A 67361-nucleotide genomic window follows, 5' to 3' on the forward strand; every position below is an offset into this window, starting at 1 on the left:
GGGTATGGATCAACTAAAAAAGATTATTGTGCTTACCATTCACCATCAAAGAAATTTTATATCTCTATGGATGTGACATTTAATAAGCATATTTTTTTTTATGTTGATTCTACACTTCAAGGCGGTAAGGAAAGTGAAGTGCATAATCATGATGTTAGTATGTTTGATATCACAGATATAAAATTATACTGTAAAGATAAATGATCGTGTGAGCCAATCCTAAATAAGGAAACTTCTCCTTGGGATAATACAGTGTCTTCTGATCCTAACCAATTGGTTCAATCTTCTCCATAGGTTCGGCTTGACTCGTCAGAGGTACCTTCTGATCCTATCTCTGATAATACTAATGTAGTTGAAACTAATCATGAAATTGTTTCTCTTGATCCTACCCTTGATAATACTAATTTAGACAAAACTGATCACGAAATTGATCATTGTCTGCATGAGACCACCAACACACCAAACATTGAGTCTACTACTGTCCATTATAATCTTTCACCCCATTCTAACCGTGGTCAACCTCCATCTAAATATGAACCAGACCTTCAAGCCAAAGTTAAATATGTCATTAGTAAATATGTGTCATCTCACAGGTTATCCCAGTCATATGCATCATTTGTATCTCAATTGTCTTCAATTTCTATTCCTAGTAATATATAAGAAGCTTGACAGATCCTAGATGGACCAAAGCAATGGTTGATGAGATGGCAACTTTAGAAAAAAATAACACTTGGGATCTTGTGTTCTTACCAAGAGGGAAGAAAACTGTGGGCTGCAAATGAGTATTTACAATTAAGTATAAAGATGATGGAACTATGGAGAGGTATAAGGCACTACTTGTGGCTAAAGGTTACACTCAATCTTATGGTGTAGATTACCAAGAAACTTTCGCACCGGTAGGCAAGCTCAATACTGTGAGAATACTTTTGCCACTAGCAGCAAACCAAAATTGACCTCTTCTACAATTTGATGTGAAAAATGCTTTCCTACATAGAAAAATTTCAAAAGAAATTTATATGAATTCTCCACCAGGTATGACAAATTCAATTGGAATGAAGATTTGAAAATTAAAGAAGGCTCTATATGGATTAAAACAATCCCTAAGGGCATGGTTTGGAAGGATTACCAAGTCTATGAAGGCTTTTGGCTATAGAGCTAGTAACTCTGATCACACCTTATTTTTTAAGAGAGAAAAAGGAAGAATTATAGCTTTGATTATATATATGTAGATGACATGATTGTTACAGGAAATGACCAAGATGAGATTTTCAGTTGACAACAATACCTTGCATCTGAATTTGAGATGAAACAACTTGGAAACCTCCAATATTTTTTGGCTATTGAAGTAGCTAGATCAAAACATGGTATTTTTCTATGCCAAAGAAAATATATTATTGATTTACTATGAGAAACTGGACTGCTTGGGAGTAAACCAGTTGATACACCAATTGAACAAAATCATAAACTCTTTCAATGTTCAAATTCAGCAAACATAGACAAAGGCTGGTAGGAAAATTAATTTATTTGTCTCATACACGTCCAGATATTACTTATGCAGTGAATGTTGTTAGTCAATTTATGCATGACCCACGAAAGCTTCATATGGATGCTGTTGAGAGGATTTAAAGTCCATTCCTGGAAAATGAATTTTGTTCTCAAATCATGTACACTGATGCAGATTGGACAGGTTCAAAAGATGATAGGAGATCTACCTCTGGATACTTTACTTTTGTAGGAGGGAATCTTGTAACTTGGAGGAGTAAAAAACAGTCTGTAGTAACAAGATCTAGTGCTGAAGCAGAATTCAGAGGCATGACACTAGGTGTATGTGAACTTTTGTGGATTAAAAATGTGCTTTCAAATTTGGGATTTAAACAAAATGAAACTATGAGTTTGTACTGTGATAATACGTCGGGTATAACAATTGCTCACAATCCGGTGCAACATGATATAACAAAACATGTGAAAATTGATAGACATTTTTTCAAAGAAAAACTTGAAGCTTAAATAATTTCCTTTCTTTTTGTAAGATCAGAATTGCAGAATTGCAGTTGGCTGATGTTTTCACTAAAGGAGTGTCAAACAGAGTGTTTAATGAGCATCTATTCAAATTAGGAATGTGTGATATCCATGCACCAACTTGAATGAGGGTGTTAATATGTCAAATATTTTATTAGCAAATATTATGTAATCAAATACTGTAATAGCTATAATTTAGACATTATTATCTCCGCCAAGAAAATCACTGCACACACATCATATAATGACATCATGGGACTTGTTTACTCCTCTTTTCAAACTACGACACCTCTTAAATACATGAGATATGTTCTTACACCTATCGCGGAAATAGAAAAATACATTGTATATAATAAGTCCATTATCCCATATCCAATATAGAAAATAGGATGAAAGCGTTTTTTTTTCGTCTGAACAAGTAGATGCAATATTAATTCTCAGTGAAATGGTTGTGATACAGAATCATTGTGTTGTGTGTATTTCATGACAAGATAAAAAAATAAAATCAATTCTTAAAATGGTTGATAATGTGGATAAAACTTTTATACAAGTTGTTAATTGATTTTCTTTTTACTTTTTTATATTGACTTCTACAATCAATGCAGTAGAATGTTCATAGCTTATCTAAAAAATATTTATTTTTAGAAAATGATACTATGACTCACTGCTATTTTGTAAAATTATAAATTTATAAAATATTAAATTAAAAAATTAAAAAAATATAATATTACAAAATAAATAAATTTATAAAATTATGAAATCTAAAATAAAAAATATATGATTTTATTATTTTAAAAATTTATAATTTGATGATTTTATAATCTTATAAAATATAAAATTATTAAATTATATATTTATAAAACTATAAATTGATATAACTTTAGAAGTTTGTAATAGTACAGTTGTAAAATTATAAAATTAAAAACTATAAAATCACAAAATTATAAATTTATAAAATTATAAAACTATATATTTTTATTTTATATTTCATAATTTTATAAATTTATAATTTTTATTAATTTTAAGAATAATTTTAGATAAATACATTAATAAACAAATTTTTGAAAAATCTTTGTTTGCAGTGATATATTATGAAGGGATATTTGACGATGAAAGATAATTATCACCTCCTCGTATAGGTAACAGAAAAATATCTAATGACTCAATTAAAAATTTAAAATTTTAAAGAATCAATATAATACAAAAATTTAATAGATATTCAACTAAAAGTTCTCAATTTGATCACGGATGCAAAATATAATTAAGTCAACTATATATCATAACTTTTAAAGTTATATATCATAAATTTAAAATGTATTTTACACACACCATTTATTACCTTAAATTCTAATCAGCAACGCAATCTATATATTTAAAAGCATTTAATATCAAAGAATCAAGTTGGAGACTTAATAGTAACTGATACCAAACTCGTAATTCTATTATAATTTAATGTTTTAAATGAAACTAATACCTTAATTATTAATTACTCTTATAATATTATTTTGCATCAAAATTAGTATATCAATCATCTTTTAGAATATATTTGCTATATGCTCAATAATATATAGTATAAATCAAGGCACTACATTAGTTGGGAGGCTACAGTTGAGAAAGCAAAATATAATATTGGAACATATATTTATGCTAGCTCTCATATGCAAATTTGTGCTTTGAGCGGTAGTGTGAAATTCTAAAAGTAGCAAAACACTTTTTAATCCAACAAATAGGAGTGCAGAAGAAGAATTGGTCTTTGTTAGTGCCTGGTATATAATGTTAGGTGTTCATATATATATATATATATATATATATATATATATATATATATATGTTCACTTATGATTTTTTTATTTGTAGATCATAATGTTTATATAAATTGTAATTAAGTGTTTTAATTGTATTGTGACAGGTGATATTATGATATTAAACTAATGTATCAAATCATATAGGTTCTTTTGTATAAAGATTAAAGCATTTATGCTAATTTAATAAAAAAATTGCTCTTCTAATATATCAATGTAATAAAATTTGAATTTGAATTTAATTTAATCTCAAAAAATTCAATTATCGAAAAAATGAAGTTTCTTTTTATATATTCCACATTAATTTTATATCTAAGTAATGTATAATTCCCACTAAAAAATATTAAAATAGAAAATAGATATGATTATTCAAATGGTAAATACTTGCCAAACACGGCATCTTAACAATAATGCATCGGGTTGAAAAAAAGGTAAATACACACGTGCCAAATCCTGCCTTAATCACTCGATGATAAATAAAAAACGTTGGAAGTTGGAGGCAAAAGTTGGTGAGCCTGCCCTATATATACACTTGCATCTTTCTGGGTGTGGTTGTGACACTCCTTAATTATCATTCTGTGATCATAATAAGCCAACTTGTTTTGGAGATGAAGTCATGTGTGCTTCTATCTGTTCTTGTATTGGCTGCAAATATGCTGCAGCAATATTGTGTGGATGGACAACAAGCGCAAGTGCCTTGTTTATTTGCGTTTGGGGGCACTCTATCTGACCATGGAAACAACAACAACCTTCGAACAAGGGCAAAATCCAATTATGGACCCTATGGCATCAACTTCCCCCGAGGCTCAACTGGTAGATTTACCAATGGAAAAACGCAAGTTGATTTCATTGGTACGTAACATAACATCCATGCTCTGTGCTTTCCCATACTTTTTTTTACCTCACAATCACTGATTAAACTTCGACCATTGCAGCTGAATTTACGAGATTAAACACATTGATCCCACCCTTTGCAAACAGGAGTGGCTCAGACATACTCAAGGGTGTCGACTATGCATCTGGATCAGCTGGGATTCTCATGGATACCGGCTCACATCTAGTATACACATACATAAATGAATAGGGTTTTTGTGTTATAATTTTAGAGGGTTTGTATTATAAGTCAAAGGAAGCTAATGCCACTATTTTACGTACGCAGGGTGTCAATATCAATTTCATGAGGCAGATCGCAAATCACAGAAACATATTTAGCAGAATTGTTATCAGACTTGGAGGTGTTGATAGAGCTCGACAACACCTTAGACAGTGCTTGTATTACGTGAATATAGGCAACAATGATTACATATATAATTACTACCTTCCCCAATTTTACCCAGTAAGCCACTTCCTCAACACTGAACAATTTGCACAACTTCTTATTAACAGTTACTCTAGCTACATTCAGGTACTTACAATTTCATGTATTTATCCTCTATCTTAGTTATCCAAGTTTAACAATTATGAAATATACACGATTTTGGAGGACAGGAACTGCGTCGTCTTGGGCAAGAAAATTCGTGAATGTTGGGGTGGGTCGTATTGGGTGCACTCCGTATGCCTTAGCCATGAATAATAGGACAAATGGATCTTGTGTTGAAGAGATGAATGCTGCAGCATCCATATACAATGCCAAGCTTAGATCTCTAGTGGACCAACTAAACAACAAAATCATTGATGGTTCTAGATGCATCTTTGTAAACAACACAGCCAGAAACCTTGGAGTCGTTGCTAGTGGTGCATTTCTATTTTCTTAAACTCTACGCTTCGTCTTTATATTGAAACAATCTGAATGAACTCTCCTTGTACTGTTTCAGGTTTCACTGTTACGAATGCTTCTTGCTGCCCAACGGGGACGGGTGTGCTGTGTGTTCCTAATCAAACACCGTGCCAGAATATAAATCAGTATGTGTTTTGGGATAAATTCGCTTTCACAGAACCTTTCAACAAATTCCTCGCAATCCTTATGTATAATGGATCTAATCCAAACTACGTTTACCCAGTCAATATCACCACCCTTGCTCAGTCTTGATGCTTTACTTCAAAACCCCGTATCCATTTACAAATCTTACTAATCTATTTTTAGTCAACTGTTTTATACTTTTCTAATGTTTAATAAATTATACTCAATAGTTCATGATGGGAGAACCATACATGATATGGGACTTTGTTATATTTCTATTATTTTCTTGTCTTTTTCTATCTTGTATCAATATTAAATATATATGAATATAATTTCCATTTTATCTATTTTTAGCACTATTTATTTATGTGCTTAATTGAAAATTGTATTTTTTTTTTATCTGAAGGACCAATCTTAACGAATACAAACTAATTAAAAAGTATAAAAAAAATCATAATGACAAACCTACAACATCCCATTAAAGACTATCTCCACAAATTATGTTCAATGATTGTGATGCGAACATGAAACCAACGCATCTCTTTATACATAAAATCATATCAAAATTACCTTTCTTTAAAAATACTTCATGGTTATTTACGGTTCGTTAAGTGAAAATAATACTTTTTGAAAAGTTTCATAAGATATGGATGACTATATAATCAACTACTTTAAGTTCGTAATATTTTTTTGTTCCAAGTTAAAGACATTTTGAATTAATATTTGACATTTTTCTATACTTGTAGTAAGATGGTGTAAAGTGTAGTTAAATTCTTTTTTGTGAGTGTACTTGGAACTAAATGGTTGACAATATTTTTGGTGTGTTGTTGGAGTCAAATGATTATGAGTATTTTTGGTATATTATACAAATTTGTACATAATAATTATTGTTTGGTTGTTATTGGACAACGATCTTCTTAGAAATAAAAATAGTAATATTCCTATTTAAAACTGCGTATTTTTCCTCACATTTACTTACACATAAATATGTAATTATATAGTACGTGCCTTTCTTTTATTATTATAGTAGAACGTGCATTTAATAGCAACTAAAATAATACTCTCTTATAATATTATACTAAGTTTTTTGAGATAGGACATTAATTTGATAATACATGAACTTATATGAAAAAAAAAGAAATCGAAGGTAAGTCTTTTTATAAAAAAAAGAATGTCAATTTGATAACGACTCAAATCGCGTCTTTTATACCGAGTAAACTTGTGAGATGTGAAAATTAAATACGATCTTCTTCTGAGAAACAAGACATTAATTTTAAAGCAACTAGAATCAAACCATTTATAATAAGTGAACTTACTTGAATATAGAAATAGAATCTAAACCTATTTTTATTAAGGTAGGTTAGGTCTCAACGATGGAAAATGCACTTCTTATCTTAAAGATCAAGATAAATGATGATGAAAAATAAAATTATGTTGAACAATGAACTTAATTTTGGGTGTGCTTTGTTAAAAACAAATTAAGAAAAAACCCAATAGAAAAAAAAACGTCAAGAAAAAAGAAAATAAATCATTATTTATTTTTTAAAGGATGGACCTTTGGGTGTAATATTAATATGTAACAATCGAGAAGATGAAACTGCTGAATCTAGTGATGAATTATGTAACTTTAAAGATATTCTTAAAACAGGAATACCTGTATATAGAGACCAAAATAAAATTTACAAAGGAATATAATTAGTAGTAGGGAATAGCTTGACCACAAACTTTAAGAATGTAAAATTAGATTTTTTATATATAAATTTTTTTAATTAAATAAAAAAATCATTTTTTCTCTTTAGATCGTATTTATTTTTTAATTTATAATATTTCTAATTCATTAAATTAACATAACAGGGACATTCTAAATTCTACCAATTCAAAGCTATTTAACTAATTCATTATGTGTATAAGAATTCGTAATGCAGTCCAAGATATATCTATAAAATTTTATAAATTTTACCATATATAATGAAAAACACAAAATTTCTAAATTTCATAATTTAGATTATACTAATTTTGGGAAAAATATAATTAGGGTTCATGCTAATTTTATAAAAGAATCCCTTCATAATTAGGCATACTAATTTGGGAAAAGTTTAATTTGAGAAAAACATAGTAATAGGATAATCATAAATCATAAGATACTAAATAACTGCATGTGTGTTTTGAAATCTTTTGTTTCCTAATTTATTTCTTTACCTTTTTTTAACTCTCATTCTTTTTTAATCATTTATGATAAAATAATCTTATAACTAGTGACAGAACCCTATTATCTTTTATTAACCAATGTCCATCAAATTAATTTTTATTTTATTTTTTAATAATAAATACATATAAATTTTAATATATAAATAAAATAGATAATACAATAAAACTTTTACTAAATTAATACAAATAAAATAATAATATATAAATATAATTTTAAAAAATATACTTAACATATATAAAAATTAAAATTAAAAGTTTTTGGGGGAGCCGTAACTCCCCTGTGTCATTACATTACAATGTTCCATCATTGATAGTAGGAGCGGCGAAAAGCTAAAGGTGATGACGGTCGAAAGGACAAATCTTCTATCAACATCAACAACAATACATGAAACCCATCTTTTTGAGCAGTTTCAATGCATCCTTAGTGTTTTTGGAGATGAAATAATATTGTAGACGTTACAAAAGGCCAATGATATTATGATTATCATTTTATTATTATCTTTTCGTTTAAAATAATAAATAATTAACATTAAGCTATATGAGAAAGTAAACGATGAGAGTGTAAAATTAAAAATTATAGTATAATTTTTCATTAAAAAAAAAAGGCAAAAGAGACCCACTTTTGATAATATTAGACATTCTGAAAGATTTAGATATACAATAAGTTCATATGTTCATAACCCACAAAAAGATCTCTTCCCTTAGTTGCCCTTCGGTTTCAACCAGCAACAAAACTTGCCAAACTGGTCATCTTAGCAATAATGTTAATAATTACTTTCCGTTGATAAAAAATAAAAGCTTTGTCAAACTATTCGGCCTCCAAGTTGGTTCTTTCTGACTTCATTGAAAGCAAAAAGTTGCAATAAATATACTCATGCATCTTTCATCTGGCACTGGCTACAACGAGATCAATGGAAGCTAAGGCTAAGCCCTGGTTAGTTCTATCTCTTCTAATGGCTGCAAATTGCATGCAATATTATTGTGCCCATGCAGAACCAGTTGTGGCTTGCCTTTTCGTCTTTGGGGACTCTCTGTCTGACAGTGGAAATAACAACAACCGTGCAACATTAGGAAGAGCCAATTTCAGACCATATGGCATCGATTTCCCACAAGGCCCCACAGGAAGATTTACCAATGGAAGAACCTCCGTTGACTTCATTAGTACGTATCACATTCTCTATGCTTGATTCACCCTTTTTTTAAAATATAATATTTTTAATTTTGTTTAGCACCCTAATTAACGTTTAGCCATTTGTTTCAGGCGAGTTTCTGGGATTTCTGAAACTCATCCCACCCCATGCAGACACTAGTAGCTCAGACGTTCTTAAGGGTGTGAACTATGCATCAGGAGGAGCAGGGATAAGACCCGACAGTGGCATGATTGGAGTACATAATAATTCAAATATTCCTTTATTTATCCTTCGATTTAATTGGTTTTTCTTGATGTAATTTTGGAAATTTTGATTTGAATGCTGGCGCAGGGTGACAATATCGATTTGGAAAAGCAGGTGAGAAATCACTCCAGATGCCATGTCTATGCATCAGAGAAATGGATCTTGTGTTGAAGAGATGAGTGATGCTGCCTCCATCTTCAACCACAAGCTTAAATCTCAACTGGACCAATTCAACAACCATTCCTCTACCCATTCCAAATCCATCTTCGTCCCTAGCTTCGACAGATCCATTTTCCCAGGTACACATTTCAATGTTCTTAAACTCCATTTCACGTTCTGGATTAAAACAACAAAAAAAAATCTATCGACTACTAAATTTTGACAACTTTTTTTTACAATCTTATGTAGCATTTTCTAAATGGTTATCCATTTCTTCATTTTCTCATTCTCAATATTCCAAAACCACTTAGAAAATAACACATTATGTTGTTAGAAAAAGTTGTCAAAATATCATTGTACTAAAACAATATCGAATAATGATTGTCTTACAATTTCATTTGATTTGTGTTTCAGGTTTCCCTGTGTTGCGAATGTTTCATGCTGCCCATCACCTTGTTTAGCTAATAGAACACCATGTCAGAATAGAAGTGAATACGTATTTTGGGATGGATTGCATCCCACAGAAGCTGCCAACAGAATCACTGCACACAGATCATATAATGACATCATGGGACTTGTTCACTCCTCAATTTAAACTACGACACCTTCTTGAATACATGAGATATGTTCGCGAAAATAGAAAAATACATTGTATATAATAAGTCTATTATCCGAGATCCAATATAGAAAATAAGATGAAAGTGTTTTTTTTTTTTCTCTTCTTCCTAACAAGTAGATGCAATTTACATATTAATTCTCAGTGAAATGGTTGTGATACGGAATCAATAGTGTGTAGTGTATTTTATGACATGATAGAAATCATAAAATCAATTCTTAAAATAATTGATAATGTGGATAAAACTTTTATACAAGTTGTTAATTGATATAAATTTTTTAAATTTATATATTGATTTTTACAACCAATGCAGTAGAATTTCATAATTTATCTAAAAAGTATTTATTTTTTTCTCCTTAATGTCAATAACATACGTTTTAATTGACTTCACCTTTTAATATTAGTAAAACATCTATTAAAAATATAAAACTATGTGTTTGGTAGCTAAAAGATATAAAATTGATTGCAAATCCTTAGCGACCAAAAATATGTAATAACAAAAACTTTAGTCGCAAATCGCAAATCAATTAGCAATCAAATTGAAAATTGGCCTTTAAATAGTTATCGAAATTTCATTCTTAATTCGTTGGAATTGGTCACCTTTTAATGGTTTGGTGAATTTTTTATTCAGCTGTTAACTTGAAAAGAATTATTAAATTTTAAAAAATTCCAGTGACTAATTCAGCAATAGATGTCATAATATAGACCATTATTTTTTTCTTTAATAGGTTGCTTTTTTATTTTATTAAAAATACTTTTTGGTGGCTAAATTTATAGCAAAGAGTAGAAATATTTAACAACCAATATATTTCAATAGCTCAACTAGTGACAAAAAAAATTAACGAGTAATGTATTTGGTGTTTGTAACATCCCATTTAAATAGAATAAACTAGAAACGGAATATCACATGATCATAATAGTGAGAAGCAATATGATGAATATGGAATATGAGAAGAGTAACCATTACAGTCATCCACGAGGGTACCGAAAAAAAAAACAACTTAGGCATGCCACCATGCCATAACAAAACATAAGATGAGGTTAACAGTTTAGCAAAAGGGGTTGCCACTAAACAACCATTACAAAAGGCCCCATGAAGCCAAGAAACTGTTTCTAACGCCGTGAAGACAAGCAAAGAAATCTAAGCCGCACCGCTATTTTCCCCAGATCCACCACCAGCACCTCTCCCATCTGCTCCCACCAGAAGGTGATCACCGCAAGAGAGGAAACATAACAGAACATACATAAAAATAATACAAGGGTAAGCTAGTGAAGTTTAAAACTCATCATGGTATAAAAGAACAAGTACTTAAACAGCCCAAGCATGCAACACAGGAGGCATAGATCATCATGTTATAGCAAACAAACAAGACACTATGACTCAATTATCCGGATACATATACTAAGATTGGATTCATTGGACGCTTGCACTTGTGGTGGCCTCTACTGCTCTGCAGAGCCATTGCCAATGGGTTTCACCCTACCACACACAAGGTTAGCCTTTAAGCGTCTAGGGCCATTATCCTGTCATAGACTAGGGCCTCCCGCCACTCTCACCACTTAGGTCAGTTTGCTCTATCTGAGACTCACTGACCCATTTGAGTTTCGGGATGCAGTCCTTACTTGAATTCATATCTTAATATACACACTACACGCCACCATAAAGTCTCTCCACGAGACTCATGGAATTATGCCTATTTCATACCAATCTCATGTCTCGTATCTCATAACCACCACTTGTTATCTCAACATTAATTTCTCATGCACATTCTCAACCAACCAAACATAATTTCATGCATTACTCATGCTAACCTACAGATTTCAATGCATACAATTTATACAACTCATGCAATCACACCATAACTTTGCATATTTGAGATAAAATAGTCACACCCAAGGTAAATAAGGATCCAAAAACATAAATCTGCACTATTCTCGCCTGGGCTAGAAGCCCTTGCCTAAGCTACAACGACTAACTCGCTTAGGCTAGGCCTTCTCGCCTAGGCGAGGACTGGAACAGTGGCACCCTATGAGCATCTCGCCTGGGCGAGATCGCCCTTCGCCCAAAAATCAAACCTTTCGCCTGGACGAGGACACGAGCAGAGTACACCAGGGTCTTCTTCGAGAACTCGCTTGGGCGAGTCACACTCGCCTGAGCGAGACAGCGCATCGCTCAAAGACAAGGGTCCTCCGCCTGGGCGAGTTGCTCGAGTAGAACCTGGGCGAGTCTCAGACACTCTCGCCTAGGCGAGACAAGCTCGCTTAGGCGAGATTGACAGCACTCACCACTGTTTCACACAGACAGCAAGCACACGCACACCAGAACATACCTAACAGCAAACCAAACAGTCTCATATCCCAAAAACCTCATTCATCATCCCAAAAGTATTCAACCACACAAAAACAACAGGAGAAAACCTTTTAAACGGTAAACCACGGCAAAAAAACTAGCTTCCCTTACCTTGTTTTGGGTACAGAAAGCAAAAGACCCTAACCAAGGGATAGCACAGCTCCAGGAACTCGAGTAGTGAGCTGAAATCGTGCAAACCAAGACAAAACGGGTAAATAAATGGAACCCTAACTGACCAACATGCTCAGAACGTGAAAAGGGGTGAAGAAATAGACTAAAGCTCTAAAGTTCGACTTACCAGTAGGTACGAGATGTTTTTGTTAGCTTGGAACTAGGAGAGAACAGTGTGCCCTAACGGAGCTCAAGCTGGAGAACGTATAAGAAACAGAAGGCTGGTTTCTGCAAATGAGACATGCAACAAAGGTTTAGGGGCTAGCAAGGGTGTTGGATCCCCTGGAAGGGCTGGTCTTGGGCCTACGAAGAGGCCAGACCCAACACGCACAAAACTGAAAAAAAAGGGCTTACAGTGCCTACTTTTTTGTACATAATTTTACATGTTTATATATATTATTTTGACCTTTTCGTAAATAATTTTTTAATCTCCTCATAAATACTACAAATTTAATTATTCTAAATATCAATCTATTCCAATATATAAATTAAATTATTCTAAATAACAATCGATTTTAATATATAAATTTAGTAAGAGTAGTATAAAAAATTAAAAGTGCATATATTACATATCCAACGTAAAAGCAAAATAAAAATAGTTCTGAATAAATATGTAAGCTGTGAATTCACCATACAATTAAAATTACATCTAATAGTCATGTGGTCTACATCACTGAACTGGTTTACTATATACTAGGAGGATTAAAAGGAGATGAAAAAGATTCTTCAATTGATGTCCTGTAAATTAAGTTTCATCTTATGTGCAAACTAAGTTTCAATTGTCCAAAGAAAATTTATTAAAAGGTTATGAGTGGGATTGAATGAATAAGACGTGTGTCTGACTCATTTTTGTAACTTTTTCAACAAATTTTACCCAAGAATAAAGAGCATATTAGACAGAATGATGCAAGACTTAGTGAATTATTTAAGGATATGTGCCGCAGTCTTCAGGGAAAAAGGCCCATCATGATAGCATTATCTGCTATTGCTGCGGTTATGTTGTTGAGAGATGATGTTGGATTGAGTGAATCGTAAAACGCGTATTCATGTCTATTGCTGCAGGGTGTTCCATTCGGAATACACGTCGCATTTTGCACCGTTGGGCAGCAAGGAGTATCGGCAACAGTGAAACCTGAAACAGATCGACCTTTTGGTTTAACTTGTAATCCAGAATGTGAAATTGAGAGAGAGAGAGAGAGAGAAAACGGGAACTCGTACCAAGGGAAGTGGGATCTGTGTCGATGTTGGTTGTGGTGTTTACGAACATGAAGTTGGCTTTAGCATATAACTTGTTTCTATTCAATCGCTCCATTTCAGATTTAAGCTCTCTGTCGAAAAGTAACGTAGCATCGTTCACCTCTTCAGCGCAACCTCCACCTCTCGCAGTCGCAGACCTAGCTCTCGAATATGGACTGCATCCTATACGACCCACATTAATGACAAGGAATTTTTTTGCCCCGTGCTCGTCATGTAGTCTCTGTCCCACAAAACCATGTTTTTTTTCTTAAACTAATACTATATGCTAATTTTATACCAATAAAACTACTTATTAGTATAAGGCATCATGCTACCAGTATAAATATTCATATATTCATATTAATAATTTTATTCTTCAAAATTAAGGCATAGGTACTTAAATAAATTCTTAGTAAATGAGATTACTTTTTAAGTGAACACTAAACTCTTTGCCTTTGATTCAGAATTTTAATTTGGATTTATATTTAAGCATGGTAGGGTGAAATTTACCCCAAGCGAATTTGTGAGAAAAAAGAAAAAAAGATATAGAAATTTGTATAACACCTTCATATATGAAGAGTAGCGTCTAACAAGATCTGCAGCATATCGATCGGTTGTAAGGTCGGGGACTGTTGAAGAAACCTGGGGGAAGAAGTAATTATCGTAGTAATCATTGGTTCCTATTTTCATGTAATACAAGCACTTGCTAAGGTACTTCTTAGCTTTATTTGAACCTCCAAGTTTCTTAACAACTCGGTTATATATGTTTCTGTGATTTTGGATCTGCCTTTCCAAACTGATAATGTCACCCTGCGTTGCGTACGTAACAGTAATTCAGTGGCTTGCCTCGGCATTGAAAAACAAATCCTCCAAAAAGCTTATTAGACATATATATTAAGAATGAATTATGTAAAAACAATACTCTTTGGGAGCCTGTCTCAGGACGAATCCCTGCTGCAGCAGATGCATAGTTGACACCCTTGAGAATGTCTGAGACACCGATGTTCGCATAGGGTGGGATGTCCGGTAACCCTTGACGTTCAGCTGCAATTCGACACGTACGTTTTATATTACTGATTGGTGGTTGAAAAAAATGTTGAATTAAGAATTGAGAATGTTTGTTACCAACAAAGTCAGCTTCCGTTCGGTCATTGGTAAATCTTCCTGTTGGGTTATTGCCTTGTTTGTATTCGATGCCATATGGAGTGTAATTGCCTTTTGCGGTTGTGTTGCGATTATTGTTATTTCCATTTTCAGAGAAAGCGTCCCCAAAGATAAACATGCAAGTTTTCCATGGACACACTGGTGCATGCAGTTTGCAGCCAACACAAAAATGGATAAAACCAGCCATGACTTTGTCTTAGCTGCCATCATCTCCATCTATCGATATTGGAAAGAAAAGCTAATGATGATCAAAGAAATGTGTGGGAGTATATATGGGGTGTGTGTCCAAGTTGCATCAAGATTTTTTCTAAAAGAACCCAAGGAAGCAATATCGAGTTTCACTACTTTTACTTCCTTTCTCTACCAAACAAAAGTAATTGACATTATTGCTGCCATGTGGAGTTTGGCAAGTTTTGTTATGAGTATTTAAGTTTTATAAGTACTTTATTTTTCTGTGAGCAGTTCTAGCTTCTTTTCTCAATTTTTCTTTATTGATTTATTACTCTACTTGTCTATAATTAACCTAGGAAAATAATTTTTTAAAAATTAAATATTGACAACTTTCTCTTATAACTTGATGTGTCATCTTTTAAATGATCTTCCATTTTTCATTTCCTCATTTTTTTATATTTCTAAACCAATTAGAAGATGATATCTCAAGTTATAAGATAAAGTTGTCAAAATTTGGTTATCAACTTATCATTGTTCAATTAACCTATGATTTTTTCATCTATGTGTAGCCATGAATGTCAAACCGATGAATTCAATAAATTTTTTTTAGTCGAATTAAAAAAATATTAAAAAACCATTTAATTCTTCAAGTTATGCTATTCGAAGGTTGTATATTATTATAAAAATTTGAAATATTCTTTATCTACTTTGAGCACATACGGTAAAATCTCTTTATTATATGGTCTATATTACTTTAAAAATTTTAAAAAGGTATAATACAATCGATTATACGAGTAGAAAGTTTACTTAACAAATTAAACAAAATTTATACTAATCTATATACCCAAAAGCAATGAGGAGAGGATCCTGTAGCGAAATATTATAGTCTAAGTGAGAATGGTACATATTTGTTTTAATTTTCTTGTTGAATATGTAGGTGGCTAAATCCCTTTTAAAAGCATGAAGTATGTGATTATCCATGTATGATGATCCATGTATGATGAAGTATTTTGAACTATAATTGATGTGTTTAGCATGAGATGGTAATTAATATGAGATATCATGTGGATTATGTGAGAATTTCATGGAGAAATTCTATGGGTGACAAAGTAGTGTATGTAATGACTTATGGATTCAAGTAAGATTACATACTGACACTCTAATGGATCAGTCAAACTCATAAAGAGTAGATTGGTTCGTGTGGTGAGAGTAGTAGGAGGTCTTAGTCTCTGGTAGGATAATGGCCTTAGATGATCATGGACTAACCTTGTGTGTGGTATGGTGAAACTCATTGACAATCGCTCTGCAGAGTAGTAGATGCTACTACAAGTGCAAGTTTCTAATGAATCTAATTTTATTACATGTATCTGGTTAATCGAGTTAGAAGATCTTTTATCGTTTGCTATCATATTTTGTTTGTGCTCATAACATGTTTATTTATCTGCTAAAATTATTTTTACTAGCTTACCCTTCTGTGTTTGGTTCCTGGTTGTGTTTTTCTTATCACAATAATTACCAATGTTGGTGTGAACAGTTGTGAAAACTTATGATGATCATCAAAAGGATGGAAGTGATGCTGCTATCTAGATTTTATTTAGATCTTTCTCTTTTCGAAACATCTTTTGAAGAAATTTGTAGTATCTTCCTTTGCTCGGTTGAGCAAATCTTTTGGTATCTGTTTTATGTTTTAAGACGTACTTATATCATTGTTTTGCGCCTATAATACTTCTATTTCAGTATATTAGTATATTTTAGATGACTATAATAATTGATTCTCATATACTTTTTTTCTGTATGCTCTACTATATTATAATATGTGATGTTTTATTTATTAAAAATTTTCTATTAGAAAAGATGTCACGAGAGTGTTGAAAGAGTTATTTGTCCTGCCATAGAAAATTCAATAAAAAAAGAAAAAGAAAATATCATACTAAAATATTATAATAAAAAATCAATAAGGAGAGAGAAGAATACACATGCCTAACCATTTAAGAGTTTAGATTAGGGATGACAAAATGGATTAGGCCTAAGGGTTGGAATTTCCAACCCGTCAATCCGCTGTAACCCAGTCCGCCTGATCTGCCAGTTTAGCAGGCCAAAACGGGTCAGCCCGCCAGCCCTTTATTTTATGTTTAAAATTAAAAATAATATTTTTTTATATTATATAAATAAATTTATAAACAAAATTTTAATAAAAAGTTAAAAAAATTAAAAAAAGTTAAAGAAAAAAAAAGAGATGGACTAGCCTGTGGGCCAGTTCACCTACCCGTCCGTAAACGGGACAAGTTACAGTTTTCAACTCGTTTATTGATGGCGGGTCAGTCTGACCCGGCCTGTTTTTTACGGGTCACAGGCGGACCGGGCCAATTTTGCCACGCCTAGTTTAGATTTAATTACTTTTAATACTTTTAATAACTTGACTTTGGAAAGTAGGGTGTTAGTGGTTACTGTATTAGTCAAATGGTTATTTAAATGTGCATTAATTCAAAAGTGTGCAACTAAGGTCTTTTGAAGGACAGCGAAGGAGATCTGTAAGAAAAACAAAAGTTACAACTCCACCTCACAATTTGTATTATATTTTAAAAATTTTATTATTGTATAATATTGCTGGTATATTATATATAACTTAATATTTCTATTTATTATTTTACTAGTATCATATATTTATAAATATAAATCTATATTTTATTTTATAACTTATTTAAATGTATTTTTTTATTTTATTTTAATGTATTTTTTTACATAATATGTTATATTATTTACTTATAATAAATACTTAATTAAAGTCTTTATTTTAATTATTATATTTATTGTATTCATTGTTTGTGTAAGATACTCAAATTTAGAATTATAAATTATAAAAAACTTTTATTTTTTTTTTTAATTAATCATAACTACTACAAATATGTAGAACAGACTAAATTTATTAAATCATAAATACTATGTAAATCAATCTATTTGAAGTCATTTTAAACAAAAATGCAGGACCTATCAAAATCAACAGCAAAGAAACAACAGAAACAGAGGGGATTTGGTAATGAACTGAGAGAGTGTACTCTAATCTGACGGTTAGATGTCCCCGTTGTAAAATGATATTTTAGTTTTCTTAAACTTGTTTTGCACGTGTATTTTGCCTATGTATAATCCTTCTATGTTAGGTATAACATTATTCATGATCTTACATGTATTTATTATAGTTAAATACCTAAAATTTTAGGCAGTGTTCATTTTACTGATCCACTGATTTGCGCAAATAAATTTTCGTTACTTTTCATGTTTCATTGCACTGATTTAGAAATATATACGACAACAGATTTGAAAGATTGAATAAAATTTCCATCCACGCTAAAATGCAAAGATTTGCAGAAATAATAACTAATTTTACCAATTTAACCAACTCTTATAATTTTTTTCTTTTATAATATTTCAAATATTAATAATTACAAATTATATTATTCTTAAATTATAATTAAAATATATATTATTAATAATTATATACAATTATTATTATTAATTTATTATATATAAATATATGTAACCGGTTACATTAACATATATAATAACATATATTATATATGTTATGTAACCGATTACATATATTTATATATAATAAAATAATAATAATAAATAATATATTTATATATATATATAATAATTATTAAAATTAATAATGTATATTTGTAATAATAAATAATAATTTATATATAATAATTAATAATATATCTAATAAATTAATAAATATATATATATAATAAATAATATATAATAATAATAATAGTTATTAACTACTAATTTTAAATAATTATTATTATTTAAAAGTAATTATAATAATATAATAATTTATTTTGTATTAATTTTTATTAATTATTTAAATAATTGTTTTTAAAATGTAATATTTTTAACTAATTTAAAAAAAATTTAATATATTTTTATATTAAGGGTATTTTAGTAATTATCAAGTTTTATCTATTATATTTTTTATTTTATCTATCACATCAATCAAATCTTTTACTAATTTTCATAAAACTTATCTCCAAATCTATTCACTATACTCTCTAAATCCACTCAAAAAAACACAAAAATTCATCTACTCAAATTTACACAAGCTCATCTTCCCACTCTTCTCCATATTCACTCCCCCGTACGAACACAGCCTTAAGTTCAAGGTTACTAATTAAATTATAATATAATTATATGTTGATTATCATTATATTCAAGGATGAAAATGAGTCGGAAATCTACAAATTCATGACCAAAATTCCATTAGATAATTTCTTTAACAAATAAGTTAGGTTTTAAGTGTTTTATAAGACTATACTAAAAAAAACTATTATTGATGAACTTTGACAAAAACAAATTCATTGAAAATTTTAATTTTTTTACCAATTATAATGATCAATTTTTAATTTTTAATTTATTAATGAAATATCCATTAATAATAAATTGGTAAAATCTATTGCAATAATTGTCGGCAAATTATATTTTGTTATTGATGGATATTGGATCTGTTGATATCATTTAATAATAAAATTCATCAGTAATTTAAATTTGTTGGTAATAGAATTTTTTGAAAATTAGTTGATAAATTGGTTGGTAATTTATTTTTCTTTAATTCTGATGATAATTCATTTTTTGCAAAATTTATCGGTGTATCTAATGGTAATTTTATTTTCATTATAAAAAAATAGTTTTTAAATAATGATAAATTTTAATGATTAAAAATAATTAGTTATTATACTGACTAATTTAGATACCAATTTATAAAATAAAAATTATTGATAACTAAAATGGTTTCTCACAATTAAAAAAATACATATTTTCTCTCAATTTTATTTTGAAATTTTTTTCGTATGAAATACTTATAAATTCTGTTATGAAAAGTATTTGGAAGAAATTGGTACCATTTTTTTGATAAAATATTTTGTATAAAATATTTTTATAGAAAATTTTGTAAAATATACTTGTGAATTTTATAATTTTGTAAGAAATAATTATCCACGAAGAAATTACTTTTCAATTAAAAATTTTAGAAAAAATTGTAAAAAAAGTCTTTTATTGCAATTATTTCAACAAATTTCTAAGAAAAATTTCATGAAATATGAAAAATCATAATAATGTCTATTATGAATAAAAATTTATAATTGATCTCTAAATTAATAATTAAAATAGTTTCTATTATGAACTGGTTTCTAAATTGGCTACTAATATAGCTAAAAAGGTTTTGATTTGTAATAAAGAAATTGGTCTCTAACTATGAATTTGTCTCATTATGAATCTGAAATTTTTCATTCGGTGAAGATAAAATTGAAAAAGCAATTAATAGATACAATCTATTTTATACACCATTAAAATACACTAGTACTTTTTTATTAGTGATTAGTGAATAAAAATTTTCCAAATTCGGGAACAAAAAAGGCTACCTTTGGTTTAGAAATCTTACAAACAAGATAAACATGCCAAACTGGTTGTCCTTCAAATATTACTTCGTTTTGACTTCATTGTAATGGTAATTTACAACTTTGGACACACAACTTTGTTCCCAACCCTATATATGTACATGCATCTTTCATCTTGCAATAGCCACACTCGTAAATCTTTTGTCTCATCTGTTTTTTTTCTACCTACCTACCCCAACATGGAAATCAAGACCAAAGCATTGTTGATTCCATCTCTTCTTCTATTGCTTGCAAACTGCATGCAACATTGTGTCAATGGACAACAACAGAAAGTGCCCTGCTTTTTTGTCTTTGGGGACTCTTTATCTGACAATGGAAATAACAACAACCTTCGAACAGCTGCAAAATGCAATTACAATCCATATGGCGTCGACTTCCAAGAAGGCCCTTCAGGACGATTTACCAATGGAAAAAACCTAGTTGACTTCCTCGGTAATATTCTCAACCTTATATATTTTTTTTTATTGTAAGGTAAAAACTTATATTTTGCTTATCTCGATTTTCTCACTCCATGCACACTTTGCAGCACAATTTTTGGGATTTGAGAAATTCATCCCACCCTTTGCAAACACCAGTGGCTCAGACATACTTAAGGGTGTGAATTATGCCTCCGGAGCAGCTGGGATTCTCTCTGAGACCGGAAAGCGTCTAGTATATAAATAAAATATATATTCTTTATTTGTTCATCTATATATCTAACTGGTTTTGGTATAGTTTTAGATTGTGTTTCAATGCTGAGGCATGCCACTAAATTAGCGTTACGCAATGCAGGGTGAGAATATCCATTTGGAACAACAGCTGAAAAATCACAGAGCCATATATTTGGAAATCGCCAAGGAACTTGGAGATTTTAAGAAAGCAGATTTTAAGAAAGCTAAAGAGTACCTTAACCAGTGTTTGTATTACGTGAATATAGGCAGCAACGATTACATAAACAATTTCTTTCTTCCCCAGCAATACCCCTCAAGCCGAATCTATACCCTTGAGCGATATACCAACCTTCTCATAAACAAGTTATCTCAAAATATTCAGGTATTTTACAATTTTCTATTTGCTTTTCAATCTGTCTCACAAATTCACGATTCTGGGTTAATCTTAACACCGTACATAAAAACTTCTTGATGCCGTATTCATTCGTTATAGCAGGCATAGTTTGAAGGTAATTTGGGTTCTTAGAATTTCAATGGCATTTAAGAACCCTCCCGACGACTTCAAGAGTTTAGGGTTCACTTAAAAAAATATATAGTTACATTTACTAACTCTTTACTTAACTACATTTTCTTCGTATTTGTATTTTGTGTGGCTGGGTGTGCATGTCACAAAATAAATTAAGCATATGAAATTATTATTTTTTGATTCATTTTAGTGTTTTATTTTAGTGTAATATATTGAAAATTATAAGTAAAATCTTATTATTAGATTACATACATACATTTACGAATATTATGCATAGATATTAAGAAGATCCATCATTTATTTAAAAAAAAAAATCTATAAAACTATTTACATTCTCTTTAATCTCAAACAAAAACAAAACTGGCGTTGATATAAATATTAAATTTCACAAAAAATATGATGACGTATTAAAATTAAATTTTGTAATGAAAATTTTATAAACATTATAGCTTTTATTATCCCTCTAAATGTCAGGATTCATATATAACATCACAACATAACAAACATATAAATGAAAGTGATAATGAGAATGACAGGAACTGCATGAGAGAGGAGCAAGAAAAGTGGTGGTAGCTGGGATGGGTCTTATAGGGTGCACTCCACAAGCCATATCTACACGTGGAACAGATGGAAATTGTGTTGCTGAGTTCAATAATGCTTCCTTCCTCTTCAACAACAAGCTCGATGCTAAACTCAACGCACTGAAAAAAGAGTACACTGATTCCGAGTTAATCTTCATAAACAGCACAAGCGCCTCCCTTGACCAATTTGGTATGAACAACATCTTACACTTCATTCTTCTACAGAATTAACTAAGCATGAACGCGTGCATCCACGTTTTTCAGGTTTCACTGTTCTGAATGCTCCTTGCTGCCCTACGAGAGACGATGGACAGTGTGTTGTTGATGGAACACCATGCCCTGATCGAACCCAGTATTTGTTTTTCGATGGATTCCATATCACAGCACTCGTCCACCGACTCATTGCAATCGCTACATACGACCAAATCAAGCCTCTTATTCACCATTGAACCAATCATCCACTTCAAACCGCACCACTCTCTCCTTAAATAACTTCTTCTTATCATCACGCATGCTTCTATCTCCTCAATAACTGCCCAGTTAAATAAAAACTCAATTTTACTTGAGTTAAATTAATTTGTACCCTACTTAAAAGGTTTCTATATATATAATATGAATTAAGTTTAATTTATAAAGATACTATTAGTTTCGTCTTTTTTTTGTTATTTTTTATCTCCTAAAAGTACGTATATGGCATGGCGTGCTTTTTTTTTCTTCTTCTCATTCATGATGAAAAGAAATATTTACCACATAATTGACCTTAATGTTTATGAAGATTACATTTTAAAATTAAATTACTCTTCTGGTGGGTTGAAAATGACAAAATAGAAATAGGAAAGAAATGAGTTTGTTTGTGAGTACATTTTAATGAGTATTGAGATGTTGTTGAGGATATATTATAACATTGAATTACTCTAATGATGGGTTCAAACGACAAAAAGATAGGAAGGTATTGTTTATGAAAACTGTATAGTTTAATTAAAATTTACAGAAATTAATATTTTAATTAAAAAATTGCTAAAATGGATAAGTATTAACATTACCTGATTATAACATTAAATTACTCTTGTTGTAGGCTCAAGTAGGATCAAGTGAGAAAAGAGACAAGAAATAAATAAAAAAAAAAAATCAATCTGTTTATGAAAATATTATTGAAAGTTTATTAAAATCGGAAATTTTTAAAAATTATTAAAATAGACAGGTTGTTCGTAAAATACAATTTCAGGATAAAAAAAGTTAAGTTGTCAAGTACTATATCTTTAATATACTTTTTATAAAAAAAAATAGTAAAAAAGTGGTGCATATATTCTACCCGCACAATTTCTCTTATTTTATTATAATTTTTTTTCTGTCTTCACTCTTGGAGCTCCATTATTTTGGATTGTGCGAAGACTGGGAGGAATCTTGAACTGAACCTGATCGTGATAGAAATATAGACGGTGAAAATGAAATGGAAAGTACAGCACGGATGAAATGAAATTGTGAACTTGAAGTCTAATTTTATTTTTAATTTTATCCTTATATTTAATAAATAAAAATTAATTTTTTCATATTTTCAATTTTAATAAATAATATCATAAGAATTTATAACAAATGAAACATAATATTATAATCAATAGTTGAATGTGAAAAGAAGATATATTTTCAAAAGGTTTACGAGATTTTATAGTCTGCCTCTTAAAAGCTATTTAATTTAATCAAATTTAAATACATCATTTGAATAAAAAAATTGTATAAAGGAAGAAAAACGTTGAATTAAGATTGTAATAAAGAATAATGGGAATCTAAGTCAACTTTAATCAAATAACAGCTAGGAAAAAAATACTTAACAAAGTTTTAAGTTCTTATAATTTTAGAAACTTTTAATTGACTATTTATTAAAAAATTTAATTTTTGTAATCTATGAGTTCTCAAAAATTTAGTTTCTAGTGTTTGAATTTTTTTTTTTAACTATGTGACGTGGTTATTAATTAGGTTAACTCTTATTTTGTTTGTTACCTGTTCAGTTTTTGTCACATTAATTTTATAAATCTATAACAGTCACTCAGTTAACAATCACATTATCTAGTTAATATAAAAATATATCACTAGGACACAATTGAAAAGGTTTTAAATTTTTTAAGATCCAATGCATCACAAAAATCTAACAAGAACTTAATAAAAAATTCTCAAATTTACCAGAAACTTCAAGCTTTATTAAACCTACAAATATTGTTTAACTAAAAAAAAAGAAACAAAAGTTTTATAAATAAAACAAAATTAACAATCAAGAGAAATAACAAAAATAATTTTAAGTTACCTAATAAATTATAAAAAATTTAATAATTAAAAATTAAAAATATAGAAATATAGAAATAAAATATTAAATTATTTTCCATTCTTATATTTAATTTAAAAAATTGAATATTAATTACATTTATATATAAATATTGTAAAATTTCTTAACAATATTACGATAGATTCTAATTATATTCATAAATATAGTTAGGAGGAAGTTGAGGGGGGTTGAATGAATAAACCATGTGCTCCAAGCTTTGATGCAATGCAAGGGGGGCTTCTCCCTGCACTTTCAAAGACTTCTACTGCACCCCCAAATATTAATTGCACGGTCCATTTTACCCTTCTGACTTACCTCTCTCTTAATTAGGTAAAAGTAATTAAAATATTTACTGAAGTAGGTGAACTGAAAGAGACTTGAACTGAAAGAGACTTGGATTTGGTTATTATGTTGCGCATTGCCCCTTCTTCCCCTGACAAGTCACTTTCATTGCTGTTTTCAGAACCTATGAAGCACTTTCGCTGCTCGAAACGTTGTTCCGTTTTTCAGTTGTTTAAGTTATATCTTGTTAAAGTATGTAAGTTATTCTTGGACGTCCATCATCCATCATTTTGAAATACTATATTATGCATGTTCAACTTTGATATATCCACCATTTTATACGATACTGAATGCATTTTTTGTATATAGTGAATGTGCATGTTTGTGAATGGTTATGAATGGGTGATTTGTGTTTGAAGATGCTGATAGATAACGACATGAAAAGAGAAAAAAAAAACTTAGAAAACACAAACCCGGCTTTCGACATCCGGTTATGCCGAATTTATAAATCCGGTTCAAAAATTAAACGGATTTGTGTATCCGATTTTACACAAAACCAATTTGTACACATACACCTACGGATTTAGAAATTCGGTTAAAATATTAAAAAGATTTAGAAATCCGGTTAAAAATTTAAACGGATTTTGGCATCCGGTTTTTCATATACACATACATTGGTGTTTGAAATCCGGTTACACAAAAACGGATTTACAAATCCGTTTCACAAATTACACGGATTTCGATATCCGGTTAAATTTTTAAATTGTTTATATTTTTTGTGATTTATTATATATTTTATTTTATTTATATTTCTTTTTTCAACTTTTAAAAATAAAATGTTTTGTTAAATATTTTTAATAAAAATATAAAATAAATAAGTGGTAAACGGATTTCATTTTACACAAACCGCAAAACTAAATCCGGTATTGATTTTGGATTTTTTTTATTTAGTTTTAGGTGTAATACTTTTTTTATTTGACATATTTGTTTTATATTTTTATTTTTAATTTTATTAATTGGTTGAAAATTTAATTTCCTTTTAATTTAATGTTAAATATTTTTTTATTTGTTATTTTTTAAAATTTTATATTTGATGTTTATGGTTTTAATAATATGTTTTTATGTTTTGTTTATTTTCTAAAGTTTTTTTATTGTGTATCATATAATTTTTTATATGTAATGTTATTTTTAGTCATATCTTTTGAACAACAACTTAATAATAAATAAAATTCAAATTAAATAAAATATTATATAAAACAATTATACAACACCTTAATAATATTAATCAAATTGAAATAAAATATAAAATGTTAAATAAATAAAAAAACTGAACTACCAAAATTTTGGAATGTCGGTACACAAATATCAACCGGATTTCCATTCCCGGTATATAATTTTACTTATATAAATATACACAATCTAAAATTAAATAATTAATATATAAATATTAAAAAATGAAATGAAATTTTATAAATAAAATCAGATAAATAAATAAAAACATCAAAAGCTAACAAATAATAAATAACTAAAAATAACTTTAAAATAATTATATAATTAATCTAGATATTACAAAGACAAATATTTTAAATAAAAATTTATCATTATTAATTAAAAATTAACAAAGTAAAAATAACTATAAAATATATAACTAAAAATATATATGAAAAATAAAATTAAAAATAAAGTAATTAAATGAATAAAAAAATTAACAAATTAAAAAAGATAAAAATAGATACATAAAAGCTGAATTTTTGAAATTCAAGAAATAATAAATATTAATAAAATATATTCTAAAATCAATTAAACAATAACTAAATAACATTAATCAAATTCAAATTAAATTTTATATATTAAATAAATAAATAAAGTAAACTACCGGCATTTGAATGTCGGTAACTTTAAAAAAAAAAAATAATTTAACAATCGGATGATTGCGGGTATATATAAATACATAAAAACTCAAATTCAGAATTAAAAAAATAGGAAATATTAATATCAATTAACGAAATTGAAATGTCAGTATACAAATAACAATTTTAAATAAAAAAATAGTTAACTTATCGGATTTCTATTGCCGTTATATGGTTTTATTTAATATAGAATTAAAATTAAATAATTAATATATAATATAAAGAATTTAAAATTAAATTTTATAAATAAAATTATGTAAATAAATAGAAACATTAAGAGGTAACAAATAATAAATAAGTCAAAATTATTCAAAAATAATTAAATTTTATTAATCTATATATTATAAAGTAAAATATTTTAAATAAAAATTTATCATTATTGATTAAAAATTAACAAAGCAAAAATAACTATAAAATTTAAAATAATAAAATTTTATTTAACGTACTTATATAAAATATAAATAATCTAAAATTAAATAATTAATACATAAATTATAAAATAATAGAAATTAAAACTTATAAAAAAAATTAATAAAAAAATATGAAAATTTAAATTATCACCGGATTACCAATGCCGGTTAAAAGGAAGCTGATTTTGGATTTTTTAACCGAATTTCGACTGCCGGTAGAACATTAAACCGGGGTTTGAATGCCGGTAGAACATTAAATCGGGCTTCAAATGCTGGTGCTTGTGAAAGTTCAAGTTTTTACCGGATTTAGAAAGCCGGATAAATATTTTACCGGGTTTCGAAACCCGTTTTACGAAATCCAAACTTCTACGAACGATCCTATGTTACGTGATATATTTTTTGCATGTTGAAACAATAATAAGAATTCTCATCTCCATCTCCAAGTATATTCAAACAATAATCATAAATACAACTATATTCAAACAATAATCATAAATACAAGAATAATGCTTACTGGAAAAAGAAAGAACCTTTCCTCGCAGATCTTCACAGCGGCTGGTGTGGGTTTGGATGCAAAGGGTCTCCCCTAGCAGCAGCAGAAGCAGCAGAAGCTTTGCATTCAATTTGGGGGATGTGAGATTAAAGGTAACATTGAAGAGAAACTGGACGGATTTATCACAGGCGTGAGTTAAGAGAGCAGAGAATATTTTTTAAGAGCAGAGAATTTTTTTTAAAGCAGAGAATCTTTTTGACTTTTTTTACCGTTTAACAGTAAAAGGTTCAGAGGATATTATTGGAATTTTAAAATTTTTGGGGGTGTAGTAGAAATGTTTGGAGGTGCAGGGAGAAACCCCCAATGCAAGTTCTTCCATTTGAAGGATTTGGGGCCTTTGGTGGAGCCCGAGCCCAGGCCCACTAACTCGTGGAAAATGAGTTTCCAAAAAGGAAATCTGATAAGTCCCACTATGGTTAGGTGTGTGAACAGAGAAGTCAGAAGGTAACATGTGCATTATGAGTGTTACTGTGTTACAATTGACTAAAGTTTTGGTGTAACTAGTTACAAAAATAACATGTAAGACAAAACTGTTAAAGTGAAGATGCACGATTCAGTCCAAGTGACAGGACGGTGCTTCGATAAAACAAAATAGCACCATCAATTGATATTTGGGAGACTTCCTTTTCATTATTATTTTTTTATTGAGATTAATTAGAAATTTTAATTTATTTTTGACAAAATTATTTTAGGATAAATATTAACTATGTTTTATTAGAGTGACGTCTATGGTAACTTTTTTATTCAATATTTATGTGAATTGTATTTCTGATAAAGTCACTAGTATTACTTTTTGTCGATAACTAATAACATCTTATTTTAATGTTGGCCAAAAAAAACTTTCAATCAATCTTTATTAATACTTTTTTTATTTGGACTAATATCATTTAGAAATATATTTCAATTAATATCAACTGAAAATTAAAAAAGAACTTAACAACAACTCAAAAAAATCATCTTTAATATAAGTTAAAATAATTATAACTAATATTTGTCGAATACAATTTCAGTTGATAAATTGAAAATATATGGAGAGACTATGATTTAAAAAAAGTCCCGACCAAACAGAATATCTTATTGATATTTTTGAATGGTTTAAATATGTTGTTAGTCCTTTAATTTTCAGTAAATTTTAGAATTAGTTAATTTTGAAACTTTGGACCAATTTAATCTTCATCTTTCAAAATACATGGATTTAGTTCTTTTAATCAAATTTTGTTAAGTTTATTTGACATTTCAAACTCGTTTCATAATAGTATCTGACTTAACATTAAATAAAAAAAATGTGTCAAACAGTATAAACAACTAAAATGCAGTCATGAAATGCATACGAAATTTGATTAAAATGACTAAATCTACATATTTTGAAAGATGAAAGATTAAATTGGTTCAAAGCTTCGAAATGTACTAATTCTAAAATTCACTAAAAATTAAAGAACAAAAACATATTTAACCTCTTTAAATTATTAAAAATTAGTTAGTAAAATAAATAATTATATTTAGTTTTTTTTAACTATGAAATTTCTGAAAATACTATGAGCCTCTATTTGTTTCTATGTATTGATTTGTTGTGCTCGATAATAGAAAAACGAGTGACACTTCCATTTGTTTCACACGATTTGAAGAGAAAATGGAGCGTGAATTTGCAAAAGATATTGGGAACGTTCTCTCTCTCTCTCGCTGGGATAAGAAGAAAAGGAGAGAGCATTTTTTCATATATCCTCACTCACAATATTTTTGTATAAAAAATACGAAATTCATGATCAAATGTGTGATACCAGATAACGAACTTCCAAATAATTTATTTTCTTATTTCAATTTTATACAAGAGAATCGATTATCTCCTTCTTTTTACTTGTTAAGCAAAACTGATTCTCATATTTACATAATCGTTTCTCGTATTTTGAACGTTTGTTATATTGGAGTTGTTGTGTTGGATGGCATGTCTTGTGCATGGGTAGTAGTGTAGGTTCGCCTTCTCTCGCTAATACTGATTGATGCTCGAAGATGCTCCTAAAGGAAGATAAAGAACAAGCTATGCAGAAGAAAAAAACATGAAAAAGAAAGCTGAATAATAATAATAATAATAATAATAATAATAATAATAATAATAATAATAATAATAATAATAATAAGGGTTAAATATGTTTTTATTTCCTGAACTTTTATCTAAGATTGGATCTCGTCCCTGTATGAAACTTCGATATATTTTAGTCCCTAAACTTAAAAAATGAATGAATATATAATCATTTTAACCCAATTATGATAACTTTTTGACACATTTTCCAGCAGATATTGAACCGAGAATGTGTCAAACGATGTAAACAACTTCAATACTAACATGATATGTGTTTGACACGTCAAATAAAATTAACGGAATTGGATTAGAGGTGTTAGGATTCCAAGTGTAAGTCTAAGTCCCACATTGGCTATAAATGAGAAAGTAAAGCAATATATAAGGATAAAGACCCCATAAACTCATTGCCTTAAGGTTTTGAGTTGAGAGTGATGTCAATGTCTTATACGGTTGAACTCAGGTCTCATTGGTGTTGTATCTTCCCAGTCCAGTGATATCCCTCTGTAAACCTAATAAGTGGTATCAGAGCCGGCTCAAAGGTCTCATATTCATTTATTTTTAAAGTTTAGAGAGCAAGATGTATTGAAGTTTCGTAATAAAATCCAATTTTAGATAAAGTTCAGCAACTAAAAACATACTTAATAATAATAATAATAATAATTTTTTAAATTATAATTTATTTTTAATTTAATTTCTATCAATTCCATATTATTTTAATATTATTTTATCAATTTATAATAACTCATTTTATTATAACGTATCTTACACTAATTATATTTTATGTAAATATTTTTAGGTTCAAAGATAAAAGAGTAATATTTTACTTTTTTCGATTAAAATATATTTTTTAATGTATTAAATTTATAACATCATTTTTTCATCTTATTTTTTATTATTATTTACCATATTTTCTTTAATCAAATAACTTGACTTTCACAATATTTTCTTCAAATTCATTTGCTCGGTGTACACCCAGAAACAAACACAGTGGATAGAGTGATATAGCTTGGGGCCCATGTAGGCGTGGGCTAATGCTAACCTTAGGTTGACACGTTCTATGTTTCCTTTAGCCTTAGCTGGTATTGGTCCTTATTTATCAGACTGATTGTCTTTTTGTAAGATCATCACTCATATCTACACCTTTTACTAATTTATCATCAACATTTAAATATCATGAACAAACAAGTCTCAATATAAGCCATTAAGTATATTACTATAAATTTTTAAATGAATTCTCAATAATTAAATAAAAAATAAATGATTTTTTTCTTATGAATTAAAATTAACTTATACATTTCAATTTTATAAAAACTTCTTATTTAGCTTTTTAAAATTTTATGTTAATTTGTATATAAAATTATTTTAAATTATAAAATATATTGTTTTCATCTTTATATATATATATATATATTAACGACAACTTTATCCCGATAAAATCTAAAAATAAAATTTTGGACAAATTCATATTTTAACCATTTTATTTTACGTGGTTTGTTCTGTTTTTTTTAATGGTGGTCAAAAAATGACTCTGAAATCAAGGCATATTCCATCAATATTACACCTTTTAAGTTCACTAATATTTACATCATAAAAAAATACAAAATTTATAAATAAATTAGACCAAGATAGGACTTCATGAGACAAAATCATACTCAAAAGAAAACTAACTAGGTATACTAAACTAAGGATTGACTAAAAACAATAGTTAACACGTTTATCAAAAATGTTTAATCTCTCTAAAATTTGAAAATACTTAATAAGAGTAACATTATCCAAACAAAGTGCAAAAAGACCCCTATTTATTCATATATTATAGTAGTTAACAATAATTTTTAATAAATTTCACAGTGAAATAGGATAGAAAAAAGATATTTTTCTTTTAATTTTTTCATAAGTGAAACATAATATATGAAGAATGAGTAAAATAATTATTTTAAAAATATAAAACAGATAAAACAACGAATAGAAATTGAAAGAATGTACAATAAATATTCGTTTAAGTCCCCATTTTGATCTTAAAAATTTGATGCGGATTTAATTGAAATGCAGACTTATGAAATCATAAGAGTTATATTACAGTATCAAATATTATAAGTTACAGATTGTAAAAACATGAAAGATATAAGATATATGATAGATATCAGAGATATAAGAGATGTGTTACAACAAATACTTGTTATTCTATTTTATTTATATACTTACTCTCTCTATATATAACAAAATGTAATGGAATTATTTTATTTTTCTGAAAATAAAGTCACAAAATTATTGATCTGATAATTTTCTTTTTTAAATACATGTTTATGTGGGATGGGGATTGAGGTGAGTGTTTACTGGTTTACGATTGAAGAGAGTGGAGAAAATATAAAAAAAATGCCTTAATTTTTTCTCAAACACATTTGATATTTGTTTTTCATTATATTTAATTTTATATTTAAAATTTTATAAAAATTTAAAATATGTTATAAAAAAATAGAAAATTTCCCCAATTTAATTATTTTTATATAAATGCATAAAATTCTAAAAAAAATTGAGATACAATTTCATCCCAATAGTTTTTTTTTTTTTTTTGCTTTCAAAGTGTGTAATGTTCACACAAAAGAAAAACAATGCAGATGTCTTTTGTTTATTCTACCGATTTGGAAATATGTGTGAAGATAAAAATGTAGGACGATGGTATCATACTTCTTTCCCTTGGGACAAAGTTTTTTTTTTTTTTTTTGGGTCGTTTTGACTATAAATTTATAAAATAGGGTCCGTTGAATTTTTTTTTTTCAAATTTGGGTTAAGTCGGGGAGGACAACATTAAAGGCGAAGTCGTCCTCCCCCAAACGGTTTTGCTAGTTTTGATTTTTTTTTTGAAAAAGCAATGTCATCAGTGCAGATTACGGTTTCTGCACATATGAGAGTGAAGTCGTCGTCTCATATAACGACTTCACTTTTAGTTTTTTTTTTTAACGTTGTTGTAGATTTATTTTAATTTTTCAATTTTTTTTTTTAACCTTTTAGTTTTTATTTTATTTTTTTTTACAAAATTTTGTTAACATAAGAGATTATATTTATTTTTTGGTAATTATTTTTTATTGGTACAATAAATTAATTTAATAAAATATATTACATAATAAAAATTACGTTCAACTATATTAATGTTTATTTTTATTCCAATTTTTTTTTACCACTTATTGTTAAAAAAAAAAACTTAAAAGTGAAGTCGTTATCCGTGAAAATGATTTCACTGTTCAAATGAATAGAAACCGATCTCGTCCCTAACAACTTTGTTTTAAAAAAAAAAAAATATATGAAACCGGCTGGATGAAAGACGACTTTAACTTTAGTATCATCCTCCATCCTGATAACTTAACCCTGTTTTACGAAAAAAAATAAAAATTAGACAGGCTTTTTTTACAAATTGGAGTGAAAATCGACCCCAAATAAAACAAAAACGGACAAAAGCGATAAATGCATGTTACATAATGGTAATTTAATATTTTTAGTCTTACTTTATTTTACTATGCATATTCATGTGAGATGATTCTTCCCCTGCACTTGTGCATGGCATGACAGAGATTCCTTATAGCAGGGAATTCTTGACCAGAGGATAATGGTGGTGACCTTATCAGGATTGTGAATTTACATTATAAACCTTTCACGGATTCCATGATTCCATTTGGTTCACACAAGAACTCCGTTGCTCCCTTTTACTGTGGACGTTCTTTGTGTGTTTTATGTGCGGTGGTGGTCGTTTTTGTTGTGGTCGGATGATATAATTTAGAAGGACAATTTATTTACTTAAAAAATTTGAAATTTTTTATTTTAAAATTATTTGTTTGGAAAAAGTAATTGGAAAAAAAATTAAAATTTAAGAAATTTTGAAAAATATTTCAAATTAATAATATAGAAGAATTTTAAATATTTTCATAATTATAAGAAATTTGGAGTTTCACACATTTTTACTCTAGTATCACTCCACTCACGAAAGTTAAGTCGAGACGGCCAGAATCCACAGTCGAGCTGAGTCAATTTAGGCCAAAAGTCATGCCGAGTTGACTAAGAACAAAAGTAGAGCTAAATTGACCCAAGACAAAGTCAAGTTGAATCGATCTAGGCCGAAGTTGAACCAAGTTAACCTAGGGGTGACAAAAGGAGTTGGGCCCAAGGAACCAGCCCGTCAACCCATGTTAAAAGGAACGGGTTGGGTTGAAGATTTAAACCCGTAAGTCCGTACTGGTCCATCCTGTCCAGTCCGTCAACTTGACGGGCCAAAGTATGGGCCAACTCATCTTGGCGCGTTGGTCCATTTTAAGAAAATAAAATAAAATAAAAGTAATTAAAAAGATTACTTTTTTATATTATATATTTTTAATGTATAAATATATAATAGTATTGTAATTTAAATCATTCACACCTACAAATTAAGTTTAAAGTTATAATTGAATAATTTAATATGTAAATTTAATAATTATTTTAACTGATCTAATTAAAAACATTAACTAATCAATTAAAAGTTAAAAAAATATTTTATTTGATTAAATATGACTTTAACAATAATTTATATGTATATATAAATCAATTTAAAAATATAAAACAAATTAAAACTTTTGAAAACAAATTAAAAAACTTCAAAAAAAACTGGATGGGTCAGCCCGGCCCGACCCGTTAGCCTGTCCTATACGGGACAGGTTGGGATTATTGGCCCATTTCTGTTTGACGGGCCACATACGGGCTGAGCCAAAACGGGCCGGACTGGCCGTTTTGCCACCCCTAAGTTAACTTGGACCAAATTATTATTAATATTAAATAATAATAATAATACAATATAACATTAATAATAATAATATTAGTACATATTAATAATAATATAATAATAATAATAATAATACTAATATTATTATCATATTACTAATAATATTATTATATTACCAATAGTATTATTATATTATTGTACTAGCGTAAACACAAGCACTATCGTGCATGTGTGTATTAGTAGGTGATAATTTTGTAATGTTGTTAAGTTAATATATAAAATAAAATTATATTTATTAAAAATAAAGTGAAATATGTCAGAACAAATAAAAGAATAATTATTGATAAATAAAGAGAAGAGGAGAAGCAGAGATAGACAATTTTATAAAAAGCTTATAAAAGTAACGTCAATTTTTAAAAATTTAATAAATAATTATATTTAAAGGATAAAATTAATATTTTAAAATGTAGACATAAAAGAGTAAATTCCCTTTATATTTTGTTATAGATTACTGATAATATTATTATATTACTAAATAATAATATTATTTTTATTGTTATTATTAATATAATAATAATAATAAGATTTATATTATTATTATTATTATTAATATATAATAATATCATTATATTATTATTAATAATAGTAATATATAATAATATTATTATTAATAATAATGATATTATATAATAATAATATATAATATTTTATCGGTGGTTTTTTTTAACAAATAACTCACATTTTAATTTTCATTAATTTTGATCAATCATATTTTATTTCAAAAATAATGTTATTAATTAAGATTTTGTTTTATTTAAAATATCACTCACATCTTATTTTAACTTAAATTCAATAATTATTTTATTTTAAATTAATTTCATCAATTATTTTTTAGTTTAGTTAGTAACTCATTTTATTTTAAATTAATTTAAACTAATTAAATTTTATTTTAAATTAATTTTAACCAAAAAGACAAAATTATAATTTTACAATTTTATAAATAAAAATATTTTTTTTATCTATTACATCCACACACTTTTATGAAATTTCTTTCATTTATGTTTAATTTTTCATTTAATACAAATAACATCACTTTTCATTCTCTTTTCCTCGTTCATTTTTATCATTTTCCACTATATATCTAAAGAGTAATTTTTTCAAAAGAAACACAAACTTAATCCAAAACACCCTCATCTCATCTTCCGCTAACGGTGCAAACCATGGTGACTACCTATAATACTAATGAATTTACCGATATATTCTATTACATACATACATATAAGACAAATCAAGATTGAACTTTTATCTTCTTTTTTTTCTAGCAAGGTCATCACTGTCACTAATTTTATATTTTGTACTTCTTGGGTGGTCCCGATCACCATCCCTAATTTTCTTTTTAATATTTTGTTGGTGGTCTATCACCATCTATTTTTACTAGGATTGAGTACCATTGAATAAGATTTTTCCGACAGGAAATTAAATGAGGGAGACATCAACTTTTGAATTGGGACGTTAGAAGGTTAGTTCTTTAATCCTCAGGGCACCTCTTTTTTATTGCTTGTTAAATCATAATAATTTTAGATGACAAAGAAGTTCCAAGTCCATATAGATATGAGGTCTCTCATGAAACGGAACATCTTTTCGAATTTCATCTTCTCTTAGCCATGGTGACCAGTGTCAGATTTCACGGACAAGTTCACGGGTCCATTGTATAGTGAAAATCTTGAAGATGGATGATTTGCACAACGTTTATTGTATACGTATCTACAATTTACAATGCAACCATATTTGTCAATGCTATATCAGATCGTGTTGGAACTATCTTAGCCACATGTTTTATACCAAACAAGCGACATTAAATAAACTGTCAGTTTTTTTTTTCTTTTTTTTTCTGCATAGTGTTGCAATAATGGCGCGCAGAGCCCGTAACTCAACAGTTACCTTCAATACTCAATTCATTGGCGCGGACTTTTTGTTTTTATATACGCAGTGTGTGAAACTTGCCTATCAAATCATTCACGTGTTTATTTTGATTCACGATATATAGAGCAACAAGGCTTCCCCTTGTTTCCAGGAGCATAACTTAACTTCTATTGCCTCAACAATTCCTCTGCTTAGACATGGCTTGTGAAACCAATACATGGTTGGTTATGTTTTTTCTTTTCTTGGCTGCAAACTGCATGCAACACTGTGTTCTTGGGGTGTCCCAAGTGCCATGTCTTTTTATCTACGGGGATTCCATGTCTGACAGTGGAAACAACAATGAACTTCCAACCACTTTCAAATCTAATTACAGACCTTATGGGGTGGACTTTCCATTAGGACCAACTGGAAGATTTATCAATGGCCGAACAGAAATTGACATAATTGGTAACATTTCTATATACTTATCAAGACCTCTAATCTTTCTCTGTCTCATTTTTCCCTTAATACTATTTACATTCAGCGATATTTTAACAGTGCAGAAAGAATTAAAACTATGTCTATTTATAGAGCCATGAGTCTTTTACACTTTGTTGAAGCTCACACACTATTGGATCCACATATGCAGCTCAGTTTCTGGGATTTGAGAGTTTCATACCACCCTTTGCAAACACTAGCGGATCAGACATACTCAAGGGTGTGAACTATGCATCAGGTGGAGCTGGAATACGCGTTGAAACCGGCTCGCATGCGGTATAAATCAAAGAGCCTACTTCTTTCTTGTTTCTCACGATCTTCAATTGCTCATGGTGAGTTCTTGCGTTACAATTTTCGGGTGTATGCTACTAAACTAATTCAATACAGGGTGGGTCTATCAGCCTGAGATCACAGCTAGCAAATCACAGAGTCATAGTTTCTGAAATTGCTACCAGACTCGGAAGTCCTGACTTGGCTCAACAATACCTTGAAAAATGCTTGTATTATGTGAACATAGGTAGCAATGATTACATGGCCAATTACTTCCTTCCCCAGTTCTACCCAACAAGCAGCATCTATACTATTGAGCAATATACAGAAGCTCTGATCGAAGAGTTATCTCTGCATTTACAGGTATCCATTGAAGTTGTGTTTGAGAAATGATTACAACATGAATAAATTAATGTAGATCCTATTGTGGTCAGGCTTTGCATGAAGTTGGAGCGAGAAAGTATGCGATTGCAGGGTTGGGTCTTTTAGGATGCATTCCTGGTATCATGGCTTCTTATGGGACAAATGAATCTTGTGTTGAAGAGCAGAACGCTGCAGCATTCCATTTTAATAACAAGCTTAAAGCTCTGGTGGATGGACTCAATGACGCATTCTCTGCTGATTCCAAGTTCATCTTTATGGACACTCAAGCATTGGCCATTTACCTTCGCGAACAACAACGTACTTTGTTTGGTTTTTTTTATTCAAAGAAAATTTTTGTCTTTAACTAAGGTTAACCATATACATATTCCATGTGTCTCAGGTTTCGAGGTTCCAGAAGCTCCTTGCTGCCAACCAGGGTTATCGGGGCTGTGTATTCCTGATGAAACGCCGTGCAATGATAGGAACGCTTATGTGTTTTGGGATGCATTCCACCCCTCTGAGGCATGGAACCTACTCAATGCAATAACAAATTATAATTCTACCTCTACTTCAGCCTTCACTTATCCAATGGACATCGAGCACCTTGTTGACTATGAAATTAAAATGGAATTGGAACTCACTAATCACTCCACTTCACGACTTAGTGCCACTGAATAAGCTTTCGTTATCATGCAGTAGTTCATGTGGGATATACTACTGAATAAAATGGCTGTCCTTCATCAAATATGGTCCTACTTGTCTTGGATTTTATTACTTTGTAATCTATAGCTTGTATGCTGTCATGAATGCAGGCATAGTTGTTGTTGTTTTTGTGGAATGCAATTCTAAATCAAGGATGTAATATATAATTTGCAAAACTAATGAATAATGAGTTTATCATTCTACCAGTAAAACTCACAATATAATTTATAACCGAATAAATGGAACAATTTGTGATGGAGATTAAGACGTAGTAAAATAGTCATTATATATTATTCATATAAGAAGTAAAGTTCAAAAGACTTTACCATCTTATGTAGTAAAATAGTCATTATATATTTTTATTTCTGTAATGAAATATTTTTACATAACATTAAAAAACCAGAAAGACCCGCTTTAATCTTCACAGTACGTTTCATTTGTGGTATGCTAAATCGCAGTAAATAAATACAGATGAGTGATTCGATGATAAACGTGTTAGCCAGTAGAAACATCTTTAATGAAAGTTATTTACAAAAATGACTCATTATGTCGTAAAAACCTGTTTGAAACAACTATCATTTGATAATTTATCTTTTATTAAAAATCTAAGAGTGAAAGATAATTGTGTAATTATATTATTTAGATTCAATAAAAATACATAAGAGATGGTCAACCGATTTTAATATTGATGAAAGATATGGAAGTATTAAATTTATAATAATAATAATAATAACAAAATCATTGTTTCAGGAGGGATCCGTTTCAAACATGAGCGACACATTGAAATGTCGTTGTTATTCCGCATTTTATGAAAAAAACAGTTCACCTTTTAAGCACCGACAAATGTTTGATGCATGAACACGTTCGAAGTTTTATATTTATTTATGAATTAAAAATATATATAAATATATATAAAATCGCACACTTTCAATAACTATGACTATAATTAAATTATATAAAATATAAACCCATCAACTTTTATATATATATATATATATATATATATATATATATATATATATATCATAAGTCTTATACGTATATAAAATATTTAATATTATTTTTTATATCAAAATCTTAAGTATTGTGGTTATAAATATTTTATTTATAAATATTTAATTCTATATAATATTTAATTTTATTTATTTTATTCGATATTAAACTTTTCACTTGCACCTAAACTATTTCCGAAGATTTTTTCTGTTTATCATCACTATGGGCCATATGGATGTAGCGTGCCACCATGACAATGGTGAGCTCCAAAGGGATTTTGGTGGCAGTGGAGTTTTCCGAGACGGAGGAGATGATCTGGTGCGTGTAGTATATATATATATATATATATATATATATATATATATATATATATATATATATATATATATATATATATATATGAAATTTGAAATTGTCAACTACCACAAAATTTAATGAATTCAATCTATCTATTTAATATTCGATATGCAAAAAGTAGTGATAGAATAAGATTCGTTCCTCATTTTAATCATCAAAATCATGTTAAAAATAAAAAAATATTTTTCAGATTAGACATATCGTACGAGTGTCGATGTCCGATACGTGTCGGATACGGAATACGCCATATATGAGGCGTGTCGGAACATGGCCGCTCCGTTGGACTCGGATACGGTGGAGATCGCCAGGGTGGAGGAAATGATTAGGCGCGCAAAGTAGCATGTGAACATTGTGGGTTTTGCATCAACTTGACCTCGATTTCTTGTTTGGTTTGTGAATGGGAAAGGGTTTTTGAATATGTAGTTTTTCTTAGTTGATGTTTAGTTTGGGCTGTTCAGTTGGTTGATTGGGGCTAGCTTATTTAGAAAAATAATATATTGAGTTTTTGGTTTCATCTATAATAATCAAATGTTTGTTGTTGCTTCAACATCAGAGTTCATCTTCTTCTTGATTTTTTTTAGCTTAGTTTGTTTATGACTTTTAAAGATTGTCGATCTGTATTGCAGAAACAAGTTTATTGGATTTATGTTAAAATAATATTTATTATTTAGAACCTCTCTTGAGATGAGTAATTCAGTTTAAACATTTGTTTTTTATATTCAAAAGCCTCATCTTTTAGAAAAAGTTAAAATAAAAAAGTAATTATATACAATTTTTTTAATCCATTACAGTATTTTATATAATCAAGCCCAGGTACGAACGTTGCAATAATTGAGTGTTTGAAGTTGAGGGTTGACTTAACATTTTTTAACCAATAATGAAGGGCTTGATAACCCTGCCACCATCGTGCCTACTTTTCTTGTTCTCTGTCCATGTTCCTCATTTCCTGGACCATAACCTAATCACTTTTTCCTCCTCATCAATTCCTCAGCTTTGGGATGGCTTGTGAACCCAACGTGTGGTTGGTTATGCTTCTTCTTTTCTTAGCTGCTTACTGCATTCAACATGGTGTCCATGGCGTGTCCCAAGTGCCTTGCCTTTTTATCCTTGGGGACTCTTTATCTGATAGTGGAAATAACAATGATCTTCCAACCTCTGCAAAATCTAATTACAGACCTTATGGCATCGACTTCCCCGCTGGACCAACTGGAAGATTTACCAATGGCCGAACAGAAATTGACATAATCAGTAAGGGTTGTTTCATTACATTTTCATAGCTGTTTTCAGTTTTTGAATGAACAAAAAAAAAAATAACAAACTTTTCTTTACACTTATGAAGACCTATAAAGTCTCTCTTTTTGCCTTAGCTATTGAGCATTTAAGGTTGCAAGCATAAATTTTAAATTCAAATCTCATGAATTTTAGGGTGTATAATTTTGAGCTGGGATGATGCACTTCCTTCGGTTTAGCCTGCGATTCTTCAGTAGTACTAACAGAATAAAAACTGTATTTGTTTGTCACAGACTAAAGTTCTATAATTGCAGCTCAGCTTCTGGGATTTGAGAATTTCATCCCACCCTTTGCAAACACCAGTGGTTCAGACATACTTAAAGGTGTGAACTATGCATCAGGTGGAGCTGGAATACGCAATGAAACCGGATCACATTCAGTACTAATCAAAGAACTCAATTCTTTCTAGTTTGCTCAAAATCTTCAATTAGTTTACGGTGGAGTGATTGTGTAACAATTCTCATGCATGCTACTATGTTAACGCAATGCAATGCAGGGCGGTTCTATCAGCTTGGGATTACAGTTAGCAAATCACAGAGTCATAGTTTCTGAAATTGCTACCAGATTTGGAAGTCCAGACTTGGCTCGACAATATCTTGAAAAATGCTTGTATTATGTGAACATAGGCAGCAATGATTACATGGGAAATTACTTTAATCCTCAGTTCTACCCAACAAGCCGAATTTATAGCCTTGTGCAGTATACACAAGCTCTAATTGAAGAGTTATCTCTGAATTTACTGGTATCCATTGAAGTTTTCTTTTTCACAAATGATTGTAATGTGAATGATTATAAATCCTATCATCATACTAATCATATACTTGTTTTTGCATTGTAAGTATTGAATGGTTTTTATGTTTCTAAAGTCATGAAATGCTTTGACTTTTTCATTCAATACTTTTTTATAGAGAAATTGTCCCACCCACCGATTGAATATGTAAAATTTTAAAAGTCTTATCTACCTTTAGTTTTTATAGGATGATAGTATAAAGTTTTACTCTAACAAGACATAGAAACTGAACTTTTTTTCGTACAAAGTATCTATAAGGTTTATAGGAGGATGTAGTTACTTTATGGAATAATAGTTGTAGCATCTCAGTTGAAGTACACCATGCATGATATGATGATTGAGCTGGGCAATTTGATTTCTATGGACAGGCTTTACATGATCTTGGAGCAAGAAAGTACGTGTTGAATGGGTTAGGCCGTTTCGGATGCACTCCAGGTGTGATGCATTCTCATGGGACAAATGGATCTTGTGTTGAAGAGCAGAATGCTGCTGCACTAGATTTCAATAATGAGCTTAAAACTCTTGTGGATCAATTCAATAACAGGTTCTCTGCTAATTCCAAATTCATCATGATACACACGGCACCAAAGGCCTTTGACACACATGGTAATAAATTTGGTTTTGCGTATTGTTCAATCCACATATCCAAATTAAAAGCAATGTATTGCCTTTGGCTGAGGTGCATGCAGTATAATAATACTATGTATATTCTTACCTTGATCTTGATTCCTAAATAATATGGAATTATTTTGAAGTATGGGAATAATATATAACCATATATAGTCCATGTGTCTCAGGGTTTTTGGTTTCTGATGCTGCTTGCTGCCCATTGGGGTGTATTCCTGATCAAAAGCCGTGCAATAATAGGAGTGATTATGTGTTTTGGGATGAAGTCCATCCTACTGAGGCATGGAACCTACTCAATGCAATCCCAGCTTATGAATCTATCATTGATCCAGCCTTCGTTTATCCAATGGATATCAAGCACCTTGTTGACTGGGAAGTTAAGAGGGTATTGGAGTTTCCAAATGGGGCAACTTCACAGCTCAGTGTCACTGAATAAGTTCTGGTTATCATGTAGTCATTCATAAGGAGTTGAATATGTATGAATGTCCTGCTACTTAATTTGAATGACAAAGTGGATTTAACCAAGTGAGTAAATTGCTTATCCTCTGCCTCAGATTTTGTCCAATTTATAGAGTAAACTAAAAATTTTGTTTTCAAGCATCCTACTTTTTCCTACTTAAACCTTTGAAGTTATTGACAAGTCTTTAAAGTTCTGACATTTATTCTGTTAGCCCCTTTGTTCCTGTTATTCGGTTGGACCAATTTAGATGTAAGTATATCCTTTATCTAAGTTCCACCTACTTTTTTTTTGCCCTTTATTGTTGAAAGAAACGTCCATATATGCAGTGTTTTGTTTCATAGCATGATGAAAAGAAACGTCCATATAGTTGTTATCACAACTATAAAAAAATATCACTAGATGTTTATTCTTTACTTAATATATTTGCATTTTATAACAAATATAAGTAAATGTTTTTGAATAATTTCTGTTTCATAACAGTCCGAGGGATGGTTGAAACAATAATGGTTAAAAAAAATCACCACCATATATTGGAAAAATTAATAAATAAAACATACATATTCCTTTATGGGCTTTCGGCTAAGATAATGATGAATTCATTGCAGAAATTGAAGGGGCCCATTACCTCCACTGTCTTCCCCGTTTTGTATCAACTTTTAATTCCACCCCCAAAATTTTCTCTTTCCACCACAAGCCTTTTTTGTTGTTGTTCATTTTCAAATAACACCCTGTTAAAAGTGCATTTACGTTAAACAATATGCAGAATGAAAATGTGTTTTAATTGTTTTAGTGGGTGTACATTTCATATATGATGAAAACACACATTCTTGTTATGCATAATGAAAGTCTGTGTTATCAGAATTAGACCAATCATTGACCAAGTCAAGTTATACTGAATTAATGAGTTGATGGTGGAACTCGTAGATTGAGCACAAAAACTGCCATATATTATTTAAAATTTTATATTACATGTATTGTTATAAAAACAATTTACTGTATATGTATTAAGCATGAACGTGAGAAGTGATAAGTTTTCTATTAGAATCCACCAATTATTACTGTGTAGATGAATTTAATAGAAAAAAATTGCTTAAATTCCCTTTTGTTCTTTATAATTTTGCGAAAAGTGATTTTGGTCCAGTAAAAAAATTGCTTAAATTCCCTTTTCATTTTTCAAATTGTTAATAAAACTGCTAACCTATGTTAGAATAAAATGATGTATTAAAGTCTTGTCAAATTTTATTATTAATATTTCAAATAAATTAGTAATTGACCATAGACGACGCGTGTTGTTAAAGAAGGGAGGGATGTGGTAAAATATTGAATACAAGGGTAAGAGCGACTTTTCACTTATTTAAAAAAATGAGTGAAAAGAGAAAAACGAGTGGGAATAGCAAAACTCCTGTGAGCCTGTGATAACGACATATTGTTGAATAGTACCTCTTACTGTTTAATAAAGCGTCATAAATAGATAGAAGTGCTAATTACGTCGTTTTTTTTAAAATTAGCACTAATTATTTTTACATTATTCTCGCTAGAAAATAGTTTTGTATCTGAACAATCTATAACCATTACTATTTACTTTTTTTTTATTTCTTATATGATTATTGTCGTTAACTAATTTTCTAATTTTCATTATTAAAAAAATCATAATGAATAATAAAATATTGGAATTATTTTTGTTATGTAATTACAACAATCAATAAAACAGGTAAATTGTTTCTATACTTATTTTTATCTCCATACTTTTTTCATGTTAAATTTCACTCATCTTTTAAAATAGATGTTAATTTATTTATATTTGTTAAAATGGCACTTATATCTCTTTTAGCTTTAAATAGATATTAATATTCTTAATTTTTGTAATAAATGACTCTTACCACCTCTTTTATATTTCAATAAAGCAACATTCATCTCCATTATACCTAGAACTGTCAAAACGGGTCATCTGATCCAACCCGGCTCGGCCCATGATGGGTTAGCCACTTAGTGGGTCAACCCAACCCGACTTACTTATTAGCGAGCCAACAAAATTAGAATCTGACCGACCCACCACAGATTGGCGGGTTAAACGGATTGGCTCACTAGCTCACTTAATTAACAAAACAACACACATTTTTTTTTTCTTCAATCCCAAGAAAACTAAATTATAATTCCGATTAAAATTTAAATAAACTTCAATACAATCCAAATAAAATCTCAAATTATGTTAAACTCCAAAAATAAACCAAAATCACAAAAATATAAATTACTATCTAACATTCTTGTCACTTATCAAACTATAGTATTAGAGTCTTGAATGGATAAGTCCACAACATTTTCATCTCTTGAAGCATCTTCTTTATCCCCATCTACAATAAAACAAGAAAAAAATAATGTTAACTAATAATATTAAAAGATTAAGTATTAAATAATTAAATTAATTTTACAGTACTAACAATAATGTTACTTTTTAGTTCAAAACCATGTAACCAATTTTGTGTTAAAATGAGTGTCTCAACATTCTCTAGAAGAATGAAATAACGATATTTGGTTAGCACACGAGAACCAAGACTAAAAGCATACTCATTTTGCCTTTTCTTTACCTTCTTTTATACCAATTTTTGTAAAATGATCCCAAACCTTAGAAGTCGTTCCCCTAGATCTCTTACTTTCTTTACCAAAATTTGTACCCTCATTATCGATCTCTTATACGGTTGGTGGCAAAGAATCATTCAAATTATCATTAACACTTAACACGTTGATCATCTATTGTTTTAGAATTCATTTTGTTTTGTAATCACCACAAACATTAACTATATAAACAAACAACCAAAAATGTCAAGTAGCATAACTTTAAAACAAAATAAAATATAAAATGAAAGTGAAAGAAAAAGATGAGAGATAGAAATTAGAACCGTGAAAATGATGAATAATCAAATAATGTAAAGTCTAGAAGCAGCGGATTCAAGACGAGACGATAACAACAAACAAAAAATACAATAATAAATTAAAGAAAATAGCATTTAGGTTTGAGTTTTATTTTTTTAATATTATATATATAATATATATATATATATATATATATAATATATATATATATATATATATATATATATATATATATATTATACATATAATATATATAATATATAATATATATACATATATAATATATATATATATATATATATATATATATATATATATATATATATATATATATATTTAATATTTAAAATTTATTGGCGGATTGGTGAGCCAACCCGGCTCATCACGGGTTCAACCCAAGTGAGCCGGATTCTTAATGGGTTAGGTTCATTTTTAACCCGTAATAAAATTTGTAGTTTCTTTTCAATTCAACCCGACTCGAACCCGTGATGAGCCGGGTTAGCTCGCGGGTTATAACCCATTTTGACGGCTCTATTTATACCAATTTAAAAGTAATCTTTTTATGATATGAAAATAATTTTTTTACAAACAAAAAATTGAATGACTTAATATTAGATATTCAAAATATCGACTAATTTCTGAATTGTGTAATAAAAATATAAATTAGTGTGATGTCATTTTTACTAATAATATAATTAAAAGAGGTGAATGTCTATTTTCAAAGTAGTGTGATGTCATTTTTGGTCTTTCGACGAGTTTCTTCTATTTTATTGAATTTATTACTATTGCATTTGCCATACTGTTAAGTGTTGCTAACTTGACGAGTTTTCATGCGTTGTGAGGATTAAACTTGAGTCCCTTCCTTATTACATGCATAGTCTTTATAAATATACGAACGTTATTTAAGAAAACCTTTGAAATAATAAATAAAGACATAAAGAAGATGAATGCATTTATTCAAAACACAATAAATATGAATATCTATTTAAAAATTAGAGATGTATATAAATATCATTTTATAAAAACAAGAGGGAGGTATATCTCTACTTCAAAACTATTAATGTCATTTCGTGTTTTCTCCTATAAATTCAATTGAAAAAGAAATATATCTTTAACTAAATATAGTTTAAACAAGTTTTAAAATTTAAATTAAATTAAAAATAGCATTTTAGATAGTAAACAATTATGCTAAATGTTATCGGAGAAGCAATGAGGTGGAATAATATATTACTCCTAAAATTGTTCATGTTGAAGAAAAAAAAATCTTTTAAATGTGGTATTTATTTCGTGTAAGAAAAATACATAGCAACTAATTATGAATAAATAAACTTAAACTAGCCATGTCATTCGACTTAATTAAATCTTAATCATTTACGTGTAAACAAACATTCATTAGAATACGTTTGTGGGAATGTTTGTGAATGTTCATAATAATAAAAACTTGAGAACTCATTTTAGCGTGGGATTGAACAAGGTCTTACCCAAACAAAACCAATCCTGGAGAAATGGAAAAAACAGGGATGAATTCCATTCCTGGGGAAGAAGCAGTTACAGGTAATGAGAAAAGGAGATAAAAAATTTGACTGGGAATATAATAATTAAGGAGCATTATTTGCATATTGTTGTTTGGTTGAGAAATAAAAATGGTGATGTAGAAAGTGAATAAAGGTTGGAAAAGATGTGAAGATGTGTTCTCCATAGTGTTAGGAGACATAGTAACATATATGAGAGAGAGCGTTTGACAATAGATACAGGATAGTCTTAAGAAAGTCTAGAAATATATATATAGTAGTGAGGGATGCTTAAATCCCCTACACATGCTTCTGCTTACATTACCCTTACCATTCATCATCTCCTATCATACTAGAACCCAAACTACAAGTACCACAACATCTCAACTCTCGACACTAACACTTCATCTGCAGACATTAAAAGTGAAACAAAAAACCTACATTAATAATTGATTTGGTAGTATTAACAAGTATTGATTCAGACAAGAAAAGGGAGAAATGAATCTTACACTAATTGAAGAGACATCTGATCTTGTCGGGCATACTGATTATTGGGTTGTAATCCAGTGACTTGGAAGTAGCCACGAGAGTCAAATGGCTGCTGAGACTGCATAGACTCATAGCTTGTGCCTCCAGCCAACACACCCATATTGTGGCTCCTCTCACTTTCAGCTATCTACACCATAACCCAACAAAAACCTACTTAACTATACACATCATCATGCACTTACAAACCATCTGAGAAAGGACACAAAAACATATGAACAAACCTTTGCTCTAAGAAGCTGGTTGTTGTTGTGCAAGTCTATCTCCTGCAGTGTACATTTTAGTTATCATACTTTGAAACCCAGAATGTTGTTAGTTAGGGCAATACACAACATATATAACATCCTATTATTTTGAGTTTGCTGTCACAGAATCATTCTTACCCTTTCCTTCCATTTCTCCTATTCAAACAACCTAGGAACTACACAGGACTCAGTCAGACACATAAACTTGGATTCATACTTGATTTTGCAAATAGGCCATTCTCTTCTGAGTTCGTTATGGGTACTAGACTACCAGCATACACCCTTTTTAAAACTTTCTCGCAGCTCCAACAAAATAGTATCATTATTTCTTCGTACAATACAAGCAGAATAAACAAGTACCTTTCAAATGACACCAGAAAAAAAAAAAAAATTAGCGAAAAGTGATGGGAGAAGAAAGATTTAGAGTTAATTAGCTTAACTTCTCATGAAAAGATAAGATTAGTATGTAAATATCTGTAAGTTGAAATCAACTCCGGTATGTTAAGTTAAAAAATAAATAAATGAGGAGCATGTAAAAAAATTGAGATATATAATCTGGTTTTATAACTTTTTTTATTCATTTTACCCTCTTAATTAATCTTATTCTTTTACATCTATTCAACATTTTTATTTAAACTGACTCATGGAAGAAAACCATAAATTAAAACCATCAAACTCTATTAAAAAAATTGATTTATTTAATTTTTGACCTGGGAGATATGATGAGGCTACTCATAAATGCCCAAGGCACCCATTGACTAATTAATGCAATGAACTTGAACCAAAATACTGAAGACACTTATTAATATTTAAATAAGTAATTACTTTTTTTGTAGAATTTATAATTTCTCAACAGTATTGTGGAAACATAAGAGAAAATAAATCTGAGATATATATATTATTAGAACAATGTACCTTATCATATTCAAAAGAGGTGGCAGACGTGAGGTAAATACATATATGCAAGAAACCATACTTTTTGTTTGCTCACCATACTTATATTAAACCAAATTAGATGCTTGGTTACAAAATTGTCTGTAGTGAACTGTGTATGCCTATTGAAATTGATTTATTAAGGATCAAGAGAATGCAACACAGAATATTTTGTTATAAATAATTTTTTTTTCTTACTGAAGTTTGATCAAAATATATGTAATTGTGTCATGATGTATTTTATATCATTATTTTTTTTTCTGTAATTGTCCTAATCACCACAGCCATAGTTATAATTATATTTGAGATGTTAAAGGTAAGGAATAAAAAATAAATAAATAAAAAATCTAAGAACCACATATTATGGATTAAAGTTACAAAAGAAAATGTTTTCTACTTTTTCTTTAGTTTTACACGAGGTAAAAGACATCTGACATTGATGTCTTATAAATGGCTTAAAGAAAGGAATATTTTATCTCCTAAGTTATAATATCTTTATAAAATATCAAATCATCTGAATAAAATCATTACAGAAACCTTCGCAACAGATTCCAGTCAACTCGTACATCAAATGAATGTCTAGTTGACACAGGTCACATTTTGTTCCTTCCCTTTTTCCCCTTTATGCAATATGAGTTTGTTCTTTTTCATTTTTCTAAAAATGGAGCAATTACAACAGTATTATTCAATATCTTTTATAATGGACCAATTAAACTTGTATAAAATACTGATTGATGAATAGTATGCATTTAACCTAAGCTCTGTAGATGAAATTTCTCGGTCCTCATTTATGAGACTGAAAACTAAAAGTCACAAAAACTGCAATCCCATGAGTGGTCAAGTTTAAAAAACCTAAGACGCCACAAGGAATTATCAAACAAACATACAGAACGCAGCACAACAGAAATCCAATGTGAATGTTCACTTAAATAAATAGAAATATGCTAAGCCACTTAGAACATAATCACATACTAAACTAGTATATTATTCTCCTTTCAGAACCATTCAATCAGAATCAGTAAAGTTCTGGTTACTGACAAGACAAATATGTATGCATTGCCAATAAAACTTTGAAAAGCAAAAGCATAAATGTAAGATAAATATTTACCCTCTTCTGCATGTACTCAATTTCAGCAAATAGCAGCTCGTTCTGATATTAATGTTTGGATAGTAGCACAAGCAAAAAGAGAAGCACAACGTCAGAAAAATGCAGGGTTTAGAAGATAATATAAATCAAATAACTCATCTATCCTTTCATAAGTTATAGAAGGAACTTGTTCATTACAAGACATACCTTTTTTGAACGAATCCTACTAATTCCTTTTTCTAGTTTACTCTCCAGGTTTTTGAGATCCTTGGCAGTCATAGAACCCAAAGACTCACCCATCATTTGCCTACAATTTAGTTAATTTTACTTTTCATCAATACCAATTGCAAAATCTGCATGATTTGATTTACTTTTTCAAAATCTACTATTTTCAAAATTTGAAACCCTTCATGCTTTTGTTTTGTGAATTCATGTGAATGAGAATTTTCTTTTCCAAGTGCATCAAAAAGACAACTCTTCTTGCCTGTTGTTATTCTGCAGGTTACTTATTTGTGCACGAAGTTTATCTGCTTCTTGCTGGTAAAACTGGAAAATATATGTGAAATCACACATGGTTATGAATATCAGTTTATACAATAAATTACAACGATCATTAATTAATTAGGTTCTAAATGATGCTAACAGCAACTTACCAAATTGAAAGATTCAAAACTTTTCTCACTCAAAAATACGTAACAAGGAACAAACAATACCTGAGCATTAGCCTCAGAAGCAGATCCAGCACCAGACGAATCTGAACATGCTTTTTTGTACCTCTCAATAGTTGCTTTGACACTGCAAGGATGAATAGTATCAGTTTATATTATTGATCACATTGTATATTAGCAAGCTAAACGGATAAACATCTATAAAGGGTTTGTAAGCTGTCTCAATTTTTGCAATTAATCGTTAAATTCATTAGAAGCTATTTAAAATAAATAAATAAATTCTTAGCAAGGGAGTTATTGTTGCAAGTGGAATAAATAAAACACTATGGTCTTGTAATTTTATTAAGATCGTCGAAAGCTAGGCTCCTGAACTAATAACATTCTTAGAAGTTTATATCATCGTAAGTGTATATGCCAAAAGCTTATTATGTATGACCAAACATGAGTTGCAGCCATAATTATGAGTGATTATTCTAAGAATTTGCAACAATCTCGATGGGAAATTGATGAGGTTTTCTTTGTTTTCAATATTCTCTTGTTTAAAGTCGTTGTCCATAATACTCACTGTAGTTATATGCATAGGAGGGAATACCTGTTGCCTTGATATGTTTGAGGTAGAGAGAGTTAGAGGAAACCTAATTATATGTATGAGACTCTAGTTCAACAGCAAGCTCAGGGCAATATTGCTAACTTTATGCGAATCAAATTAAAAATGCAATGTATTGTCAAATGTGAAGGTTCCATATGTGGTTAAACAATGCTGATGAATTATAAAACCTAAATCAAACAGCACACAAAATGGGAGATCATTAGTCCTCTGATTAGAATGTGAGACTCTAGTTTCGTGTGTGTATGTAACCCAATTTTATATCAACTATCAGGTATATTATGTGCGGTTCCGGTTATAATGTCTCTTATTATCACTAATCATATGATTGGAATGAAAAAAGAAAAACTGAGAAAGTTGAGATTTTTCTTTACTCAGAAGAAGAAAAAGTACCTTGTTTTCTAAGAGAAACTCTTAATTTGAAAATTTAAAGGTATTCCCTTAATTTTTCAGAGTTCAGTGTTTTTAATTTTCCATGAGAATTAAGTAGTAAAGTGAATTAGAGATGTGTTTCCTGAGGTCAGTACGTGTAGTATAGCAACAGCATATTGTTCAAATTACCCAATAGCACGTAAAATTGCAATCAAAACGAATTGGAAAATTCATCATAAAAATATTTCTGGAGTCACTGTAATTTCTTGGTTATTGAGCTGCGATTAGACACTTGGCCCGAGAATATTAATTGAAAATTAGTGTGAGAAGATAAGCAAGGAAATTATTATAAATTAATACTATTATAGACATAGTTTAAAATTAAAGGTGTAACACCTTATTAATTTCATTCCCTGTGGTTTATCCTCCACAATTTTTTGAGGGTTAGTGATGAATGCTTACATAAGCATTAAACCTGTCCTTCCATCTTTCAAATCTATGACTAATCCTATTTGCTTGTTTTGGACACAGAAATAGAAAAAAGGAGCAAGTAAAGGAAAGGTGTCATGTCAATCTTATCTTAGTATTCAATTCAATATGAAATTAAGCATACAACGTTGGAGATTAGCCAGAAAGGAGTTCTCTGGTTGAGGGTCAAATCATCCAACTCTCTCAGTTAACTCAACCTTAAACGCAACTCTTTAAAAGCAACGTCAAATGATCTCATTGGTCTGTCCTTCTAGTCAAACTCAGATTAGATGTGATAAAAATAAAATCTTAAAATAATGAAAAAAAAGTCACTTTCAATATTCATAGAAAAAATAGGAAAACCATTTTCTGCTGATACCTTAATTTCCTCGAGCCACTGATTGGCTGCCTCTGCCACGCTGGCACAGGATCCCACTATATGATTGGTTCAACTATTTCTAGGGCTATTTTTTTCTCTGCCACTTGAGGGGAACCCATTTCACAATGGTTAATACCCTCAGCCCATTGAAATATCCACCTCGATGAACCAACATTAGACTCAGATATGAAAAGATTCATATATTATATACAATATATATAACACAAACTTTAACAGAATAAATCTAGAGCGAATAAATTGAATAAAATATGATTAAATTATTGAGTCTTTTCTGTCTGAAAGTCTGTGAACATCACAGCCGTCCAATTCAGCTTCTGCTGTAGCAGCAGCAGCAATAGTTTTACGCTTCCCATTGCATGGAAGAAGCCAAATACTCAGAACTCTCCCATTGGCTACCTCAATTGTCGTACATTGTCTCTGCCACCATTTACCTCACTCACTTCAATCTTTAATATTTTTGTTCCCTCTTTCTCTCTCTCTCTCCTCGCTGAGCTTGGAAACCCTTTTCTTTTTCCTTCTCAGACAATTACTTTCATAGATATATGTATGCAAGATATTGAGCAAATGCAAATCCCAGTCTGGGGTACCAACAGTGGCGAAATACATTATGATAAGCCCAGTTGAGTCACTTTTATTGGTTCATCACTGTCTTTCGCTGTGCAATGTAAAAGAATTTTTACTCCTTGAATAAATAGGAGAGAAGGGAAACAAGGGAAAGAAAGAAAATTTTCCCAGAGAGGGGTGTTTCCACTATAGAAGATAAAACTTAGGGTTGAGATGGAAGAGGGAAAGAGAGCCCGGAATGGGAATCATGACATAAACTCTTTTGTCAGAGGGTCAAGAACTGAAAAATCATGTGTGACGTGACCAAAGATTCTTTCAACCAAGACAACTCTTAGACTAGTCCTTAAAACCCTAACCAGATTCACCAAACCTCATTTCCTAAAAGGAGGGGAAGATCAACCAAACAGATTTGAACTTTGAAACCGATTTTTACTGCTTAGGAATTTTTATTAACCGAAAAGAAAAGAGTTTCAACTTACTTTTTTTCCTGATTAAGTGTAATTATTAAACTGATCGTGCTATTGCTAATAAAACCCTAATTAGGGTTATGTTTGACCTAGGTTAGATCTCGCACGTGGATGGAAGTGGGATTTGGGGAAACCTCGGTTCAAGTATCTGGACTGGAAAATCTTAATCTAGGTGTGACCTTTTTTGAGGTGATTTGGTTGTAAATGTTTAGAAGAGATTTTCTGCATAATCTGATATAAAGCAGTGTTGGGCTTTATCAAAACCTAACATTAGTTAACTTTTTTGCTTGGAAATTAATTTGAATTTGGCATATTGAGAAATCTCTCGAAATTGTACTGTGCTTTGTTGATGTGCAACTGACGTATTATTAAGGAAGTGTCAAGGAGATGCAAGGATTGGGCTAATTGAAGCATGACAGCTTTTGCTTTAGGCCTTCTTAGCTTAGCCCCATAGATGTGTAAGAGAGAGAAGGTGAGAATAATGGAAGGGGAAAGAGGAAAAAGGAAACAGAAAATTAACAAGAATGGAGAGGGAGTTGGGGGAAGTGGCTGATCTCACAGACCTGCATAACTTCCCAAATCCTTACCTGTTGCTACTTACAACCATAGTGCTTCTATTTCTATCTATTGCACCAGATCTATGTATCTAACAGACCAAAAACTAGGAAAATTATCATAACCAGAAAAGAAAATATAAAAAAAGGGGAAGGGAAAGAACAGAAAAAAGCTCATAGAAGGAAAAGGCCAAAATAGAAGTAAAGAAAGACAAGTGATCCTTGGTTGCAGGAAACAGAGATAAAAAGAGGAAAATCTCTATCTCAACTGCATCACAAAAATGATTATGTTCTTTGTGCTCAAATCCTTCAAAAGATCTATTTACAGAAGCAAAAATCTAAACGCAAAGTCCCCAAAAATAAACAAAAATGATCATTTCTAATCAACTTCACAACACAAAACTGGGAACAAAGGCTCAAAAGGAGTTATGAGAAGAGAAGAAAAATGTGAAAAGAAATTGAGGAAAAGAAAACTCATGGCTAGATACCTGTTATTAGCATATTCATAGAGACGGCCACGGCTAGAGAAGACGATTAGAGCAACCTCTGCATCACAAAGCACAGATAATTCATATGCTTTCTTGAGCAAGCCGTTTCTGCGCTTGCAGAAAGTGACTTGGCGATTGGTGGTGTTCTCAATCCGCTTGATCTCAATCTTCCCCCTTCCCATCTTCCTCTGCGGAGAAACTGATGACATGGATGGGTTTGGAAAAGCCATGTTTGCAACCTGAATCATGTGAAGCACAATCAATATTTCAGTTCACAATATAAGGACCACATATATATGTTACATGTATATATGTAAGAGTAAAAATCACAAACAAATTCTGGTCTTTTCAACTAGTTTTGTCTGATTAAGGAGAGTATGAAAAGAAAATTAAACTTGAAATCTCACTACACCGCGCAGCCTAACTTTTACATCATTAGTTCAAAATTTTGATTTGAGCCAGTAACAAAGTCTGCAATCTAGCAGGGCTTGTGTTGCCGAATCTGGGTTTGGAATGAAAAGAATTGATTGACCCAGAAGAGTTGAAGCACCGAAGATGGATTTCAAAGGATGTTTCAAAATTTTCCAAACTAACCTGGTGAGAAAACAAAGGGAGAATATAATTAAGGACACAACAGATTTTTGAGCTAGCCCTCGAAAACTTTTTTTTTTCTTTCTTTTTCTTTCCCTCTTGTTTTCTACTTAGCAGAAGAGGAAGAAGATATCAGAAAATAAAAGCAAAGTGGCCAAAGAATTGGGTATTTATAAAGTGAAAAAACGACATTTCATCCATCGTGGTTTATGCATCAGAAACTATACTCATCTGCCATCTTTATATTTTATTTACTTTTCTTTGTCCTTTTCTTTTCTTTTTTTTTTCTACCCTCACTGGTTTAGTGGCGTGTATTGCCCATGAATCATATAAGAAGGATAGACCTGGAATAACAATTTGGATTAAGCTTCGTTAACTTTTAAAGAAAAAAGGAAAAGAAAAACTCAAGAAGAAAGTAGGGCATATATATGAGAGAGAAACGAAGTTCTGATAACGATATTAATAGGGTGAAAAGGACATTGGGCTAAGATGCAAGAAAAATTTATACTGTGTCAAAGAGAGAAAAATAGGTTTTCTGTACAGAAAAAACCCAAGAGGGTGATTCAAGAATACAAAATTTTACATATGATGGTTGACAAGTTTGAATCCCACTCATTTTTTTTGGAACCAGATAAATACTAATACTCTTTTAATTTCGACGGTGTTTTTTTTTTATCATCCACGTTAGTCATTAATATTTTGTATGTGAGGAAGTTAAATTTATAATTTTTTTTTTCATTTTTTCTTTCAAACTCATTAAGTCAACCTTAAAGAATTTTGAGTTTTCTGGGGTTGTCTTAGATATTCTTACAGAAAAAATTATATAAAAAAGAGTTACTATAATTTTTTTATGTTGAAATATAATAGATAGAGCCTGAGATGTGAAATGAATAAATCTTTGTCATGAAATTATACAAAAATGCTAATATCATTTTTTTTATTTTAATTTCAATCATATATATCTTAACTACAAAGTAAAACACACACAAATATATTTAAAAATTAATTTTAAAAGAATGACTTTTTATCCTCACACTTTAGTTTTATATAATTTAACTGTTTTAGAAATTAACTCACCGGCGATATTTATAATTGATTTTTAAATCAATTACCCATTATTTTTAATCTTAAGCTTGTGATTACTATTAAGTATTAGTTGTTCTTATATTCTCATTTTACCATGTGTTTTCTTTAAAATCCTTCTATATATATAACATAAATGTGTCTGTGTATGTTAAATTATTTACTTTATGTTTTTCCATTTTACGTTTTAGTTGTCATAAAAAATTATAATTTTTAGTTTTTATAAGAGTGATAGTTTGTCAAAAAAAAATCCTGTATATTTGATAATAATTACAATTTGTTCCTATATAAATTAAAACTTAAAAGAGACAAATATTTAGAGGAAAAAAATAACCAATTTAACCTTATATAATGTATCATCCTAATTCTTGAGTTTAAATAACAAAATTTCCCTTCGGCAAGTTACATGTGGACACGGTCCACTGGAACACCATCCAAACAAAGTCACTGATATAATAATTATGCATAATTCAATGACTGTTGTAATCAATTAGTAAGGTAATCATTGCTAAAAACCCTAGCTATAATTATATATAATTATATAAAGTGGCAGAATTTGGACAAAAAATATAGGGGTGTCAAATTAAATTTGTTATATATAATTTGTTTTTAGTTAGAAAAAAGAAGCTCTTCATCTTTTCTCTTTATTTCCTCTACTTAAAACAAGCACACATAATAGTAGAATTTAAAAAAGTATTACTATCATTAGCTATTATATCATGATACCAAACCATGAATACCATTTTAGATAAGTCTTTCGTACCTCATCAATTTGATTTGGTGATGGTATTGTCAAATTTGAGGTCGTTTTTCCCGGATCGTGTTCTAATGAATTTTTAAATTCATTATATGTAACTTTAAGAACTTTAGATATTTGTTTTTGATTGTCTTAAATTCTTGATTTTCATAAAATTTTTCAAGTTTAGTTATCGGAAATGCATTTTTTTCATCTTTATCACAAACTTTCCTCTTAAAAAAAAAGAATCAATTTTTTACTTTTTATCATCATTTTTCTAATGTAAAATTATCACCTCTCGCTTATCTAGAAAAAATAAAATTTATATTTACAAAACATAACAAAACTCATACCACTTTATTAAATAAGCAACATTGTATAAATTCAAAACTTAAAAAAAAAAAATTACCATAGGCATTGAAGAACACAAAATCCCTAAATTTCATAATTAAGGGTTATAATAATTTGGGAATAATTATAATTAGGTTTATACCAATTTCATAAAAGAATCCTTAAAATTATAATTAGGGTTTATATTAATTTGAGATAAACTTAATTTGGGAGAAACATCCTAAAAAGAATCATAACTTTAATATACATCATTCATAATAAGATACTAACCTTGATATGTGAGAGATCATGTAAGAATGTATACTTCAATCTCAATCTATGTGTTTCTCGATCTACAAAAAACCCTAATCTCTTTTATAAATCGATGTCTGCATTAAATTTTTTTATTTTATCTTTTATTATAATTTTTCATAATATAAATTTAATATAAATAATATATAAATATAATTTTAAAAAATATATAAATATAAAAAAATTCAAAAAAAAAATTGGGGAGCCGTAACTCCCCTAGTTCCGCTCTGATTATATATATATATATATATATATATATATATATATATATATATATATATATATATATATATTTTGGCTGAAGGAAATGTTAATCTCTTTTCCATTTTCCATTTGCATCAGATTTATTTTTAAGAGTTTAACAAACATGTATTATTTTTGGAATAAAAGGATTGTTATTCTTAATGAACTTTTGTGGGGATATTTTAATGTAATAAAATGGCTATAATGAAAAGATGTCTAATGTGATTTTTATTAGACTTAAAATTGTATTATATATAGCTATGAGGATTATTTTTAAGTTATTAAAATAAATTCATTTTCTCACTTTAATAAAGATAATTTAATTATCACTAAATGAAAATAATTTTGAATATGATATTATGGGTTACACTTGCTATTTTATGTTACATGATAATAATTAATCATGCAAAAAAAAAAATTAAGAGAACACAGAGAAGGGTAATTTATCAATATTTCCCCATCATTATAGAGATCAAGAAAACAGAGTAAGAGAAAAGAGGGAAAAAAAAAAAACTCAAGAAGCACTATTGAAAATTTATAAAGCGTGTTTCATCCGGTGAAATTTAATAATTAATAGAATACTAGGGAATTCATTAATTGTGGAAAAAATATGCAAGATTCTTTTTAGTATATATAAGTCTTTGTTAGACACTAGAAAACATACATATGACATAAAATTTATTACACTTTGTTCCTTGTTGTTTAACTTATGCAACATGTTAGAAAGATCTATTTATCCAAGCTAGGCTGTATAGATTCGTTGTTTTTTTTTAAGTTAAATATGTTTTTTATCTTTCAATTTTTAGTAAAATTTAAAATTAGTTCTTCTTAAAAATCTTGAACTAATTTAATTTTTTAATTTTATAAATGTGTGAATTTAATTCTTTTAACTAAATTTTATTATTATAATAATTTGAGGGACTAATTCCAATTTTTACTAAAAGTTGAAGAATCAAAAATATATTTAACCATTTTTTTTACCATTATAATCATTTGACTTATTTCCAACTTAATAATTTATATGAGAATACTTCTACTTAACTTTAAATTTATAAACCTCGGTCTTGCTTTGTTGGTTGTTTTTAGTTTTTGTGGCTACACTTTTGTTTGCTTCTCTTTTTTAGGCCTTGTCTTCTTTTTGTTGCTATTGAAACATTTCATTTTTTGTTGCTATTTCTCTCTTTATATATTAGCTTCTTCCCCTATTAGATACTGAGAAACTCATTTATAAGGAAAAAAATGTCTCAGAATCTTGGAATTGTAGTTTTGTTTATTATATTTAAGACTTTACGCCAGTTGATCAAATATATGATCGAGAATATCTGAATTAGTAAAATAATATTTTGATATTTAAAACAACCAATTTACAATCCGATTTTAAATGTAATGTGTTAATTAAGAAATAAACTTAAAAAAAATGTAAAAAACAAAAAGAAATAAAATAGTGGGTCAATTGATCACATGAATTTATTAAAAGGAGTCAACATATATCATCATTATTATGAATTATTTGAAAAGAGAAGACTTGATTTGATTTAAGTTGGGGTCATACAAGGTGGAATCCTGCCATTATTGGACTAATGTGCAAACCAGATAATTGTTTTGAAGATTAGTGATTTATTATATAATACTTATTATAAAAGTGATAGTTTTTAGTGATAAGTTATTTATTAATATTCAGTTAAAGTGTGAATAATAAGTGAAAAAATATCAAAAACGAAATATAATATTAACCAACTAAATCATCCTTGTCAATATAATTATTAACAACTAATTATATTATACCATATTCAACAGCAGCCAAAAACACATACTCTAAACTCTACACATAACACTCTTTCTGCTCACATAATGCAGTTTAAAATTTTCTTATGTTTTTTAAAATAATTCTATTAGAATAATTTCACTTTTTCTATAATATAATGCTTATTCTAATAATCTTTTTTTTTTTTCAATTACAATATAGTTATTGTGGAAGGAAATATGTCTTTGGATCATACCTCTGGTAACATGAAATATGTAAATAACATATCCTAGCTTTACACCAAGAGGGCTAATCACATAATATATAAGTTTAAGATATTAATGAATTAATTTTATATTAAATTTTAAGAATTAAAAATATATTTAACCATTTTTTTTAACGAAATCATGTATTTTTATGAAAGAGACTACCGTAAGCATGAATGTGTATTTCTATTATTTTTAATGTTAAGATTATGTACCTTAAACAAAGATGATATACTTATTCATTTTATCATATAATAAAATATAATAAAAGATATATGTAATTAGTAGTGTTCATTGATTTAAGTTATTCAATCTGAGTCAATTAGATTAGGTTGAGTTTCATTTATTACATAGTTTGATATGAGTGACCATCCTATCCAAAACTCTTACATTTATGCAATAAATAAAAATTCTATTATATATTATTTATTTATTTATTTATTGAATTAGTTTGGACAAATTTATTATGATTTGACTTACTAATTTTCTTCGAACCTTAAATTATTTTTAAAAACATCGTGTTATTTTTTAATTAGATTGATATCTAAAAATATATATTTTTAACAGAAAAATAAGTTTTTTGTTTTCACAATTTTGACTAAATTGACCTAATTCAATTAAACTCCTTCAATAATACATTGATCTGGATTAAATTTGAAATAAATAAAAAAATACACAAATTCAACCTCAGTTTTTTAGTACATTAAATAATAAATTACTTAAATTGTATTTTTTTTATAATTATTAGCGGATTTCATAATTTGTCAATAAATTTTATCAACAACCATTATATCATTAATAACCCGACAATAAATTATTATTGAGAGATTGTGTCTGTCAATAATTAATGAATTTTTTTTATAAAAATTATAGTTTAATAAAAAAAAATTTGACAAATTTGATAAAGTTTGTTTTTTACACTAAAATATTTAATTTTAACTTTTTTTTAAGTTTTTTACTTTGGTCGGAAAAAAGACAAAGAATTGTGAAACTTTGTTAAAATGTTATTCCCCTTTGTTTTATGTGTTTATTCGAACCTGAAAAGGTTTACTTGCATGTAACTTGTTTGTCGGATTCCGTAAATAGTGGTAAAGTGATAATAAGCATACTGTGTAGTTGCAAATGCGTTGATCTTGATGAGTGGAATGAATCAAAAGTCAATTTCAATTTATCTGTGAATGTGAAGAAATGTGTGATTCTGAAGCCATCCAACAATTCATCATCAATGCCTGCTCAATTTTACTCTCCAAAAACATCTTTTAAATTATAGGAATACTTTCAAAACCAATTATAATTTAAATATATCTTTTTTTAGTTTCTTACTTTTAAATGAAAACCGATACAATCACTTTTACACCAGTTATAATTAAATAAATCGATCGGAATTAACATTCTCACTAAATTAATACAATTTGTCTTCCAACAAAAACTAATTAATTAATTTGTCTTTCGGAGACAAATAATATCCACCTTATAGAATAGAGCATTTCAATAAATATTGGTATTTTATTTTATTTAGTGTGACTCGTATAAAGCCGGAAATATATTTAGGTACACAAGTTAAAACTTAATACTTACATATTATTTCACATTAAATAAGTGTCATATATATATATATATATATATATATATATATATTAATAACTTATAAATATTCTCAAATTATATATCTATAACAATATATAAAGGGGATTCCTTTTTGTTCACATTTCGAAATACCAATTTTACCCTTTAAATATAATAATTTATTAAATTTTTAAAAATTGACCGTTATTTTTATAAACTTTTTATAAAATCGGCTATCTCTGCTTTTTCTCTTCTTCGTTATTTATCAATGCTTATTCTTTCATCTGTTCTGATATATTTCACTTTATTTTTAATAAATATAATTTTAGTTTATATATTAACTTAATAACATTACAATATTATCACCTACTAATATAATATTGTGCATATTTAAAAAATACATACACACAGGCACAATAGCGCCTGTGTTTACGCTAGTGAACAATAATATAATTAATTATTAACAAAAATTAGTTTATTTTACTAAAATTTAAAATGTTTAATATTTTTTCTTTCTCAAACTAGTATAAAAATTCTTGTTTCATTCATAAACTAAATTATGAATTAGTTTGTTCATGTACTTCCTGGAAGTCATATTCTACAATAAACGACTTATGAAGATTATATTGTAGTAAATTGTGAAACTTCACTTGTCACATGGAAACATTCCACATGTTTAAGATATTAAAAAAATTCAACAAAATATTATTAAAATTTTTGGTTAAATATATTTTTCATTCTCAAACTTTTCACTAAAATTGTATTTCGTCCCTACTAAAAAGTGAAAGAGAATAAAAATATCTCTCCTATCTTTGGATAAGGCAAATATAAAGTAATACAAACTAAATAAATTGTATGAAAAACATTGTATACGTATTAAAAAATTATCTTAATAAATTAATTCCAATGTTTTTTTTAAATAGCATATTGCTGAGTTCTTTTAGTTATTTATTTTATAAAAATTACGTCATTTTTAGAAACTATAAGCGAAAAAAAAAATGAAAAGTTCTTCCCTTCCGTTACACGTCGGTCCCACTAAATCTATCTCTTATATGTTAGTTTTTGTCTAATACGATATTGGTTTAAACAAAAGTCTTAAAAGTTAAGAAGAACATTATGAAAGTACTTAATATTTATTTACCGAAAAAGGTTTTTTTTTTTTTTTCAGAATCAAAGATATATGAATTGGGATGGTATAAGGATGTTGAAAAGTTGAATAACAATTCAAAGAGTTTTAATATTGTTTTAGAGATGTTTTTCCAAGAGGCGTGGAAGTGAAGTTTTGTTTGGGGGGATAGAAGAAAAAGAAGGGTTGAGTTGAGAAGAGTGTAAGTGGCATTTATTTGAGTTGATTGGACGTGTTGTGTTGTGGCTCATTCATCACTCATAGTGGCTTAGGACAACTCAATTATCCATACCCACCTTACCAATGCATGGGAAAAACACCTTCCACGTTCTTCACTTTTACTACATATGCATCTGCCCAATTTTCATTTTCTTTTTCATAATATTCCTATCCTTCAACCGTTTATTCTACAACCGCATTACCCATTTTGGTTAGGGATTCTATTAAAACGCTCCAATTATGGAAATTTAACTAATCCCATCACCCCATGTGCTCACAAATTAACTCACTTTTGCACCCTCTCTTCACATAAACCCATTCATAATCAATATATCACTCAAAAATGTAATCAATATATTAACGAAATATAGCATTCATGAAAATGGAAGAGCGATTGAAATTTTATAAATATTTCAAATTCACATTAAAAGAGATAGAAAGATAGATATATATGGCACCTAAAAATAGCATCTGAAGACTTCTGTGATAATGACGTACACGTTGACCCCAACCCTTCGCGTCCTTAAGACTTCTGTGATAAACTGAAAAAAATGTCCTCTGAACAGAACATTTGGATCAAAGATTTTACAATCCCTTCGCGCTTTAAACATTTAGCCTTTTTCTTTTTCTTTTTTATAATTAATGAAGAACATGCAAGGTGCTTGCAGGTTAGTTTTATAATTGATCACTTCGTAACTAAGAATCAAAGTTGTTACCTTAAACACACAAACGAATATTAGGGTAATATTTTGAGATTGGTACTATTTTTTTTTATAAAAATATTCATTTTCTTATAGTCTTTAAAAAAGTAGTTATTAAAAAATTAAAATGGTAAGATTATTATTTTAATTTATAAGATAAATAAATTTATATTAACAGTTATTTAAAAGGTAAAAATAAAATATAATTAATTTAATTTAAAATAACGGTTATTTAAAGAGTAAAATTGAAAGAAAAATGTATACATCAACATAACGAATCATCTTTATATATACTAGTATCCACTTGTTTTTAGTAAAAGTTTATTAAACTATAAAATATATTTTTTAAATAATTATGAAAATAAATAATTTTTTTAATTTTTAATTATAAATAATTATTTAATTCTAAAAAAGTAGTTATTAAAAGGATAAAATGGTAAAATAATTATTTTAATTTATACAATAATTAAATTTAGATTCATGGTTATTTAAAGGGTAAAGATGAAAATATAATTATTTGTTTAAAATAAAAGCTAGGTAAAATTGGAAAATAAAATATGTAAAAAAATAATAATTCTATTTGTAAATAGGTATAATGCCTTTTTTAGTTTATTTAATATTCCAGTTTCCTTCTATCATTTACTAAAAAGGAAGAGACATCGAATGCTTTTGTTCCATATACAATACTAATATTCTGATTTTAAATCGATGGAGATAATATTTATTGATAGGGTCAATCAATGTATCTAAAGTATTATTCACTTTGAAACTAAAACTATATTACAATTTTGTTTTAAAAGACGTTTCATAATATTGAATAAGTATTTAAACTATTTTTGTATCGACTCCTAAAAAGGAGTATTGATGTAATTATTTGAATAATTTGTTATGAAAATAAAAATACAATCTTGTTGAATAAGATTACCGTTAACTAAAGGGTACAAAGACTTGGGTTACCAAATTCTGTTTCCATCACCAGTGCAGTAAGGGCTTTCTGCCCCGGTTAATTTCTGCATTCTGCCTCGGGTCTGGAACCGAGGCATATTGGGGCGAGGCCAAAAAGTTTACCTTTTGGCCTCGGTTATCACCCGAAGCCATAGACCCAGTTTTATGCCTCGGGTCAGTTAGGACCGAGGCCATAGGTAATAAATTTTTTTTTTTAATTCACCCTTTGCTCGCTCATGGCTGCTGCAGACTGCATTCAAACCAAAACACAAACTGCATTCAAACCCCGCGTGCCATTCCAACCTGCGATGCTGCCGCCTGCCTCTCCTTCGCCGCCAAGCACGGCCTCGGCGTGTGCGCCATCGCGTTGGAAGTCGCCGACGCGGAAGTCTCCACGACTAGGCGGAGGACCACGGAGGCGTCGACGAGGGAGGCTTCGTGTGGAAGATTGTGGGGGAGGCTCGTGCTCGCAGAGAGAGAGAGAGAGAGGCGCTGGTGGTGCGGGGCCATAGTTGGGGCCATCGGAGGCGTCGACGAGGGAGGATTTGCGGCGGCGGGGCTTGGGCGCCGGTGACAGCGTGTGGAAGATTGTGGGGGAGGCTCGGTGCAGTGAAATCCCAACGCGGTTCCAATTTGCGATTGAACCTGATTAGCCACTTGAAATTTGGAACCGTCTTGGTCAACGTGGGTGGTGGTGGGGAAAACATGTTGCAGGAGTTGAACAGTGTAGAGAGGAGAGGGATTCATGAGAAAGAAGAATGGGTCGAAGAGAGGCGCTGGTGGTGCGGGGCGGAAGAAGGGTTTGTCAATTTTGAACCCTAAATAAAGGGTATGGCTTCGGTTGTTAGAGGAACCGAAGCCATTGACCCTTTTTTGGCACCGGGTCTCCTTGGACTGAGGCCTATACCCCTGACTTCCAGCAACTTTTTGGCTTCGGGTCCTATTGGACCGAGGCCTATACCCCTCTTTGGCACCGGTTTTGAGCGAACCGGGGCCTATACCCCTCTTTGGCTTCGGGTATTTGGAGAACCGAGGCCTAAAACTTGACTCTAATAACAAAAATGCCACCGCGCCATTATATGCTTCGGTTTCTGGTCAACCGAGGCATATAAGGCGAGGTAAAATGGGAATTCTGCACTAGTGCATGTACGTGTGATAAGAGAGTTCTGCAAGTTATGTATAAACAATTAATAATCCTTAGAATAAATTACTGGTATTCATTCTCAAAAGAAACAATTAGCATTAATATATGTATGTATAACATAAAAGTTGCATTATTTTCCCACCAAAACAAAAAAGGTGACATAATAATTGATACTTTTGTTAGGATGTTCAATAGAGTCTTACATGTCAGTTATGTGTTCTTATAAGCTTATTGCAACATTAACATCCATGTGAATGTCTTTTTCATATCTCAAACCACTTTCTCTCTCACAACTACACCTTCTAACCTCTCTATCTCATACAAAAGGTAGAGTTTCTCCATCCTAAAATTCACACCTTAATTAAGTTACGACTTCTATATAGGGTTCAAAAATTGGATTGAATTTCAATCTGAATTACTTTTGGGTCAATCAATTCATTTTAATTTTAATTTTAGATAACTTATTTTATTCATTGTGTTAACAAAGTTATACAATCAACAATTATATATATAGTTATCATAAAAGTCATTAAAAGTGCACACTATTTATTTATTCTATCAATTTGCTATAATTATCATTATGTATGATAACTATTTATTTAATAATCATTCATGAGATCAACGTTTGAAATGAAACAGGTCTCAAAAAGTTCATCTATCATGTGCCCATAACTTCTTCTTTTTTGTGAATAAGCGTTTTATGACTGATTTGGCCATACTAGATCAAAAGATTGACTCACATTATTTTAATTAGTTTTAAAATGTCCCATGTTAGGATCAATTATATAGTAGGCCGTTCGTGATTAAGTATATTTATGGGTTTGGTTTTTGTAATGAATACCAAATACTGAGGATTAAGGAACGATTAAATCAAATTCTCTTTGATAAAATAAATAATTTACTTAACATTTGTCATGTTTGTTTTAAGTATTTTTATTTATATAAAATTAGTTTAGTTGCTTCGCAATTTTCCTTATAAAGAAAGCATTGTGCGTTAAAGTACTTTTACTTCATTTGAACTAAAATTAAGTTTAATATCCTTGTTCGTTATGTTTTCATGTTTTTATAAGTAGACTATATTAAAATTTGACTGCGGATTCTTAGAGGCAGGTGTCATTCTTTTTGACTTATGTTTGTACAATACAAATGATTTTTGGAAAAGAAAATATAAAAATAAAATAAATTAATTAAAGTTAGAGCACATACAAGTTAAAAAATAACAGTTTATAAAAGGTATATGATTTTTTTTTACAAATTATTTTAATTTATAATTTTTTTTTTCTAAATTATATAGGGTAATTTGTCCAACGAAGACACACGGATACACACCTCACAAACTAAAATTTCAAACATAGTTTTCACTGTGTGACATTGCGCTACCATTATTGCATAGCCACGACGTATTTACAACTGCTTGATAGCAGTATTTTGATGTGGGTTTAGAAATGTTACATTATTCCAACGACTTCTTTTTTTGTCGCCTTTTCTCTCCAGAACATACACTGTGAAACATTATTTAAAGAGAAACATGGACGAAGCTTTCTATGTTGCAACCCTGCTTTTGACATTTTTATGACAGGAATAACAGTATCTTTTGAAAGTAATTTTCAGAAGCTGGCTAGTCCT

At 29.3% G+C, this 67361-nt stretch overlaps 7 protein-coding genes and 1 long non-coding RNA gene across 9 annotated transcripts; 5 read left to right on the forward strand and 3 right to left on the reverse strand.

Annotated features, from left to right (window-relative positions):
- The first annotated feature begins 4408 nt into the window (after window positions 1-4408).
- Window positions 4409-5976, forward strand: LOC114188607 (GDSL esterase/lipase At1g29670-like). The gene is made up of 5 exons (XM_028077178.1): window positions 4409-4673; window positions 4757-4881; window positions 4981-5093; window positions 5263-5555; window positions 5636-5976. Exons 1-5 carry the CDS (start codon window positions 4430-4432, stop codon window positions 5848-5850), a joined length of 990 nt encoding a protein of 329 aa, XP_027932979.1. The 5' UTR covers window positions 4409-4429; the 3' UTR covers window positions 5851-5976.
- Window positions 5977-8840: 2864 nt separating this feature from the next.
- Window positions 8841-10152, forward strand: LOC114188608 (GDSL esterase/lipase At5g45670-like). Its single transcript, XM_028077179.1, has 4 exons — window positions 8841-9090; window positions 9191-9315; window positions 9411-9487; window positions 9897-10152. Exons 1-4 carry the CDS (start codon window positions 8841-8843, stop codon window positions 10075-10077), a joined length of 633 nt encoding a protein of 210 aa, XP_027932980.1. The 3' UTR covers window positions 10078-10152.
- Window positions 10153-11064: 912 nt separating this feature from the next.
- On the reverse strand, window positions 11065-13026 carry LOC114187715. Its single transcript, XR_003605334.1, has 3 exons — window positions 12747-13026; window positions 12560-12630; window positions 11065-11289 (listed from the first exon to the last, which is right to left on the reverse strand). It is a non-coding gene; the product is annotated as an uncharacterized LOC114187715 (long non-coding RNA).
- Window positions 13027-13169: 143 nt separating this feature from the next.
- LOC114187714 (GDSL esterase/lipase At5g45670-like) lies at window positions 13170-15280 on the reverse strand. Its single transcript, XM_028076037.1, has 5 exons — window positions 14981-15280; window positions 14778-14899; window positions 14420-14665; window positions 13838-14096; window positions 13170-13751 (listed from the first exon to the last, which is right to left on the reverse strand). Exons 1-5 carry the CDS (start codon window positions 15204-15206, stop codon window positions 13567-13569), a joined length of 1038 nt encoding a protein of 345 aa, XP_027931838.1. The 5' UTR covers window positions 15207-15280; the 3' UTR covers window positions 13170-13566.
- A 5504-nt stretch (window positions 15281-20784) lies between these two features.
- LOC114187713 (GDSL esterase/lipase At1g29670-like) lies at window positions 20785-23038 on the forward strand. Its single transcript, XM_028076036.1, has 5 exons — window positions 20785-21078; window positions 21173-21297; window positions 21418-21678; window positions 22359-22593; window positions 22668-23038. The coding sequence occupies exons 1-5, from the start codon at window positions 20826-20828 to the stop codon at window positions 22850-22852; spliced, it is 1059 nt and encodes a 352-aa protein (XP_027931837.1). The 5' UTR covers window positions 20785-20825; the 3' UTR covers window positions 22853-23038.
- A 13707-nt stretch (window positions 23039-36745) lies between these two features.
- LOC114187329 (GDSL esterase/lipase At1g29670-like) lies at window positions 36746-38643 on the forward strand. The gene is made up of 5 exons (XM_028075549.1): window positions 36746-37066; window positions 37248-37372; window positions 37484-37729; window positions 37801-38047; window positions 38130-38643. The coding sequence occupies exons 1-5, from the start codon at window positions 36817-36819 to the stop codon at window positions 38405-38407; spliced, it is 1146 nt and encodes a 381-aa protein (XP_027931350.1). The 5' UTR covers window positions 36746-36816; the 3' UTR covers window positions 38408-38643.
- Window positions 38644-40655: 2012 nt separating this feature from the next.
- LOC114187085 (GDSL esterase/lipase At1g29670-like) lies at window positions 40656-43053 on the forward strand. The gene is made up of 5 exons (XM_028075213.1): window positions 40656-41029; window positions 41326-41450; window positions 41568-41813; window positions 42230-42467; window positions 42659-43053. The coding sequence occupies exons 1-5, from the start codon at window positions 40780-40782 to the stop codon at window positions 42922-42924; spliced, it is 1125 nt and encodes a 374-aa protein (XP_027931014.1). The 5' UTR covers window positions 40656-40779; the 3' UTR covers window positions 42925-43053.
- Window positions 43054-47466: 4413 nt separating this feature from the next.
- LOC114187266 (floral homeotic protein AGAMOUS) lies at window positions 47467-55529 on the reverse strand. Of its 2 annotated transcripts, XM_028075466.1 has the most exons (9): window positions 55324-55529; window positions 54730-54968; window positions 50855-50936; window positions 50626-50687; window positions 50349-50448; window positions 50163-50204; window positions 48101-48142; window positions 47840-48006; window positions 47467-47738 (listed from the first exon to the last, which is right to left on the reverse strand). In XM_028075466.1, the coding sequence occupies exons 2-9, from the start codon at window positions 54957-54959 to the stop codon at window positions 47735-47737; spliced, it is 729 nt and encodes a 242-aa protein (XP_027931267.1). In that variant the 5' UTR covers window positions 54960-54968; window positions 55324-55529; the 3' UTR covers window positions 47467-47734. The 2 variants fall into 2 exon arrangements, with proteins under 2 accessions (XP_027931267.1, XP_027931268.1); XM_028075467.1 differs by lacking the exon at window positions 47467-47738 and having other exon boundaries at window positions 47836-48006.
- Between the last annotated feature and the right edge of the window lie 11832 nt (window positions 55530-67361).

The sequence above is a fragment of the Vigna unguiculata genome, chromosome 6 (genome assembly GCF_004118075.2).
Source record: "Vigna unguiculata cultivar IT97K-499-35 chromosome 6, ASM411807v1, whole genome shotgun sequence".
Lineage (NCBI taxonomy): Eukaryota > Viridiplantae > Streptophyta > Magnoliopsida > Fabales > Fabaceae > Vigna > Vigna unguiculata.

What these genes read in the sequence shown, in the direction of transcription:
- LOC114188607 (XM_028077178.1), top strand. Translation starts at nt 4,430, where the DNA reads ATGAAGTCATGTGTGCTTCTATCTGTTCTTGTATTGGCTGCAAATATG. An exon ending in TGGATACCGGCTCACATCTA is followed by an intron (nt 4,882 to 4,980) that starts GTATACACATAC and finishes TTACGTACGCAG; the next exon opens with GGTGTCAATATCAATTTCAT. An exon ending in CCTTGGAGTCGTTGCTAGTG is followed by an intron (nt 5,556 to 5,635) that starts GTGCATTTCTAT and finishes GTACTGTTTCAG; the next exon opens with GTTTCACTGTTACGAATGCT.
- LOC114188608 (XM_028077179.1), top strand. Translation starts at nt 8,841, where the DNA reads ATGGAAGCTAAGGCTAAGCCCTGGTTAGTTCTATCTCTTCTAATGGCT. An exon ending in AACCTCCGTTGACTTCATTA is followed by an intron (nt 9,091 to 9,190) that starts GTACGTATCACA and finishes CATTTGTTTCAG; the next exon opens with GCGAGTTTCTGGGATTTCTG. An exon ending in CCGACAGTGGCATGATTGGA is followed by an intron (nt 9,316 to 9,410) that starts GTACATAATAAT and finishes ATGCTGGCGCAG; the next exon opens with GGTGACAATATCGATTTGGA.
- LOC114187714 (XM_028076037.1), bottom strand. Translation starts at nt 15,206, where the DNA reads ATGGCTGGTTTTATCCATTTTTGTGTTGGCTGCAAACTGCATGCACCA. An exon ending in CTGAGACAGGCTCCCAAAGA is followed by an intron (nt 14,666 to 14,777) that starts GTATTGTTTTTA and finishes TACGCAACGCAG; the next exon opens with GGTGACATTATCAGTTTGGA. An exon ending in CACAGATCCCACTTCCCTTG is followed by an intron (nt 13,752 to 13,837) that starts GTACGAGTTCCC and finishes GATCTGTTTCAG; the next exon opens with GTTTCACTGTTGCCGATACT.
- LOC114187713 (XM_028076036.1), top strand. Translation starts at nt 20,826, where the DNA reads ATGGAAATCAAGACCAAAGCATTGTTGATTCCATCTCTTCTTCTATTG. An exon ending in AGTTATCTCAAAATATTCAG is followed by an intron (nt 21,679 to 22,358) that starts GTATTTTACAAT and finishes TGAGAATGACAG; the next exon opens with GAACTGCATGAGAGAGGAGC. An exon ending in CGCCTCCCTTGACCAATTTG is followed by an intron (nt 22,594 to 22,667) that starts GTATGAACAACA and finishes CACGTTTTTCAG; the next exon opens with GTTTCACTGTTCTGAATGCT.
- LOC114187329 (XM_028075549.1), top strand. Translation starts at nt 36,817, where the DNA reads ATGGCTTGTGAAACCAATACATGGTTGGTTATGTTTTTTCTTTTCTTG. An exon ending in AGTTATCTCTGCATTTACAG is followed by an intron (nt 37,730 to 37,800) that starts GTATCCATTGAA and finishes TATTGTGGTCAG; the next exon opens with GCTTTGCATGAAGTTGGAGC. An exon ending in TTACCTTCGCGAACAACAAC is followed by an intron (nt 38,048 to 38,129) that starts GTACTTTGTTTG and finishes CATGTGTCTCAG; the next exon opens with GTTTCGAGGTTCCAGAAGCT.
- LOC114187085 (XM_028075213.1), top strand. Translation starts at nt 40,780, where the DNA reads ATGGCTTGTGAACCCAACGTGTGGTTGGTTATGCTTCTTCTTTTCTTA. An exon ending in AACAGAAATTGACATAATCA is followed by an intron (nt 41,030 to 41,325) that starts GTAAGGGTTGTT and finishes CTATAATTGCAG; the next exon opens with CTCAGCTTCTGGGATTTGAG. An exon ending in AGTTATCTCTGAATTTACTG is followed by an intron (nt 41,814 to 42,229) that starts GTATCCATTGAA and finishes TTCTATGGACAG; the next exon opens with GCTTTACATGATCTTGGAGC.
- LOC114187266 (XM_028075466.1), bottom strand. Translation starts at nt 54,959, where the DNA reads ATGGCTTTTCCAAACCCATCCATGTCATCAGTTTCTCCGCAGAGGAAG. An exon ending in CTTCTGAGGCTAATGCTCAG is followed by an intron (nt 50,688 to 50,854) that starts GTATTGTTTGTT and finishes TATATTTTCCAG; the next exon opens with TTTTACCAGCAAGAAGCAGA. An exon ending in TTGAGTACATGCAGAAGAGG is followed by an intron (nt 48,143 to 50,162) that starts GTAAATATTTAT and finishes TGTACACTGCAG; the next exon opens with GAGATAGACTTGCACAACAA.